The sequence below is a fragment of the Apodemus sylvaticus genome, chromosome 4 (genome assembly GCF_947179515.1).
Source record: "Apodemus sylvaticus chromosome 4, mApoSyl1.1, whole genome shotgun sequence".
Taxonomy (NCBI): Eukaryota; Metazoa; Chordata; class Mammalia; order Rodentia; family Muridae; genus Apodemus; species Apodemus sylvaticus.
In genome coordinates, this window is record NC_067475.1 from 123,128,926 (window position 1) to 123,201,014 (window position 72,089).

A 72,089-nucleotide genomic window follows, 5' to 3' on the forward strand; every position below is an offset into this window, starting at 1 on the left:
ACTGATTAGTATCTCTGCATTCTGAAGAACACCAGAATTTAGGGGATTTTGCCTTAAACTTAAATTTTTCTTTTGTTAACCAGTTTGAGTAGTTTTTTTTCCTTTAATTTATACAAAATATGATTTTATGAGAAGGTATGCTTATTACATTAAAAAAGAAAAGATTTTTTTCTATGTACATCTAGTTTGAAAAGACTAACTATGAGATCCATTTAATTGAAAGCAGTTAGGATAATTACAGATTATTAAAAGTTAACAGCACACACTCCTGAAATAAAGTTAGTTGCATGGAATCTGTTCTTAATAAGTCAAATGTTGATGGCAAGTTTTGGCTTTACACAGACACACTAGCTTCTCTTACTTCCCATTGTTTGGAATAAAGAATGAAGGTACTTTAAACATTCTTCTTAAAAATTACTTTTAAATTTCTCTGTTTGCTCCCTTAAACTTTGAGCTAGGAATAGTTGTAACCCTCCATGGCCACTGGGAACTGAATTCCAGTCCCCTGCAATAGCATTAAGTCTTCTAAATTGCTAAGTCATCTCTATAGCCATCTACATACTCTGGATGTGTCTGTATTGGCCCTGGACATCCTCCCAAGTAAAGGAGAACTCCTTGTTTGTTGTTGAGATCTGGAAAGGTTCACTGTTGCCATATGAATTTTCTATTGACTTCATGAAATGTGATGTCCATCACCTCTGGCAGGACAGTTTGGGTAGATAATTCCTTCCTTATAACTAACATTCTGTTTTATTATGTATTGTTCTGTAAAGAGGTAAAGCTCTTGTTACACTAGGTTTCTTGTTTCACATCACAGGCAGTCACACTTTGTAGTAAAAGAATAACAAATAAGAATGGATGAAGCCATTCCCAGGTAGAATTAAACTGCTAGGAAAGACATTCTCTACAGTTAAAGATTCTTCAACAATCTGTCAGAAACGGGCAGTGCTGTGTTGAGCTGTTCATTTCTATATCTCATTTTGGACTGATGTACATGCACCTTTCTATCCTTCAGTTCAATATAACATTTGGCCTTTCATGTTCTCAGTTTAAGCTACAGAGAATTCAAAGATATTTCAAAGTGTAATTATACCAATCTGCATATAAAAGGCTATATGTCCTACAGAGGGTTTTATAGAAAAGCAAACACTTTCAAAGAAGAAAATGAGAAGTAATTCCCATAACTGAAAGTCACCAGAGTTAATGCATATTTCATTTGATGAGAACATTTTATTTTTTAAGCCAATAGATTAATCCAGAAAATGATGGGGAGTGTGTGTATGTGTGTGTGTGTGTGTGTGTGTGTGTGTGTGTGTGTGAAGTGATGAGGAGTGAAACAGAAGTAACAATTGAAAAGCAAAGCAAAGAAAGAGCAAGTGCACATTATATATCTTGTTTGGAAAAATAGCCACATTACATGAGGAAAGCCAATGCTCATATTACTATAACAGACAATGAGTTACTCAGTTATCTATTGTATTAGCTATCTATTGTTGCTAAACAAGACTCCCAAGAAGAGAGCAGCATAATCCTCCCTTATTTGTCTCACAGTTTATGTGGTTTGGAATTAGAGCAGCTCAGTTAGTGCCTGGCTGAGGTCTCTCAGACTTGCAGTCATGCTGTTGGCTGGGGAGCAGTCTCCTCTGAAAACTCAACTTGAGAACCAACTTCTGAGCTCAGTCATGTGGTTGTTTGCTTGCCTCCATCTTTCGTCAAATGAGCCTCTCCACGCAGCTGCATCCACAGCATTTCTGCAAAACAGCACAGAAATAAGAAAACAGTATACAAGGGGTTTCTCAGAAAGGAAACCTTCGATGGTGTTCTACCCTGACTCTGCAGGGGTATCCCCTGCCCACTCCCTCCCACTGGGATTTCTCAGAAGGGGTTTGTTATATTCCACCCCCATTAAAGAGAAAGCTTTGAATGACAGAGGCTGTCTCCCTTCATTTGGAATGCTCATGCAAAGTCATTTTTAGCCCTTTAAAAAATGCAAATGACCTTTTAAGATAGAAGTCCTATGATGATTTTTAAACTGAAGGAACACATACTTTTTTAAACAAACTCTTCAGCTATATTTTCAAACATATTGCTTTTCAAATACATTTTTTTTTAATTCAGAAAGATTTTTACACTTAAAAGTGAAAAAGTGATATGATTTTATTTTAAAAATTATCCTTTGAAGGGAGAATTAGCATTTAAGAAACCTCACAAATATAATTGTGTGATTCTTAACCTAACAAAGTACTTAGCAGAAAACTTGAGCAGCATATGGTTATCCTAGTCCCAAATAGTAAACTGTGTCTGCATGTGCCAATTCTTAATTACCAGCTCATTAACACGCAGGTGTCAATTGCTGGTGGCAAAGGCAATACCCACACGGCCTAGTTTCTGTCATGCACAGTGTAATTAAATTGACCTCCAGTGCTGAAGCTTGCTAGTTTCCTGTTACTATTTAGACACTAATTCAGGTCCTAATCAAATTAGAACAAAATGGCAAATAAACCAATGTAATAAAAGAAAATGATGCTATTTTACCCTATTTTTTAAAAACTGGCTCTTCGTGTAGAAATATAACCTTAAAAAGAATTCTCTAAATTATGCCTGGTGCTACAAAGAACAAGCAACAACGCACATTATATATATTAGATGTCCACAAGCCCAATCCATATCTAATAAGTGCAAAGTTTTTGAATAAAAAAGAAAAAATTAATAAATTATTCTAAAAGGGACATTTAGGCAATTGAATGGTATTTGGTCTGATTTTAGGGGTTGATATATTATGAAAAAAGAATAAATTGTTTACTTTTACATTTCTGATTATTAATTCAAAATATGATTCCATCTCAAACATATTAGCTTCTTCCAAAAAAGTCATAGTAATAATCAAATTATATTAATAGGGATTTTTACATGTAAGACTTCCAAGCCATGTAATCATACTCCTCAAAGCTATGATTATCCTCTGATGATCTTCCACGAGTATCACATGGGTTGGCTCACTATGAGAAAACTTCATTTTCAAACGTCTCGTTAAAGAAACAGAAGAGGTCAATTTTTGTCCTAATTTTTCTTCCTCTTAAAGGTTTTTAATGGAAAAATTCAACCCACTAGGAGCAATAAAAGAAGTGTGAAAAGCCATTTCTTACATTTGGGGAATGTTTAACCATCACTGGGTGTGCCTGACATGATAATACTGACAACATTTAATTCTCAATGACAACAGGAGTAGGAGAAAAATCTAAATTATTTCCACAGAAAATTCCAAAGGCTCAAAAACTGATCTAGCAAATTAGCTGAGGAAGGAGAGTGAAAGTAAATCACAAGCAGGATTTTAAAATGCCATCGAGATGTCACTAGATGCACAGATGCCCCAATCTGCCTGTACAGGTTGGTGACACTCTAGCTAGAACTAAGGTTTATTCTCTTGGAGGTTAACAGACAGTGTTTAGATTGGAAGACAGCAAGCGGAGTTTAATGTCTGATCACCATGCTAGAAAACTCTGAGATTTTCATCTCTCAGGTTCATTTTCTGATTAACTTTTAGAGTCCAAGTACCCAGGGTTATGCTTCAGGCAGAAGATCTGAAAAAAAATTTCTCTTGAACAGCTAACTTACTTAATAAAAATATATGTAAACAAAATAACATAGATACTCTAATTAAGTGATTTGTCTAAATGACTCTAAATTCCAATATACCCAACAAACAATTCTCACCAACAGGTTACCATTCAAATTTTATTGTAAAGATAGTCAAATGATACATTTCTAACTTTCTGGCTGGAATTATATCCTAAATCTTATATGTGCCAGGAAAATCTGTACCATTGTGTTACCTTCATTTATGTAACATTTTTACCATAATTCCAAAAAATAAATACTACTCATTGATATCTTTCATCAATGTATTGAATTCAAATTTTATTGTTAGGATAATGATACATTTCTATTCTTTCTTAATGAAATTATGCTCAAAAGTCTTAATTTGTGCCAGAAAAATCTGTACCTTTGTGTTACCTCATTTATGTAATCTTTTTATATCAATCCCAAGAAGAGACACTATTGATTGACATGTCTCTCATCTCAGACATTCAGGTGAAAGGAGAAAAACATTTAATGTAGGAAAAGAGTTGAAATGATTGTCTTGAGGAATATTAAAAACATTCTTAGAATTAATATTATAAATGTAACAATAAATTGTTAAGCCCAAAGGAAGACTGGTTAGTAAAGATCTTAGAAGACGGAAATTTTAAAAGATTAGAAGATAAACACTTAATAAACCCAATGTTATCTTAGAAACTAGAAATTTTTCAAAATTCAAAAAAGCTCATTTCTTGGTTCAAAGAATTAACCAAGATCCTTTAGCATAAATTTAAATAGACATACCTCAAATTATGAACTTTTGGAAATTGATAATAAAGAGATCATTCCATACATTTACAAAGATGTTAGAGGACCTTTAGAAAGTCATGATTTATACCTTATACCCTGGAAAACAGCATTTTGACCCTTCTCAAACACCTTCTCAAACATCCTAAGAATGGAGACTTAATCATGCTAGGAAGCACTAGTTCTCAGAGTGCCTGATGACTGGGTTGTTCAGGGCAGCTTCGTAGTTCTGTCTTTATGCTATCTGATTCAAATGGTTCTTTTCACTTCCATAAACTTTATCCAAGTTACCATTCTCAACACAGCAGAGAGTTACCCCAGAAGAGAATCTCAGGTGAGGTATTGCCTATATCACCTTGGATCATGGATATGTCTGTGGAAACTGTCTTAAATGTTATTGACAAAAGAGTGGCAAAGCCCATTGTGGAAGGTACCAATCCTAAGGAAGTCTTCCTGGGTTAAGCAAACCAAGATTAGTGTGTAAGCCAGCAAGCAGTATTCCTCCATGCTTTTTGCCTTCCAGGTATGCTTTGAGTTCTTGCCCTGACTTCTCTCAGTAATAGTCTGTGAGCTGGAAGTGTAAGCCACAGAAATAAAACCAGGTCAGATAGCAGAAGCCCGAACCCAGAACTACCCATAGCCTACTCCTACATGTCTATAAATGCCAATCACATGTATGGATAGATCTTTCTTAAGTAACATTACAGAGAAGTAGAAAACTGTATCTAACTTCTCAGGTGACTAAATTTTCCCAAGATGTGATTGAGTTGGTGTGTGAGGGGAAGAACCTGTGTACACACTGGTGACCTCAACCTGGGCAGTGTGCAAACCTATCATTCACCTCTGACTGGCCTATATTGCCAGCCCATTCAGCCATAGTTTCAAATAAAGTTGTCTTCCTTGTCTCAGTCTTGTGCACCTCATAGTAGCTGGCCTGTTATGCAGCAGGAAGCTGTATTGGATTCCTGTAACAAACATCTGGACTTGGGTATGATTACAGTGAACAGCTACATATTGGTTCTGCCACAATTCAATAATACAAGATGATAGATATCACTACCCATGCCATACCAAACACTTTTCAAGCACGTATGCGTTGAGGTATTATTGAAAGTGACAATGACATTTATTAATTTCTCAAAATAGACAATGCTAAGTTGTGTTTGTACCTAACTGGTGTGGGCAGGTCTATGTGCACAGGTGTGAATGTCACTGTAAGGCATCATGGATTGTCTTCTTTTTCCAACTTCTGTTTGGAGACAAAAACTCTGACTGTAACTATAACTTCTAAATGTAGTTAACCTTGTTAGCCCTAGGGATTGCTCTGTAATTTCTTCCACAGTATTGGGATTGTAGCTATGCACCGTTTCTCCTGTCTAAGTACTGGGAATGTGTGTATGTTCAGACTGAGCCATCTCCTTTGATTCAACAATGGTGAGCTCTTGAAAAGGAGCACCAATGAAATTTCATATCCCTCTGGATTCTAGACAGTCAGCTTTCAATTGGATAAATTATGAGTTCCTTAGAGTATGTCCACTCAAGCTTCAGAGTGAAAGGCAAATCCTTCTTTGGTAGAGTTATAGTTATATAAATTCCCATTCCATGTGGTATCTATTGGTTAAACTAATGACACATGTCTTTCAGTTTTCTTTGTTCTCACTGCCAGAGAACATCTATCAAACACATCGTTTTCAAGAATGAATATAAACCTGGTCTTCTTCCTCTTGGTCATGTACCTACTTTTCATACTAGTGAGACACTGACTTTTTTTTTTTTTTTTTTTTTAGAAATCTCAGCTTATCTTTATAAATTCATGTCAACGTTTTGAAAATCTTACTGTGAAATTAGAGTCATGACCCTCCATTACTGACATATTCAAGGGGACTCCCAACAGTATTGTGCTGTTACTTACTCTTGATGACAAGAATCTAGCCAAATAAGTTGTTGCTGTTGATGTTGGTTTGCTTGTTTTTTGTTTTGTTTTGTTTTGTTTTGTTTGTTTCCATCAGAGTGGACTGGGCAAAACTGTTTCTTCTTGCTCACAAACAAGATTGAAAACAATGTTTTCTCATCTAATTTTCTGTTCCTGGATGCAGGCTCAGTGACACTCAGTGTGCTGTTTTGTGTCTGCTCACACTTGACACCTTTCTGTCTTTCTCATCTGTCTATCCAACATTTTGTAAATGCATTATCCATTCAAACAATCTGAGGGTAGAACTTCTTCACTAACTAATGGTGTGAATGGTTGGCAATTTCAAGAGCCCTTTCCATTGCTTCTTAGTTTTCTTTGTATATTTCCCTAAATCAATTGAACTAAGTCAAACGGTCATGCATAGAGATTATCACCAGTATTAAAACCTTCTTAGAGAGTAGCTCACTGAGGAACAGTATATTTACAAGGAAGTAAAATAACAGGATGGTCTAAGGCAGTGGGTCTCAACTCATGGGTCACAACTCCCTCAGGAATGTACACCAGATTTACTTAGCAATTCATAACAGTAACAAAATTGCAACTATGAAGTAGCAAGGAAGGAATTTTATGATTAGGGATCACCACAACATGAGGAATATGACACATTTAAGGGTCACAGCATTAGGAAAGTGGAGAATCACTGTTAAGAGAAGGTGAAGCATTCTTATCTTTCAAAGGTGCTTGCAGCTTAAGCTCAGGTAGAAAGCAAATCAAAATAACTTCGGAAATTTCCATAAACTGAAAAGATTCAAGGGTTCCTCTTTCTCTAAGAGTGCATAAGTAGCAGGCCCTGCTGAGAGTCATTCTCATGTAAACTGTGCTTCCTGGAACAAGCAGTGACCCACCCAATCCAGACCCAGAAAAGCATAGAAAAAACAAAGACCATAGGAACTTAATGTTGCTCTTAAGACTAGTTGAGTCAATCAATGAAGACACTTTTCAAGATTTTGAATTGTCTTCATAGAGTGCATTGCACTTCAGGTGTCCAACTTTTATGATCTCTTATCCAATGTAAAGATGGGTTTTGGTATTATGTAGCTGTTTGGGGGTCATTTCTCCTCCTGTAACTTCTTACCCATACTCCTGTAAAGGACCCAATGAAACTCATTCATTCACCAAGTTGAACTTTAGTGGTACCTGAACTGCAGTGTGTTAATTGACTATGTGAAATGAGTTGACATTTGTTCATGTCTCCCTAGAAATATTGTTGCCCAACAAACTCAGTTGCCAGAGTCCAATAGACACAATAAGGATTTTTCATTTTAAGCCAGATTCTCTAGCTTAGTCCTGATGAAGCAGCAATTGTTGGTCTGATTCCTCTGGGAGAGGCACTCTTATTTATTTAACTCTAGAGTTAGTGATTCAATATCCATAGCATCTGCCATTAAGATATCTCCACAAATGAATTTGTGATTCATAAATAACAGAAAATTTAAACTGTAAAGCAAGTGTTGATATTTTAATCTACTTATATACTATCAAATATAATTGCTATTGGTGTTTCAGTGAGGAACAGACAGAATGGAAACTAGTTTGGTGTAAGTTAAGAATTAAGAATAAAGACGTAGGGCTAGATTTGGTGTCAAAGTTATGGTCTGATTCTTTGATGAGTTTGCTAACATTTATTTTGTCTTTCTATCCATAATGTTTAGACATGAATAGCAACAAGGCCCTGCTCTGTGCTAAAATACTGTTTCTGGGGAAAACTCACTCTACACACAGAAATGATATCTGTGTGCAATTTTAGTTAAAGTCTACCATAGGTCTAATGAACATTGATTCAAAAATATGAACAATGGATTCCTGTAAAATAGTTAATGAAAAAAATATTTGAACTCAGATTAAAGGAAAGATAAATAAGTTTTTACCTGTCATGTCTTCTATCTTTACTAACCTTTCTTTATATTGGCTATGTGGTTTTAAGTGTATGTCACAAGAGATGACCGAGGAATTTACTTACTCTATGTCTATTGTTTTATACTGGTCAAGCATGTTTTTTTTTTCTATATATTCAAGCAAAATGTTTAAAATTTAAAAAAAAAAATGAAGATATTCAAAATTGACATATAGCATATCCAAAGTCATTTCCAAGAAAATATGATTCAGGAAAAAATGTTAACTGAAACAAAATTTAAATAACTACCAAATAGTATGCAAAAAAATATAAACATATAGGCTGACTGCTAGCTTTGCTCCCAGGATAAAACTATAAAATTATGTTGTATTGTTCATGTATTTTGCCTTCCTGATCTTTTCCAGTTGCCAGCACAGAAAAGTTTAAATGAAAAAGAGAAAACTTCAAATCAGTTTTACAATCAAGATTATATTCCTGAAGAAACACTTTGTTTTCTTTCGTAGTTTGTCCTTTAAAGCAAGCCTGACTTACAAAAGAAAAGCAAAAACCTCATCTTTAATTCTGTTCCACCCACTCTCAGGCAGATAACCATGTACCAGTAAGGCACTGGGATCTACTGGTCTTCTTAAATGTCTGAAGAGTCTTTCTCTTTATTTTTCTTAGTTTGCTCTAAAAAAATGTTTGTTATATTGTTACTTTAGCTACAAAGTCACAATAAGCTTATAATAGACTAATGCTTTTTTCTCTTATTACAGCAAAATTGAATTGTGATTAGTAATCTTCAGTGTCTGTTTCCTTTATTACTATTGTATGTGAAAGATCTACTCTTTTCTAGGGAGTGGTTGCTGGAACTTGCTTCTTTCTTTGCCGTGAGAAAGTGAATCAGTTGGTACACTGAATGCTGCACAGGCAGAAGGACCTGAGTTTGAATCCTCAGCACAGATGAAAAATCCAACACAACTCATCAGCCCTTAAATGCAGCACTCTGAGGAGGCAGGAAAAAGAGACACACAGATCACTGAAGCTCATTGGCCTGCCAGCATAACTGATGGGGGTGCTTGACATTCAGTTAGGGGTGTTGTTTGAAGAAACATGGTGCAGAGTGAGGAAAACATCCTATGTTGACCTCTAGTTTCTACACATGTTCTAGCACATAAATGTGCATATAGCATGAGAACAAAAATGTACACTGCACACAAAGGTACCAAAGTTGCTTCTTTCCTACATTAAAGATTATATATTATATTCAATCTCTGTGCTGACACCTAGTTTAGAAACCTCCTAATGTCCCTGATTGACCCTACATTATTTAGATCTGGAAAAATACTTGCATCACAGAACCCGAGTGAACAACACAGCTTTGACATGACCAAGGATGAGATCAAGTAGTACAGAGTGTTATAAGTATACACAAGGTCTGATGTCCCTGTCACTCGGTTTCCTTTTTGTTAAAAATATAGGTAATTTATTTTTGGTAATTTAGGATAGTGTGGCATCTTTGAAGTGAGTAATGTTTGCAGCCTTCTTCATGGAGTAGCTGGAAATTTGGCAACAAGCATCCCTTATACCAGATATGTGTTTTACAACTGCACTACACTTCCTACCACATGAACTTACATGTTTGTAAGTTTATTGGCCCATGCCAAACAAGGATGGCAAGGTAAGAATCTATGAAAACATTCTGATGAGATCACTTAATGTTATTATAATTTAAAATACAATGTAAATCTTCTCTCTATAAATGGTTTACATACCACATCCTTAAATATGGTTTTATGTTAGGTTTAAACTAAAATCATCCAATGAATATCTATTTTCATTAACTTTACATTTGACTACCTCTCTCTCTCTCTCTCTCTCTCTCTCTCTCTCTCTGTCTGTCTTTCAAACACACACACACACACACACACACACACACACACACAGAGAGAGAGAGAGAGAGAGAGAGAGAGAGACATATGCACTTGCACACATATAAACACTCTTTTGATTTAAAGTTACTTGGTATGTTGTAATGTCTGTTATTTTCCTATAGTTCTTGTAAATACTTTTATAAATGATAGTAGTTTTCAAATATTCTCAAAAGAAATCATCAGTCTTGGAGTGATTTCATGGTGTCAAAAACCCTAAGCCAGTTTAGTGATGATGAAAAACTGTTAAATACCTTTGTAATTTGAGGTTCTATAGACTACCTCTGTGCTTGCTAAAAAAAATCCCCCTACATTACCAATTATTCACACTTTTTAAGAGAAATGGAATGATGGAGAACTTTAAATTTAGCTGTTTGTTACATTATTAATTGTATTTTTAAAATATGGAGATAGCAATCTTTCACTGGGCTAGAAAGATGACCCAGAGGTTAAGAATATTTGCGATTTAGATTTTGTTACCAACATCCATATAAAAAAGAAAATAACAACTGCCTATAACTATGCTCCATGCTTTCCAAAGCCCTCTTCTGGTCTTCTCTGAAACTGGAAAATACATGTCATACCTTCATATAAAACACACATGCATATGTATAAATAAGATAAAAATCAATCTTTTTTTTAAAGGAGAAATAATTTTCACTAATTTTAGAACAAAGCTTACTTTCTTGCTTCTATAATCCCCAACAAGAATGCCTCTGTCTGTCTTTGTCCTGTCTCTCATGGTACAGAGAAAAGTTACTTACAAAATGGAAAGAGAAAGAAAAGAATAAGGATTATCATTCAGTTAACATGCCTGCTGTGTGAAGAAGGGGTCCTTTGTATCCAAAGACTGGTTAAAGAATTTTAATAACCATCCAAGGAAAATAAAGGGACAAAATATCACTTATCATCATCCACACGAGGACCCCACCTAAATTTCCACAAGAATTAATAAGTCCTTTTAAAATGGAAATGCTCCTTTGGAAGCATCAATTTGATTACTGATTAGTAGGGATTGCATTCTTTTTATTGGGAAACATAAAGGAATGTACTAAATTCAAAAGAAAAAGAGAATTCTAGAAATGTTTTAAACATCAAAGGGTAACACTAAGGAAGCAGGCTCATACCAGGCAGAGGCCTCCAATTAGAACCATTAGACAGTATGATTGCATTGAGCACATGCTGAAGGCTGTCTCAAGTAATTTTCAAAGTGCGTAGAAGACATGTAAAACTGATCATTATGTGCAAGAAATATCCCATCAAATGTACAGTACTCCCAACAAATGTTCAGGAAGGCCATTGGCTTCAAAGGTGTAGCCTGGCTACATTCAGATTTCTGCATTTTTCAATCATAGAAATAAATTATTCTGTTAGAGTTGCTGAGGAAGCTGAAAACAGTCCTCTGGAAGGGATGAGTTTATTTCCAGCTCTGCATTCTGCATGCAAACAGAGAGGCAGAGCTGATAAATGGATACTCAAAAAAGTGTAGACTCACCTTCAGGTTTTGAAATGATCCTTGCTTAACTACAGCTCTCCAGTAGGCTGGGATGTGTTCTATAGTGTTTAAAATCAATGTTGGTGATAAAGTGACATAAATGATAATAATAAAACTGATGACAATAATAACAACCTACCTATAGTTTACCATTATGCTATACATTTCCTATAAAGGAGCTCACTTAATTCTCAGAAAATTCCTATAATTAATATTTAGCTAAATTACACACAGAGCAGAGTTATTTTGAGAGAAAAGTGACTTTTCAGAGTATCTGCCTTCACTTTCTGCTGCATGAAATTAAATTTGAAATAGAGATCATATTGTTCAATGTATTGTAAATATTTGGGGGGATGATTCATCAAAAAAATGGTAATTCACAGGTACCCCATTTCACACATGTATATGCAATTTTTAAAAATGAACTCTTGTCTTCTATATGAATGATGTTCTTTGATACTGTTCTAGCTCTATTTTCTTACTATAATTGTTTTTCTTTATTTATTTCAAGGTTACTAGTTATTCTAAGTCAGTCTCAGCATTCACCAATTATATCACTTATTTTTCAACACTGTATGTTTTCTTTTAATTTGTTTGAGTTCTCAATCAAGTTAGAATTTTTATGAAGGAATATAATAGATCCTTATAACTTGTGATGGCCAAAACTAGGTGAAGTAGAAATTTTTACCTCTATGATGTATTTTATTTGATGTAAAAACTGTTGATAGGCATCAACATGGTCATCAGAAAGAATGACGGGGGTAAGAAGGAATATAGGCAACCCATAATTATTACTGATAACATTTGATGGAGAATTATCATTCCAGTTCTTCCTTTCTATAGAAAAGAAATTCAAGGAAAAACAAATGCCCAGCCATCCACTTGCTGCCTGATAAGATGAAGCTTTTAGGTTGAGTGTGTGCAGGCTGAACTAATGAAAAGCAGTTATAATAATCACAAATGAGAATAAGAAGTACAGTGTTTCTATCTTTGGCTCCTTGGAAGCAAAGTTTCTATAGAGCTAATTTAGGTGATTTTGACATTATATAAGACACACCTCTCTTGTCATTCATACTTTCTTCTCTGAAAATGGCATTGATATGACTTTTTTTTCTTGTGTTTCCATGAACTTTGATTACGAAGTGATGGGTTTCTCTCATTTTAGATAAAGTGTTTATCTTATTGCTTGAAGACACTCACATTTTATGTTCAATTTATTTATATGTAAATATTTGTGAATCCTTGATATTACTTCAAAAGTTTTAAGTTAAAATAATCTAGCACTAATTAGAAAACTGTTGACTTAAAATATTTGTTGGGGTAATCCTGAGATTCACATGGAATTGAATGCCTACACTAAATCTGTAAACACGACAAAATTCTTCAAAGTCTTCCATATGCTGTTTCAAGTAATACACAATTTTGAGCAGATGTCCCTTTGACCTGTGATATTAAGACTAAATTTACTGAAATTACTAAGTCATCATCAGCCATTTTTATACATAGGGCCACGTTTGCAACTGGTGGTTTTATTCAAAGCTCCCATGACGTCAGTGGAAGATCCATGCATGGAAAGATGGTATGATATGTATCCTAGTTTTATTTATTTTGTATGTATACAGCAGTATAAAATAATATATTACATTTACACACATTTTACTTATGTATGGTTATAGCATTCACAGTAACAACACTGCAATTAAGACTGAAACTCATGTGTTATAATACCCTGTTTTCACTCACAGATAATTGTATCAAACATGCCCAGAGAGCTAAAGCTCCCTGTTCATATTCAACTCAAGGACATACAGATGTTTGGGAAGTGAGAGTTCTAACTTCCAGAATTTTTTTTAAGATGCATGTGAAAATGTAATATTTTCTGCATCCACAATGCAGTATTTCACACTTCTCAAAAAAACATCTGGGGAGCAAAACTTCAAACTAAGCATCTGATGAGGTTTCAAGAAAAGATTTTTTTTTCTAATTTTACAAATACTTAAAAAATAACAGTGATTAGAAACACATGCATGCACACTAAAAGTATTAGAATCAAAGTCATATTATTGCCTGCTATACTCTGGCGGCACACAGCTACCAGCATTCTGACAATGCTAAAATCTAAAATCTAAGCCAAGTGTTTGAAGAAAATATTCTCTACTGAACAATTTCACAGATTACTGCATAAGAGTTTTTTCCAATTTCTCAGGGGGATATTTCTTGAAGTACTAACAATATACAAAATAACTTTACTACTTCAGGATGTAAAAAATATTGAATTTAGCAATTTTCTGGTATTCCTTGTTTAAAAAAGGAACATAAAAGGGATGTTAATGCAAAGCCTTTGCCACTACAAAATTAGACTTGAGGAAGGATTAAGAACACAAAAAGTTCCAGTATGAGAAAATATATAATTCCAGAAAAATCATTGTGTATACCAATACTAAAGATTTTGTAGTTCTGTTGGTATTTATGTCATACATTGTAATGAAGGGGAAACTTAAACATAATGACATAATGTCATTATTTTTTAATACCATAAATACCTTATTTATCTTAGCAAACATTCATCAAGTTCAGTTTGATCAACCGAACTCCATACACAACTCTTCAAGATTCTACGGTAATATCAATGCCTACTTCTGAGAGCCTATATGTCAAGAACTGCAGGGAATATTTTTCTTCCATTTCGTGGAAAAGCAAAAGGAATTCAACATTTCAGAGCATCTGAGGACCAATTATACCACAAACTAGAAACAAAAGAGAATGAATAATGAAAATATTTAAATGCTCTATATAATTTCTAAGTCACAATGTTGGATAAAGGCGTTGCAATTAATAGTTTCCTAAAATTAAATACACATTTTCCTAAAAAGGGTGACACATTTATATCATTGACATTGTTATATCTTTGAGTCCATTATGATGCAATATTTATATACTTGACTTAAGGTGATTTTACAAAATTATGCTCACGGATTAAAATTATAACTTTACATGTGGATGAAATATTCCTAAAATTGTCATTTGACATACCATTAAAAACGTACAACACTCTTTCCACAGGAAAATTTTTTGAGTTTTACTGCTCTAAAACTAATGAGGCTAAATAAGGAGTAGATTCCACTTTCTTATTGGAAGCGTATTATGGATGAAACACTGTCTAATACTATCGTTTCCTCAAACATGTACACAATAATAGCAGACTGGATATTGAAATGGTCAGATTAAATGTGAAACTTACACTGCCTCTCCTTGATGTGCTTGATGAAGCTACCTGTAGTATGTCATTACTGTCTTCTTTCACTGCTCCTTTGCTACAGGCGTTGTTGTTGAAATGTATTATTTTAGCCAATTTCCTGAAATCCTATCGCCAGTGTAACTTCTAATTCTTCCTGCATGCAATAATTGGTGAATGATACTAGCATTTAATGTCATGTGTTTTAATAATTTGGTCTATCCAATTATGTATGTTTTGGTAGCATAGTGACTCAATTTAATACTACAGTACAAATGACTCTAGAGAGTTGCTATGATCTATAAAAATTGCTAGCACATAACTAAATGTCAAAAAAGGATTATAACCTTTATTGCATATGACGTGAAAGATTTTAGAAAACATTTTTAAATCAAATGAATTAGTAGAACCATTGTAGGTGAGGTGAGCATGAAACATGAATGTAAATGCTAACCCAGGACTGTAAATTGAAGCAAAAATGGTTTTAATGCTAAGTGATTGAAAAAAAAAGTTCTTGATTTAAAAGTAATTAGAAAAACAAACCTTTTCCCAGTTAAATTATATATATATATATATATATATATATATATATATGACATCTTCTTACTAAAATAGTCTCTCATGTAATATGCCATACATTTGGGAAAAGATTGCTGTGGCACCCAGTGAGTGTATGTGCTTTTGAATAGCACATGATAACTGGTTTATTTTTCAAATGGTCCCTCGGAGACAGGATGATGTTCACATTCTGCTGCTGTAAGCTAATTGGCATTATGATACATTATTATGTAATTTGGTAGTATCAAAAGAATGATACTAGATATAACTCTAACTAATATAATGACTGCATGTATGTATTTCAATGATCAATCTTAAAGTTTGTTTTAAATCATATGAAATTAGAAGGAGCTCATTTGTTAAGTGTTACATTTTAGTCTATTCTTTATCATTCTGTAGCTCAAACTCACAGTGAGAATATAACCAGATGAAAATAAAGGTTATCATTTCAAACTGAGCCTATACTTTGGGCTTGACAAATATCTTGATATCATTTTGGAGTCTTTTTTAGAGGGCAGTTAAATGTATTCCTTGATTTGCTTGGATGAATCTCTCACACATTCTCTGATTCCTACCCCTCCCCTGTTTCAACAAGCAACAGACAACAGCAGAAAAAAAAATATGTGAACTAAAAGAAAATACGTCTTTCTGAATTTAATAATTAACCTTGTTGACATGAGAGTAAAAGACAAAATTAATTTTTCAAGGTTGACCAATGAAGAATATTCTCATTAATAAAACACTGACTACATTTAAGCTATAAAAATTTCACATATAATATTGAAACAGTTATGTATCATGTTTCTATCTCCAAATTTATTTAACTTTTTTAAATTTAGAGACTTTTTGAATATTTTTATTGTTAATACATACCAGCTCAGATAATTACTTTTATATACCTCTATATATTCATATATAGAGTTATATATTTTTATTCATGTTTACTTAAGAGTCACAAAACTATGTAAAACTATGTAAAATAAAATGCTATGAATTATATGATGAGAACATCTTAAAATAGTAATCTTCAGTTACATATTTTACACCACAAAATGTACAGACACCCAGGTTTTTTTCCTAACAACAAATACAGGTGAATTTATAGTTTCTTTATAAAAGCTTTAAGTGATGCTAAATTCAGAAGCCGTGGAAATAGAATCGGAATCATGTAGACTGCTCGATGTTTTGAAACTACATCTTCTGTGCTCCGCCTGACAATATTAACAGCTACATCTTTGGCATTGAAAATTCACAATGAGTTCTTGACAAAATTTTGCAGCTTATAACTTCACTTTCATTTAAAGAAAGAAGAATACAGGATTGAGCAAGGTATGAAAATTAGGACAAACTATTGATAGTTTTCTCAGTTAATCTTAGGGACCCTGAATTGCCTTCTGTTTTATTGTATGGTGAGGGTTGTATGAATTGTTTTAAAAACCAACTAATTTGTATCACATCTTAGGAAAATTATATAATATAATATATATTTTATATTTATTTAGAAGCTTTGAAATAGTACAGTAAACACTTTGCAACACGGTGTATAAACTACAGAATGTCTTTGATATTTTGTGGGTCTTTAGGATACAACATTTTTTTTTAATAGCCCACAGATGAAAAGAACATAGTCACATCTCTCTTGTAAAGTTGGGATAGTTTGGGGGAACACTTGGTCACACAAAAATAATATAAAACAGTCAAGTTTAAAACAGTGATATTGCATTTATAATGCACAAATTTCTTTTCTCTTGATGACTGGCTTCTCATGGTGAATACAAACATCTAAAGGGCTCAGTGACATTTGGAGAGAGAAGGATAGATAGTGCTGTAAACAGGCACACACTGATCGGAGAGGCAACGCTGGTTGCCTATGGAGTTTCTACAGTCTGCACATTTCAACTCATTTCTCAGGCCTGCTGAGAGCAATTAGGTCCTACACGTGGCCACGATGACTCCGCTGGAAATCTAACACTCAGCTACACACTACTAACTGGATGGCCAAGATAATGAAGTTGAAAAGTTGATGCTTTTGTTGGTCGACTCTGTGCAAATCATACTGCTTCGGGTAAGCTGCAGAATTGACTAGCATATCCTTTTCCGCGCTGTGAAAAAGAAAGAAAAATACTCTAAGAAAAAGTGGTTGACGTTTGGAGTTTAGAACTGCACATTTCTGCACACGAAATCATACAAGAGGAAACTCAGGGAAACCCTGGGTTGGACCCACATTGTGTCACAAAGTTGCAGAAACATCCCAGTTTCTAGTAGTCACTGCAAGTCAGATCTTCAGCATTCTGAAATTTACATATTTTACATTTTAGATATCATTCTGGAGGGGAACTACATATTTAACACAGCGATAACAAATTATACAAAGATTAATTTTTAAATTATCTAAAACTACCTATAGAACAATTCCTGCTTCACTGTTTGTGATTTTATGATAAAAGTTTAGAAAAATAAATGTATAAGCATTATATCACTAGAAAAGTATTTTTAAAAACTATAAATAATTTTATCTAAATTTACTTTAGTAAGCTTTAAAATTATGCATGTTTTAATCTAAAACTAGGAAAATATTTATGTGTTCAAAAATTCAAAGATGACTTACATTTTGTAGTTTATTTTATCTCATTTTTAAGATTATAGAATAGCTGTATTGATATGATTATCTAAAATATTTTCATGGGATGTCATTTTAAGCAGGTTTGTATGTAATAAGAATCAGTTTTTCTCAGAACAATTCTAATAGCAAAATGAGAGAAATTATATTATGTCATGCTTCTAGTCCTATAAAATATGTGTATAAAAAACCAGCACCTAGATTTCATTATATAGATTACTTAGTAGTAGTGATAAAGATATTTTTTATTCTTTATATAGCTTTCAGAATATTTCACCTTAAAAAAAACAGAACAGGAATTATATCCATTAACAGCATCTAACCTGAAAAACTTAGATACAAAGATGTACCAAATATTACATAATTCAATTAAAATTAAATCAAGAATACATATATTTCAATAGAAACTAAAGATTTCATTATAACGGGTTGCTTTAGTCTGATGAGAGTTCTTTTTTTTAAACAAAATTTAATATGTTGATGGGCTTATTGTTCATGTTTGATGCTGATATTTCTACTACTTTCAAGTAAGTGGTCTGTCTTTTTCAGTTCCTTTACCCTGACTCTCATATATATTCTTCCTCAAAAATTCAGTTTCTGATCAGCGAAGCAGTCTGCACGTTTTCAACAGTCTGCGTACATGCCCGCTGGATGTGTATATATCAGACAGTCCTGTGAACAGAAATTAGATCCGATGTGAAGATATGTATGTACTGCATAGTAACAATTATGGAAGTTGCCAAAAATTACTTCTTTTTTGTTTTTTGTTTTTTGTTTTTTCGTTTTTGTTTTTGTTTTTGTTGTTTTTATTACAGTGGGTCCCTGTATCTCATGATACAATGCAGTACATGTAACACTGGACCAGAAAGTGGCTATTGTTGTATGTAGTCATATTGTCATGGAGTTTTCCACAAACAAATAGAAGTGATTCTTTTAATAGATTTAGATACCAGTTTGTTATTCTCGACATTAAATTCTTGTTTTTCAGTACAAGCACAGAGTAACTTAAATAGTTACGACATGGTTTGTTTGTAAAAATCAAAAATGAAAATTGTTTAGCAGGTTAGTTTTGTATAGCCAGAGAAATTCAATTTATCAAATGAATTGAGCAAATCACTACAGTGGCCAGTAACACCATTTGTGTGAATTGGACATAATAGTCTGTGAGGCAAAGAACTATCAAAAATGCTGGCAAGATCATTTACATCACCACCTGTCCCAGAAACATATTCTGACTTGAAAACTGTTATTAAGTTTTCAAAATAAGATTATTTCCACTGCAGTTGTTTACTTCCCTTCCTTCCTTCCTTCCTTCCTTCCTTCCTTCCTTCCTTCCTTCCTTCCTTCCTTCCTTCCTTTCTTCCTTTCTTCCTTCCTTCCTTCCTTCCTTCCTTCCTTCCTTTCTCCCTCTCTTCTTTCCTTCCTTTCTCCCTCTCTTCCTTCCTTCCTCCCTCCCTCCCTTCCTTCCTTCCTTTCTCCCTCCCTCCCTCCCTTTCTACCTCCCTACCTCCCATCCTTCTTTCTTTCCTTCCTTAATGAATTATAGTCAAGGAGTTTAAAGATAAAAGGAACTCAGTAACTCGATGGTACTATTATTCTCAACATACAACCTAATTCATTGTGAGGAAAAAAAATGTTTATTGCATTCGTGCAGAAGTTAGTCAATGGACAAATGTTTATTATTAGGTTAAAATATTACTGGTGAGAATGTCATCGGAATAGACAAATTATGCTCAAACTACAAAATATATGTACTGATCATATGGTTCAGAGTTATGGGATTAACATTCATAATTTAAAAACTTCAAATAAAAAACTAAGCTCAATAGATGTGATTTAATCGCTCCCTTGAGTTGCATGAATATTCCTTATATTTGAAATCATCCCCCTGCTTCAGCTGTTGTCTGTATATTTCCTTTTTTTATTAATTTTATCTCCTCTTGCTCACTCATTGATTGAGACATACAAATCTTCAAGGACCAATAAGAGTGAAGAAGATATGGAAAAAAATTCTCTCAACTGTTCCCGAAGATGTAGCCACACCATTTTATTTCCACACTTTTAAGAGGTGAGTTTAACCTTAGATAGTCATAATTTAAGAGCAATATGTATTGATTAAGACAAGTGTTATGCAGACAGTATTTTAAGAAAAGCAATAGCAATCCATAGTCAATGCTCGTGACAGTGGCCCTACCAGTGTCAAAATCATTATAACTCTTTTTTTGTGGGTGTTATTTCAGGGTGGGAAGAATTCAGCACACATATTGACGTTCTTAGTTCCCAGATGTCCTTCTGTACATACATTAGTTTGATACACAGCATGATCAAAGTCTCCTTGGAGAGCTTCTCTTTTAGGTTTTCATTTCTCAAATGTATTTTTAAAAGCTGTACATCAGTGTGTGCATTGAATCAGTTGCCTGACATTGGGTAAAGGCTTTCCTTTCGCTGTGATCAAAAGAATTAAGGAACTGTTTGTGCTTCTTTTGCACTCTATTTTTTAAAATGCATTTTTATTTTTCTTGGTGACTCACAGAAACATTTCATTTTTCACACTTATCTTGACATCTGAAGTAGAGATGAAAAAGTATTCTTGAGAAGAAATATTCAAAAATCTACTGTTAGAATTTATCAAGCAGATTTTAATGAATTGTGTAACTGTTTTTTAGGCTCTGTAATCCTTTCATAGTTTGCAAAGCAAAATTTTAAATTATGCAGAAAATGAAAACATTTAGATTGATTAGCATGTTTATTAAACTGATTAAGTAATGGCTTAAGATGAATGATTGTCACATGCATGCTTTTATATATAGTAAAATTACCATACCCAACAGAGTACCTGTGACATGTTAGTTGCCTAACATAAGCAAGTATGACATACATTAAAATGATAATTGGTAAGCCAACTAGTTACATTTAAACACTTGTATTAGTAGAAACACAAATGTATGCCTTATTCTACTATAAAATAAGTAGACTGGAGAACAGGCCGAGGGAAGAGGGCTTATGGGATTTATGGGGAAGGGGGAACCGGGAAAGGGAAATTTATACTTGTTATGCAGCCTAATCTGTTTCTGCAGGGAGGGGAAAAAAGCAACCTTCAAATATCTCCAATGATTGAGACCCTGCTGCAGTGAGAATTTTCCAGAGGCTGAGATCAGTTACCTACTCAGAGCTCATTCAAATGTTTAATGAGTCTCACAGTCAGGACACTCTCCATACATAAAGCAAATCTAGCCTGTGAGATTCTGAGCTCATTACCCCCTGAGGGAGTCTTATACACCTGCCCTCTGTTCTCTCCTTAAAAGGATATTGTAAACTTAAAGATAGTTTAAAGATAAGTTTCCATTAGAGATTTGCCCAGTTGAATAATCAGTTCCTTTAACTTTCTTGTCTTATTTTTTGAACTACTTATGAGGAATCTCTTTTATGATTTTTCTAAGGATTTTTTTAACCTTGTGTTTAACCCTTTGTTGGAAAATGAGGGACAGCAGTGTTCAAATGCTAATGGAGGGTAACTACATTTCTCTTGTAATTTTCCATTTGCATACATTCAGATTTTATATATTGTGCATTGCCCTCTATCACCATATAGAAGAATACAAATTGATTTTAGTCATATGGCTCTCTCTCTCTCTCTCTCTCTCTCTCTCTCTGTGTGTGTGTGTGTGTGTGTGTGTGTGAGAGAGAGAGAGAGAGAGAGAGAGAGAGAGAGAGAGAGAAAGAGAAAGAGAGAGACAGAGAGAGAGAGAGAAAGAGAGAGAGAGAGAAAGAGAAAGAGGGAAAGAGCTACAACTACATGAGCTTAAGGTCTATTGTTAAAAACAAAGCCTTTTCTCAATAAAGAGTATTATTTTTTGTGACACTTTGGTGCAGTATAAACTTGAGTTTATATTTAAATTGCAATTTCAACTTGATCGCCTTTTAAGGTATGCTTTATCCTTTTATCAAGTCATGCAACCTTTGTTATAGCACGACAGAAATAAATGATCATGTAGTAGATGGGAAACAGGGATGTGTTTGAAGACACCATTGCTATCAAATAAATGTAAAGTCTCCATTTTTTTGGAAAGGAAAATCTTTGAAATAAATACTTGAGGCATTCCTCCAGACTATTAATGTAAATACAATGTATATCTTTAGTTGACTATTTTTATGTGCATAGTGCTCAATGCATCCTTTCCATTTAATACTTATTAACCAAAATATAAATCCATAGATATTTTAAGAAATAAGAAAACTGTAAAATATAGTTTCATGAAGCAGAAGTGTACAATAAGGAAAGTGTATAAACGATCATTTCTAAGAAAAGAGATATCGTAGTAGCTTCTCTTTCTCTTTTGATCTCTCCCTAGAATCAGTCATTACTACCAAGGTGCTCCCAGGTCTGCCATCATACGTGCCATATGTAGTTTATAGAGAGGGATTAAAGGGGAACCTGGGCCTAATTTTCTCACATAGCCAAGTGTGATCAGTGAAGGAATTTATTTTATAATCAATAGGGTAGCTTTGAATTCGAGTAAAATTAGAGCCTATACGAACTCCTGAATTTATTGCCTGGAGATTTCACAATTCAATTTCCTTAGTGTGTATTTTATAATCTTATCACTATGAAAAGATTACATCTTTAAGAACAGAGGCATTTCATTACCCATCAGTATAGTATCATTACGAACCATTAGAGTCAAACAGTTTTACATGAAGATCTGAGAACTCTGCCGTAGGACAGATCCCTTTATACCAGACAAGTCCCTCCGAAGGAGGAGACATGGGCAGGGAATACCAAGTATATACTTATCTTATGTGCAAATACTGCCTGTGTGACTAACTGCAACCATGTCATCTATGTCTATTATTAACACAGCCATCATATTAATTGACAATGTGTTATGACAAAAACTAGAGATAGTGCCTTAATATCTTTTGATGATGGCTTCAATTTTATTTGAACAAAGTTTCTAATAGTCCACAACAATCGTTTATGAGCAGCCAATCTAGAAATACTATGGAAATGTTGTTAATAAAATAAAGTATTACACTAAAATAAAATATTTATAAAAAAGAATAAAACAACTTAGTATGTATGAAAAATATGCATTTCAAGCTAGATTTTTCAAAAGGGATATTGGAGTATGACTCTTCTCTGTACTTGGTAGATACTGTAGTAGGCTTTCTGAGAAAATAAACAAAGCCAAAAAATGTGTTCCATTAGTTTAAGTTAAATTTCAGAGGGCTGGATTTTAATGGCTCAGCGGTTAAGAAAACTCACTACTCTTCCCGAGGTCCTGAGTTCAATTCCCAGCAACCACATGGTGGCTCACAACCATCTGTAATAGGGATTCAATGCCCTCTTCCAGTGTGTCTGGACAGCTACAGTGTATTCATATACATTAAATAAATAAATAAATAAATAAATAAATAAATAAATAAATAAATAAATAAATAAATTTTTAAGTTAAATTTAGAGATTCATTCATTCATTCTGGCCATAGCTCAGCATATATTTTACAATGCAGAAATGTGTATTTCTCTCAGTGACAATCAACATGGTTTTCTAACATATCATAATATGCTCAAATGTGGAATGTTTTGTTCAGAGCTATTTAAAAACACCATTTACAATTAAACATAAACCTTTACAACTTCTGAAGACAATTTACCCATTATACCTCCTGTCAACAAGTTCAAGCTATTAGTTCATTCAGCTTGACAAATTCCAGTTTACTACAACTAGAATGTTTAAAAAGAATACCCTCACATTTCTTCAAAAGTAAATGGTTGCTTCAAATGAGCATGATAATATTTACTCCCCTTTAATACTTATACTTCAAGTAGTTTCCTCGAAGCATCAGAAGATTGGTTACCTCTTTGTAAGGTTTAAATTAGCATCCTTATTCACAGCAGGAAGTATGAACAATTTCAGAGCAAGGTTGGACATCACTTTGTACACAATGATATAGCAGATATAGAGAGCTTTGTATGTCAAACATCAGTTTTACATGTCATTTATGTCAACTCTTCAACACCCGTATGATTGCTTGTTTATGCGAAAATCAAGAATAAATTTAGCATCATACAACACAAAAGTAAATGAGCATTTAACATTTTTTAACTGGGTGACTTAATTTCCTGTGTGTCTGCTCTGTTACCAGTGAATGCCTTTCTTAAGCAGGGGTCAGTCTCGACAACAACTGAAGCACAATCTGGAAATGTCAAGCCATAAAAATAATTGGATTAGTAAATACAAAACTAAATGCAGTGTAACCAAGCATGATTTTAAAAAGTCTGTCAACACACATGACTTAGTATCCGTGTGCTTGTCAATGATACTTAATGTACTTGATGACTTTGGTTCCACTAATGTTGTTTGATTAGCTCTCTATTGAGCACGTAGCAAGCTACATGGGCAGACTCAGAGCAGAATTGAGAATATAGAAACCCTGGAAACTGAGGACAGAAGAATGTAGTAGTAACATTGCTACATAAAGCAGGCTAGGAACCCCCAACACTGCAGGATTTAATATTCCTCAGCAGCACTGGCAGATAAAGTAGAGTGTCCCCAGTAAGAGCTACGTCTTGAATTAGACAAAAAATAATTTGTTAATATATACATATCCTGAACAATATTTTGGTGTAATATACTTATATGTGTTATATTTACTTCAAGGTATCTGCTTGAATATCATCTGCTAAGTGAAATAAAATCTAGAAACATACTTTGTAATGCTGGTTTATGTGAGAAGCTTTCTATATTTGTACACAATTCAATAATGAAGTACTACATAACAATAATAGATAAGATACAAAATTCAATTATTCAGAATTTAAGTTCATATTCAATGACTGATGATTATCACTAATTATATATATATATAGTGATAAAATTATGTTTATGTATTAATTATGTACAAACTTTCACCTCAGCTTTTGAGTAATGTGTGGTCTTATAAGATATACCGTAGTTAGCAAATGTTCCCTTCTTTGCCTAGGAAATATGGTTTTCATTTACCCTTTCTAAAATGTAAGTCAAAATATAAACATTAATTACAGTTATATCATATATTCACCAAGCCATACACCCTTATGCCCCTCCAATCCAATTTCTCATCAAATAATCAGAGATTGGAAAACTGGCATGCTAGGAATTAAACAGCTTTAAAAGATTTAAAATCCTAATTGCTGAAGTAATGTTCTAGCATGCTTATTAAGAACTAAAGTTAATTTTAGTTATAATTTAATTCGATACCAAGTTTAGACCCTAAGTCTTCATTTTTCTTCTATGACATTAAAGTGTGTATTCAATTCAGGTTTATTTTAGTTATTACAAATATCAGATTTATGAGAAATTTAAAAGTTGCACTCTGTACCTAGAATCAATGAAAGACAAAACAAATTCAAGAAAACATTCAGAATTTCAATGATTAACCATTCTTGGTACTAGAAAGTGATTATCACTAAATGTATTGATATTGTATATTCTCATACAAAATATCTTTATTTTTATCAAAATTATCAAGTGTAGAAATCAACAATGTTCCATAAAATTGGCTCCTTGCTAATTACTGGACAATATTAGGGACTGACAAAGAATATCTGTTCATTGCTATTTTGCATAAAGAAACAAAAAAATCTAAAAAATTAAACAACAAATGTTTTAAGAATTCTTCACGGCTGAGAGATGGATGAGTGAGCAGAAATGGTTGAGACACTAGCATTGAAACCCCAACTGGATTCAGAAAGCAGAACACAGCAGTATGCTTCTGTCACCCTGTGAGCAGAGACATACAGACATCTAAAACTGATTGCCCAGCAGCCTAGCCAAACAGATGAACTCCAGGTTCACTGAGAGACTTTTCTCTCAATAATGATGATGATGATGATGATGATGATGATGATAATAGTAATAAGAATAATGCAGTGTTGAACAATAGAGGAAGACATCTGACCTCAACATCACTTGTTCCCACATGTCCTCACATCTACAGGAGCATACAGCCCCCACACTGGCACATGCACAAACACACACACAAACACACACACACACACACACACACACACACACACACACAGCTCTAGACTCATAAAGATGGTTATCTGACATCATCTAAGACTGAAAGAAAATCAAGTTAATTACTTCAATCAATTTTCCAGCTATCATTGACAACCTCTCTACCTTTAATCCCAGTTCCCAGTGACCCCATTATGTTCACATGTACATTTAGTTCATACGTCTTACTAGTGAGTATGTTTAAAAAGGATATGCTGGTGACAATGGGAAATAAGTAGATTTGTGAAATTAGCACCTGGACACTGGAAAAGTATGAAATTTAAGGAGACAAAGTACTATTTCATAAGGAAAGAATTAAAGCAAAAACCAGAAGGCCAAGAGTAAATATGTGAAATTACAGATATTTTGAATGCCAAATATAAGCAGAAAAATTCAGAGGCAGAAATTGTACTGTATTTTGTTGTTTTCAGTTGTTTGCTTTTTAACATAGGGATTCTACTATGATTACTTTATTCAGTGATGTGAGGGAAGATGGGAAGAACATTTCTTCAAAGAGTGAAATTTCTTCCTTTCAGGATGCAGCATGAATAACAGATTAATTTTACAAACCTTGTAGGTATCTGCTAGCTTAAAATGTAACTCCGGACATAGGCACAGGGATTGTATTCTAAAACATGTATCAAAAATGGGCAAACTGACTTTACAGATTGTCTTATATACAATATTCTTGTGCACAAGAACATACAAGGCATTAAGTGAGAAGTGTCTGTGTCTGTCTGGAACGTTCACGGGAAATGTGAGTTGTGTTTGCTTCCCAGGCAGGAAGCTGCCCTGCCACTGAGGAACTGTAAGAAAGCACACATGGAAGAACTGAGTGATGGAACCTCCAGGATCTTGAGACAAATGGTGGATCGAGAGGGTGAGGATCATTAAAGAAGGCAAAGCGAAGTAAGTCATACCTTAACTATAAAAGGACTAAAAGATGGCGACATGGTGAGACTGGCTTCATATCATAGCATCTCCTAAAAGTGTTTACAGAGGACATTAGACTAGAACATATTAGAAAAACACTTGAAATAGAGGGAAAATTAGAGAGTTGCTCCTTGATTCCAGTAAGTTAGGCAGAAAATTCTGGGTTTGAAGGAGTGTGGCATTGTCTCAGAGTGCAACAGGGAACCCCAGGATTAAACTTCACATATTTGGAAATTGCATTCCTTCCATTACCCTTTGATTTTTCAAAAAGCAATAAAACATTCTGCAGGGAAAATGGCTGCCCAGTTCTCATGCAGCCAGCTCACCTCTGAGGATAATTGTGGAAGGAGTGGGGGAGTGAGGTGTGATTCTCAGGGAGAAATTCCATCCCGCAATCTCAGTATCACAAGCCTCAGGTAATGTCGGCTGCAATGAAGCTAGGGATTCATGGAAGACAACCCGGCTTGTTTTCTCTATAAATTTTAACTTGGAACAAATAAGGCAGATAATAATCACAGACTAATATTAAATTCACTCTATAACTGAGACTGAGTCTTTTTTTCCTCACAAAATATTGCTTCTAGGCTTATTCTTTTACAGAGAGACATATGTAAGTCTTGCTCTGAGAAGTTAGAGTCTGTGATTCATGTGATTTATTGAAGTCAGAAGGACTAATGTTACCATAGCGTTTCTTGCAGTTGTGCTAGGAGATTAAGTCGGTTACCTTTGAACAAGTATCTCCTAGGTAAAAATAACCATGTAGCATAGTCTCTCAGCAGTTTCACAAACTGCCCTCACATATTTTTCCACATCCTAAACTCTTAATTTTTTAATCAATTAGTTTATTTATTTTCTTACACTCCATTTTATCCCCCTAGTCCATCCTCTGACTGTTCCACATCCCATACTTCCTGCCCACCACCCTGTCTCCACCCACTACCCCACCAGGCCTGTAAACTCCCTGGGGCCTCCAGTCACTTGAGGTACATCATCTCTGAATGAACACAGACCCGGCCGTCCTCTACTGTATGTGTGTTGGGGGCTTCATATAGGCTGGTGTGTGCTGCCTGTTTGCATGCTAACATTAATATACACACAACAGCCATAGCAACGCTGTTCTTTCAATAATAAACTTTTCCTCTGGTGTCCATAAAATAATAACAATCTCCTCCCTTCAAATTTCCTATTCTCGCTCCTTTCCTCCTTCCTTCCTTCTCCCCTCATTCCTTTGCTTTCTTTCTTCTTTTTTTTTAAAGATTTATTTATTTATTATATGTTTGAACACTGTGCTGTTTTCAATCACCCCAGAAGAAGACACCAGATCTCATTACGGATGGTTGTGAGCCACCATGTGGTTGCTGGGATTAGAACTCAGGACCTTTGGAAGAGCAGTCAGTGCTCTTAACCGCTGAGCCATCTCTCCAGCCCAAAAGAGTGCTTGTTTCCGCCCGGTTTCGATCCGGGGACCTTTCGCGTGTGAGGCAAAGGTGATAACCACTACACTACGGAAACCACCTGCTTTCTTTCTTCTTATCACCTTTCTTTTGCCTATCTCCATCCCTTCTTGAGGTTGCTGGGGAATAAATCCATGCTTTATGCCTGCTAGTCAAACATTCTGTCATGGTTCCACAACCAACACCTCTGTTAGCAGTTTTCTAATCAAAATTGACCTTATCGGTACATTGTTTACTATTGTTTATCATGATGCAAACATCTCAGACATCCAGTCCCAGGACCAGAGAAGTCACTGTGGTAACTACTTTCTACAGTTCCTGCATTTAACCATTCTCTCCTATATTGTCTGGTTAAAGATGCACTAAGCCTGACCCTCGTGGTCATTCTCCATCGGCACCATTGTTGTGTGGTCTTTAAGAGTCACAGCATAGAGCAGCACCAGTCAAACCTGCATCAGTAAAACAATACACAGTGCCCCTGTATCAGCCTCCTGAACTGTGCCACTTCATAGGCCTAGGGTCCCAATGTGAATTGCAGACACTCACAGTAAAGTTGAATGATCCCAGATCAAAATCAAGATTCTTCATCAGCCTTGAGGAAGCAACTGTTAAGCTACAACAGGAGACGATCCTTATTTGATAATGTCTAATGTGGTGACAGTAAGAACGTCTGCATCTGATAATAAGAGTTAGATGCATTCTCATTTGATAAATGTGTAAAAAATATACAAGGATCATAATAGGCTCTTAACAGTTGCTATCACTTTCTGCTGATGCAATTTAGAACACCTTTAATTTATCTAAAACATAAACCTTCTGTAACTTAGTAAAAACAAACTTGTAGATTAAGCATTCTATGACATTCACTTCAAAATATATGATAATTGCTCTCCAAATTCTTATTTTTGCTCACATAGTTTCCAACACCTAGAATGTCCTTGGTCTCTGACAGGAAACTCACTTGGATAATATACAGTAACGGGAGTGCGTAGCAGCTTCATCAACTGCATTATAAGGAACCGTTCTCAATCATTCCAATAAAGTAATCATCTTTTCTTTTCTTGATATCATGACAAATTAAAATAACATACATTGGAAAAATTATTTGTAAAGAGAAAAATGCTTAAATCCATACACTACAGAAATAAAACTCACAAGCTAATTAAATGCAAAAAAGTAAATATGACTTAACATTCTATATTTCTATCACTGGAAACAGTATTAATAAATGTTGAAAATTGGGTCATTATAAAAATATAACTTATTTATGAACATGAGATATGAATGTGAAGAATGCTATGATTCTTGAGTAGAGATTGGGAAGTGGACCTTAGTATTTAGGTCTTTGGTTACTCAGGAAAAAGAATTTTGAAAGATAGAGATAGATGATAGATAGATAGATAGATAGATAGATAGATAGATAGATAGATAGATAGATAGATAGATAGATAGAGATAAATATATATTTATCTTGGGGAGTTTAGTTATTTGTGAAATAAATTTATATACATCTGTAAAACAGATATAGAAATGCAAAGAGAGAAAACACACAGAATCATAAAATAATGCGGATGTTCCTAAAGAGTCAATTGAAAGCCTCTTACAGAAAGTAAACTCTGCACAGTTATTTGGGGGGAATTTCAAAAGGGCTTCTGCCACCATTTGATAATTTGTCTGACTCAGAAAGACTACAGTACAAATTACAGATACCAGGCTGACTGAGAGAATCAGGTACATGAACTAATTTAGTGGGGGAATAAGTTGATAATATCCCTTAGCGTTCATGTGTTCCGACCCTGGCCTAAGTAGATACAAACATTTCTCCTCTATCTCACAGAAATGTGAGTTTCCATTCTGACAGCAATTTGCATTCCTTGAAGATTTGGAGCATCCGTGTTTCCCACAATTCTATTTGGGGTAGCAATATCTTACCAATAGTCACAACTTTCATTAATGATCAATCACAATTGTCAACATATAGATGAGACAATTAGACATTGATTAGTTTAATTCTTTTATTTCCTTTTACTTTTGGCTATAAAATATATAAATTATTTCTTTTTCTATGATCATGAAACCTAATACGTTATATCATATACTAAATCAGAACCTTTGTGTGACTCTGTGTCATTGTTTATTTTATATAATCAAGTATCTTCCCTCATTATAAACATGCACGTTGAGTCAAGTGAAAGGACAATGAGATGTCAGAGGCTGAATTCCTGGCTTGTAACTAGCACCATCATAATATGAATGAAGCTTAATGTCTGATGCACGTTAGACATTTGAATCTGTAATATCTTAATGGAAAAGGAGAAATGGGAATATTGTATCTTTAACATGTGTGCTCTGTGAAAGAACACATTAACTGCAAACCAAAATAGTGATTCATCGTGAAAAGAACACTTAGTGTCTGATTTTTCTCTGTTAGTGAGGACACTAACAGAGGGAGGGCATAATTAGTTCTATTTAAGCTCGAGATTTTAATTTTGTCCATACTCTGGCTGCTGTCATTGTTTCCCTTTTAGCTGAATATACATGGTAGGTTGCTTTCTATACTGAATGAGCGCTTCCTTTGGACCATTCTGCTTTAAATATGATAAATCATTTCATCTCCACAATGAGCTCCTGAGAATCTGTGTTTCAGATAAGAAAGAGTTATAGGAAAACTAACATTTCAGAGATAACATAGTTACTAGCTGAGTCAACCTCAACTTGTCTGTGCACATAATTGGAGGTCTTTACCTCACCATGACACCTTGGACATGAGGGAATGCATTAAGAATATCCTGGAGAAACCTCCCTAGGCTGTGAGAAAAGATAAGATAAGAACGAATACTGTGAGTAGAATATGAAAAAGAAATTACACATTTGGATACAGTGTTCCAAGTTAAAATAAAATCAAAAAGGATAAAATTAATGAAATCTGGTCAGAATACCCACTTGGCAAGCGGCAAGACTACGTGTTATTTTTCAGGGTTATTATACTCACATAGATAGACAGCTTGAAGCACTGTTGGCTATAAGGCTTGTTTCTAATAGAAAGGTGGGCATTTGCATGGTGCCTGTCACGAACAAGTGTGAGGACCACACCGTGCTTCCTCACTGTCTAGAATGACTGAAGGAGAGACAGGAACCTGACCCTATTTGACCATTGTGATGTGCTGGGTAGGAAAACTCATCCGCGTTAAGTACGGATGAGTTCTGCTATGCAGGGTCGTGAGTCATTAAACACACCTGTGTCCCCTTATGGTTTCAGCCAGAGTTTTGATATGAGTTTTAATTTTCCTCTGGAGATTTCTTAAGAAAAATTACAGTTTCTTTACTTATAGCACATTAGTAATATTTTTGGTGAAGTTATTGATTATTTTATTTACTTGTGTAACTGTGGTAAGCTATTGAGATGTATTTTTCTTGTATACCAGTTGAGGCTTGAGACACTGTTGTAGTGTGATTCTACATCAAGGGAAATAAAGAACAAAACACCTAAAATGTGGCAATATTTAAATATAACCTTTAAAAAATGGGTTGTGCTGTTCTCAATAATTTGCAGAGTAGCTTAAAGCACTGATTCACTCTTTCTCTCTCAGTACCTTCCACTCTCCTTCATCTTCTCCTCCTCCCTCTTTTACTGCTATGTTTTTTATAAATTTACACTATCATGAGGGTCACTAGTCATAAATATAAAATTATACATAATAGTAAATAAATAAAAACACTGATGGTCCTTTAAAATTAGAAAATAAGTGAAATATCTTCACGTTAGGTTAAAAATTATTTAAAAAGTTAGAGGAATAAGATCTATGTTTTACTTTAAAGAGGGTATAATATTCCATATTAGATACCTTCAGTACTCATTATCAAAATATAATCACTAAAAATGAAATCACTGTATCATTACAAAATAATTGAAATATTGAAAGATCAGATTGCTAACCTCTTCCAATTTCAATTATGAGAGAAGAAAATTAACCTATTGAATGTCAGATATTTCCTACAAATAATTCAGCAAGCTAATCTTTACTTTAGAAAAATCCTGTAAATTCAGTGTTGCTAAAACTCTATAAATATATTCATGCCATTCTATTAGATGAAAAGGCATTGCCCAATTCCTTATTTTAATTCAAATTGTTAAGAATTGGCGTTCACTCTACTAATCAACAAAGGTTATTTCATCGTGTCTACTACCAAACAATCCTTCTGTTGATAGGAAATTAGGTATTTATATTATGGTTATATATTGTCACATACAAAAATGTTCACAAATTTGATTCCAAAATTATTTACGGTGGCCTGAATTTCACTAGCTTTATCCTGTACCCTTGTCAAATGCCACTGGCCCCTTTAGCACTTTGATGATTTTGTCTTTCACTTAATACTTCTAAGATGATTGATTTAAGTTTCTGCATTGCTAAATTAAAGCAACCATTTAATTTATTCTCTAAGACACTATCTCTAAATATAATGATTATATATGTCATCTATGTTCTATCCACTGGCAACATAGTAAGGAAAGCATGATCAAGTACAAGGTGAAAGTTTATTATATGTGTGACTTAATTATGACAATTAACAAAAGCACTGTAGTTTTATTTAACTGTGGCCTATTTTACACACTTTACACACTACCAAAAGAGTTCTTCCCTTTTTTTAAAAAATGTGGTGGAGGATAACATAGCATCAAATGTGGAAAATTCTCGTGTTAAGGAAAAAAGTAAATTAAGTCGGGCGTTGGTGGTGCAATCCTTTAGTCCCAGCACACGGGAGGCAGAGGCAGATGAATCTCTGACTTTGAGGCCAGATTGGTCTACAGAGTAAGCTCCAAAACAGCAGGACTACATGGAGAAATCATATCTCAAACAATAAAAATAATAACAACAATAAATTCACTCATCAATAATAATATTAATACCCCAAAATAAGAGATGTTAAATTTCTACTCACTGCTTAGCCATTTGTGTACTGAGACATGACATCCTAAGTGGTCTGAAGCATCATTGTCATATATCTAATCTTTTTATTCCATACACACATAGAATAGTTGAAACATGAATACTTGTTTGAATTCTAGACTCCCTAAACCTTTTTCTTAAATTACAATGCAGTTGCTTTTTTTTTCTATATGTCTTATTATCAAACATAAATCTTAAGTTAAAGAAGACAGGGGTCTCAAGAAACTCAATTCTTTTCTTTCTTTAAAATTCTGAAAAAAAAAAAAGAAATCTAAGAAGTAAACCATTGAAAAAGAGAAAAATAAAATACAGTGTTCTCAAAGCTTCTCCTCTGGACAGCTGAACCTTTTTGGTAACTTTCTGGGCTCAGCTAGAGAATAACATTTTGTGTGGAAAAGCAACATCAAGAGCCTAGAACGTGAGATTCTGTCAAATCACAGATGGCATCTGCATATGTCTATAGTTTTTAAAGCTTTTCCTATGAGCTGCTTCTCCCTCCCTCAGGACCAAACACCAGTATGGTGGCCAGGGCTTTGCATACAGAATTTTACTTTATCATTTAAGAGTCTTAAAGCTTTCTTTTCTTCTCTGTCCTCTTGAAGACAGAAGAAGTAATCACTGTAGTGTATGTTTAAATTCTTAACATTTATAATGTTATTTTTCCTCTTTTCTTCTCTGTCATTCCCAGGGCTTTTTTTTTTTTTTACAACCCTCTTCAGATATGCTGACTTTTATCATGTTCATCCCTTAATTGTAAATTCCTCAAAACAATATCAAAAGGAGCTGGAGAGATGGCTCAGTGGCTAAAAGCTATGGCTGCCCCTCCAGAAGTCCTGAATCCAATTTCATGCAGCCACCTGGTGGCTCACAACCAGCTATAGTGGGATCTGATGGCCTCTTCTGACATGCAAACATGAATGCAAATAGAGCACTCACATACATAAATAAACCTTTTTAAAGTTTGTCAAAACTGTGATTATTCCGTAATGTGTTCTCAAAGATCTAGCATCTCGCTTTTACCTCTCATTCATTACAATCTGCATTCACATTGACATATTCAACTGTTTCTTGAAGATCTATTTAATCAACAGTATATTATTTTTAGTCAATAAAAATATACAAAGCTAAGATCCTAGCATCTTATAGACTAAACTGACAGAGAGCTGCAATATCCTAGATATTCAAAAATACCTCCTCGCTGAATCGTACTTTTTGTATACATTAATAGATACTAAGGTTTACTGATGAGTTTTCTAATATTATCAGAACAATGACTTGCTAATACATTTTAGTAGAATTTCATACTCCATTTATTTCATTTGTTTTAATAACAGAAGCTTTTGAATACAAATAGAATAATCACTGATTTGAGACTAGAACAGTTCTAAACATGGAGTGGTAGGGATTTGGAGAGGTCTTGTTATACTTCCATGTTTTGGATCCTAGACATAATACCAAGAGATGTTTGGACACTGAATACACAGGGAGCTCCTCATCTAGAGGAAAATTCTTAAGTTACATATGAATTTTCAGTTCAATATGTATATGATGCTTTGATTAAAATACTAAATTATTTCCTGTTTTTTAAAGCATATTTAAACAAAACAAAAAAGCAAATTACTTACAAATGTAAGTAATGTTGATGCAACTAATGGGAATTAGATGAACAACTAGAAAATTGATAATTAAAAGGTATTATTTTAAAGGATATAGTATTTACAAAACATTTATAAATGTGCTATTATACAATTAGGCAGTATCTAAGTTTTGGTTCACATGTATTTATTAGTTTTGTGTTTGTCTTCAAAGAAAACTGCTTGTAATATATTTCTTGTTATGCAATATATTTCTGACCATTGCTTTTTACTAGAAAGACTGAGTTAAATCAATAACAAAGAGACAAATACTTATGTTTACCTTGAACATAACCATTTTGTGTATAATTTATAATATAAATTTATATGTAATATATCTCAAAGTTGCACCATTAGAGCTTTGCATTCATTTCAGATAACCTTAACATTTTCCATACAAATTTCTAAATGCACAGCAGCTGAAAGACTACCACATGAATCTCACATTCATGGACTGTCTCCCACACCCTTCCTGCGAAACACTTTTAGGTTAAGAATTTGCTAAGTATATACAATCAACTCTTTGTTATATATATTTAGTTTATTAATGTCATAATGGACTCCTGATTTTATGATGAATGGTACTTCAAAAAGCAACCCAGTTGCACCTTTAATTAGAAATGAGAAAAGAATCTGGGTGCAAGCACAGCTGTAATTGATTTCCCCCGTTGTGCAATGCTTCTATACATAGATGATTTTGCCCACACTGAACTATAAGATGTATCTAAGTGCCATGACAAAATATTTGTAAAAATGAGGTTTTTGTAGAAGGAAGGGTTTATTTGGGTTTCTGAGTTAGAGGCCAAATTGAAATATATTTCAGGGCCATGTGTAAAAACAAAGAAATTTTGTAGATTCTGTCTGGTGACACAGGTCTATCATTTCAGTGTAAGGCTACTGAAATGAGAAGCTACAAAGCAATATTTTGTCTCATACATATGGTTTTGTAGAATAAAGTAGTATCTAATTTTCATCCCACATATAGCCACTGATGTATACGTGAAACTTAAAATAGTTACTCATAAACTGAAATTAACTCTAACTTTCCACTGTATAAAACATGTAACATTTAAGTACTCAACACAAGACCTATGACAATCTAATGTACAACTTGGGCAAATATCAACATTAAAAGGAAATGTTGTACTAATTAAACTAACTAACTGCCTTGTTGCAAAACATGAGACTGAAAATAGAAATGCAGTTTGCCTACATTGTCATAGTTAATTTGCTGTTATTCTTGGGCATTATGAACTGTTGCTTAAAAAGAATAAGAGTGAACTTAAATAGCAAATGGACAGACTAAAGCTATCAGCATCTTGACAAGCAACATGTCCTGTTAGTGGCTGCAAATTAGAGAGAAACTATCAAATGTATTCCTCTGCCAGATATGACGCCAGACAGTTCTACCCCTGATAGCCGGTAGAAGTAATTAAAAATGAAATTTAATAAAATGCAATACTTCTGTGTGTGTAATGAGGGTAGACAATGCTTCTGTGTGAGTGGATGTGTCACAAAATTTAGTCATGAAGAGAGAGCATAGATGTTTATTTATGATCACTCGTAGAAGTCAATGACTTAAAGCTAAATTGATCATTTTGAATGATCACTGGAATGACCAAAATACTCCATTTGACACAGAAACTGTCAAAATTACAGTCAACATTGTCCCTTCACATAGTTTAAAACTGTGTCTGTGAAATAAAGCTTACGGATAAGTGCATTGCTATGTAACGCATGATGTATGTATTGAATGTTATGTGATGGATCTACTTTATGATCAGAGCTAAAACCTCTGTTTTTAACATAAATATTTTTCTCTCTCCATGTCTTTTAAAAATAATAACATTCTGAGAGTCAGTCCTTTCAAACTTGTATTTTCTCTCCACCTAAATTGACCTAGATTGTTCTTTGCAGGGACTGGGTCGTCTTAAGGAGCCGTAAGCTTAAGTGCTTTTTATTCTCTATGTAGCACCAATTTAACTCTTTTCAGACTGTCTTTAGACTTCATTTACTTGTATTTATTCATCTATTTATTTAATCTATACAACTAATTTTATTATGCTAGAGACTGCCCCTCTCAACTACACCACAACCTCTTTTAATTTGTGTTTTGAGACGGTGTCTTTCTAAGTCATCCGGGCTGGGATTGAACAACACTCTTTATAGACCAGGTTGGCCCAGAACTTGCCTTGGAAGATTGAGTAGTAGATTATATGTTAGGCCCAGTTTTATAAAATTATTTAATCTTAAACAATCAGTGCAACAATCTTACATCATTTTCAAGCTACATTATCTAAATGACTTTAACTCCACAAAAAAATAAAGGAGTTTAAAAGACACACTCAGCCAAGAAGAGTCTAGGACACTGAGTATTGAATATTGTTTAATTATATTTATAGGCAAATCAATTTGCATATTCCAGGATTATCTACAAGATATTTATAACTTAAAGTATTCATATGTTGATTCAGAAATCCTCAGTATGATGCAGCAGGGAAAATAATTCCATATGTAGGCGTTCCTTTTCATTTAACAATTCTACTTATGTTTTAATTGATAGTCTTCTTTTGTTATACTCTTAAGGTGGACAAATGCTTAAATGGGTTTACTTCCAATGTGCAAAACAAGAAAGAGGGTGGAAATGATCTGTAATATAAAATGAGTTATACAAAAATGTTAATATGCTAAAAGTGAAAGTGTGCAGGAAATACATTTCCCTTGGTTACACAAAGTTTCACAGCAAATGAAATATTATGTAAAAGAATAGCTAACTTTATCTGTTCCCTCCTCTATATTCTTAAATGACAACAGTTTAACTAACCATGAACATATGCTCAAAACCATAATTATAAATGGCCTGAATAAATATCCCTGAATAAATACAGAAGTTAAAGAAATAGATTAAAACTAGAAGAACATGTGTACTTATGAACTGTATTATTACTTTACAGAAAAATAAATGATTGAGAATAACATATAAAATATACATAAGCAAGATGCTGGAAAAATCCTACAAAGTAAGAAATAAGAGTAATTAAAATCCTAATAGTTATAAATCACTTTTATGTATCAGATGTAATGTGCTATAAAAAGAAATTGAAAGAAATTTAAACTCTGAAAGCATCGAAGAATAAATGATAGTTTAAATGCCATGATTAAGTGTATTTCAATATCTAAAATCAGTTCAAATTCTACTGCCTTCTAAAATCCCTACATATACCATCTAGAAAAGGAATTAAACTAATTTAAAATTTTAAGCTATAAAAGCCGATTTTTGCTTTAAAAGAGCAGAAATTGTGTTTATGCCCAGATGTGTGAATTAATGATAATAGCACATATGAAATGCACATACTTAAGAGGTATCAATACTTTACGGTTCATAAGTGGTTTAATATAAAACATCATTGCTTCATAGTGGATCCAGATATGCCAAAAGTATAATTGTATCAGGGGAAAATTATAGGACAAGAGCAAATTTCAACAACATTTGTAATTGCTGGGAAACTACAAATTATCTTTAATAATGATTACGTAAGTTTGTTCTCAGAATTGATGGTTTTGATAAACCATAAGATAATCAAAATAAGGTCTGTTGAATTTAAGGACATATTTAAATGACATTTTAAAAATTGCAGAGTTATGAAGGCAAGTACATTGACGAAAGTAGCTATAAAAGTTTTTTAGCAAAGAGACAAGAGCTTTCTTGGACAGACACTATTTTTGACATCATCCAAATTTAAAGATGTACAAAGACATAAGGTTTGCTCTGGAAAGCATGACTTCTTAGTAAGATACCCCTGGCAGGGACGGGTGTGCGCATACTAAGCAAGACACTGTGCTCCACAGCTGCCTCTCAGAAGAGCTTTCATAGCTTTTAATCCTATTAGTTAGGACATACCAGAAGCAAGGAGCTAAAGAACAGAGTACGGACCAGTTATTTCATGTTTCTAGAATTACAGGGAGGCTCCAGGCAGCTACTGTCTTCATTTAAGTAAATTAATGATGGAACCAGGGAATATATTAATGTTTTCCACAGATGCAGAATATAACAGGGATTCAGTGAACCTCAAATTCTAGCAGCAGACACGGAGAGATATGGACAGGATTTGCACCTGGGTATGTGCTGCAATTTGTTTCCTGTTAAAATGAGTAAAATCTTTGTTTACAGGAGATTTTTTTCATAATCCTTGAGTCAAGGAATTTAATAAAACAACAGCACCACTAGAGTGAGCCTACGACCTTGGATTTGTCAAAAAGGGATAAATTGAAATTTTAAGTAAATTGGATCTGGGTGTGAGGAAAGAAAAACAAAAGATTAGCAACAATCCTCTCAGAAATATTTGGCTAATAAGAAAGAAAACTTGGAGAAAAGGAAAACATATAAAAATGCAGTTTTCTGGAAAGGAAACAAAATACTTAGAAGGCTTTCATTCATTTACTTATGGTTGCAACTTCATGATAGAAATATCTTTTTTAAAGACTTTAATAAAAAAATAGTTAATGTGTAGATTTAACATTGGATGCACTGTTATACTTGTGGCATTAAGGGAACAGAGCTCTCCCAAAGATAACACCACACGGGGGATTTAAATATGCTACTAATGAGTATCAGTAAGAAAAGTCATTTTATTTTGAATTCTGTATATGCTCTCAACACACTATTGAGTTCAGCAAATGACGAAAACTCACAGAAGGCACACTGAGATAATGAAGACACTGGGAACGCTGTTACTAAACAAAGCATGTTCCTCACTTCCCATCAGCTCTAGGCTTGAAGTGCTCAGAAAGAGATGCCAAAAAGTTCTTTTTTAACAAAACTGGACTTACTAAGAAGATATCTAGGTACACTATCAATGATAATCTAGATGCAGTATTTTAAATTTTGCTATCTTTTTGTTGTGGTATAAGTGAGCTCCAAAATTTTAAAAGAACTCACAAGCTGATAAAAATGAAAAAAATAATAAAAAAATGCAAAAATACAGAGTAGGGGAGGTAATCTTTTGCTGTTCAAGGATTAGTCTAGATGCTTCTAATGTCAAAGCCAGAAGGATTACAGCAAGTCATTCCCTCTAAACAAATTGTTCCCAACATGTGGGTTTAAGCCCCTTTGGGTCAAAGGACCTTTTCACAGGGCTTACCTAAAACCACCAGAAAACACATATATTTACATTATGATTTGAAACAACAAAACTACAGTTATAAAGTAGCAACAAAAAAATTTTGTGGTCAGGAGTCAACACAACATGAGGAACTGTATTGTAGGGTCTCGGCAATAGGAAGGTTTAGAACCACTGATCTCAATTGGTAAGTGTAGAAAATTCCATAAGTTTAAGAAGGTTTTGAGATCAGTGAAGTTGAATTACTTCATTCATTCAATATGTTGCACATGTCAAAAATATGCACAATTGATGGAAGGAAGCTTGAGGGAAAGAACACATAAATGAACGTATCTTAAATTTAAAAAATCATTGGAAATTTTCTTTGTTTATTCTCAGGAATTTATTAATGCCTTGCTTCTGCTGTCTAAATTGTACCACACACATTCTCTGAAGAAGTCTTAAGAGAAAAATGTAACACTAAAATATTCAGGAGTGGATCCAAATATATCTTAGCATTGTTTTAATTATTCAGGGTTTTGTCACTTATATAAGTAACACATATTGTAACAACTGAATTCCTCAAGCTAATTTTTAAGTGCATGTGTGTGTGTGTGTGTGCACATGTGTGCACCTGTGTGTGTGTCTGCGCACACATGCATGCACATGGACATACTTGTGTAGTGTTATTTGTCGGCTCACATACATACCAGCACATGTTGATGTTGTGTCTTCATCAATGACTTACATACCTTAGCTATTTTTACATTTAGTCCTTATTTTCTTTGATTAATTATTTATTCTTCTGAAATAGAGTCTTTCACTGAACCTGAAACCCACTAGTTCACCTAGATTAGCTAGTCAGCAAGCCCAGGGACATAGTCTTCTCTGCCTTACCATTGTCAGTGTTACTTCCAGGCCTGCATTGTATTTGGGTTTTGATAGTCTGTACTCAGCTGGCCTGCTTGCAAAAAAAGCACACTACACACTCATCTCTGTCTTCTTCTCTGTGGTATTGTTTCTCATTTTCTGATACTAGCCGGATTGTTTCAAATAATACATTGTTTCATTTGAAGGATATAATTGCTTTAAATAAAATGTCTATAATTAAAAAACCTATCCTGAGAATCCTTATGATAAAAGTTCAATGTCATGTCTAATCTCCATAGAATGTCTTATCTAATTTCAAATTGGTTTTTTTAATTGGTGAAATCAGTTATTAATTTTAGTTAAACTTGTGGTTTAGATTTTTTATTCCTCTATTAAAATGTAAGTGAAGCAAAGCTAAAGGGAAAAGGTTCAGAAAAATCTGGGAAAGTTGTCTTTTTCTACAATACAGTTTTCAAACAGGTTTGAAACATGACGTAGTTCTGTCATGTAAGTAGGAAAACTCAGATAATACAGCTGTGTTTGCGACTAAGGAAGGGTTGGTAGATGCAGCCAGTTGTTTTAAGTTCCATTTGAGTAAGCAGATGATGCAGAAATGTGTGGATGTATTTCTATGTCTTAAGAAAGAAAGTTTGACTTTTTAAGATAGCCACTTCAAAGTGAAAATCAATTCAAATGTATGCAAGCACCTTTTACCTTTTTTTTTCCTCTTCAAAAGTTAGTATAGAGTTTTAAAAATAAAAAAAAACACCTGATGTGTAGTACTCAGAAGTTACTGTCATAGACAAGGATCTAATTTGTATCTTCATCCATGTTTTCCTTTCTCATCATTATTATATAAATTACAGTTATCTCACTAGACATTTTTGGAAACTTTCAAAAATTACTAAATATATTGCTACTTCCCAAAACATCAAATGTACATTACACTCACTATAAAACTAAATGCATAGCTAACAGAAGTAAAACAGCACCTCAATAATTATCTAAACATTCTGATTAAAAGCAAGTAATTAGTGTCAATTTTTAGCTTTTTTAATCATATGAGGGATGTGGTTTTTAATTTAGAAGATGAGAATATTTCCATTGCTGATGATAAATGACACAGTGTCAAATCCTCTCACCATATGACGCGATGGTCAGGCACAGCTTGGGTGTAAAGCACGTACTATTCAACTAATGATAGAATTGCCTAATCTATTAAGTGTGGATCAAGATATAAATTTAAGGATAATTATCTGAGTCTAACATATCATAAATCCCTAAAATATTATTAATTTTAAAAGAATAAGCTTAGACAAATTCCAGGGTAAATTAAGTATATGGTAAATATAATTAGCTTCTCTGCATTTATTCTCTACTTGGACCATATTTCAATCCAAACACTGAGGATTTAGAACAGTATCGTTGAGCTAAAATGGATAGTGAAAAATATAGACCATGATTAGAGACTAATTTTATATAGTAGACATATTCAAATAATATGACAACAAATCTAAACTTATCTGATACAATAATAGATTTCTTATTTGATCATGTTAACACATATGATTAAAATCAATGGTCCCTGTATTCAGGATTATTAATGAGAATAATAGATTCTTAGGAAATAGAAAAAATTACACTAGAATCAGAACAGTACTGTTACTTATGAATAAATATGATTACTATGATCATTATTAAAAATAAAATCTAGTTAATTAAAAATAAAATATTTTCTTACATGTAACAATTTTATATATAAGTGAAATTTGCCAGGTATTGTATTCATTGCTATAATAAAAGGTAATTTGCTTTCTGTTATCAGAGCAGTGTATTTGTCTGATAAAATGTCCTTAGAGAATTACCATTTATTTAAAAGCATAAACTTTGATTCCTTAAAAATCATATATCCTTTCATTTTTTCCTATTGAAATTAGTAATAAAGGTTTTCCATAAGATATATTCTTAGATTTGCTCAAAACAAAGAGGGAATATTCAAATTATCCTGGTAACAGTTTCTTTTTAAAAGCAAATAAAGTTTCAAATCTACAATTCAATTTGAGAAAAACTCAGCACGGTCCTCCTTTATATACTTTGATTTTTGCTCACTTTGAATAAACAAGAATGTGTGAATATGTTTAAATTTGGATCTCAGATGCTCAATAATTTATGCATTTATGCTTTGTATAGTATAGATAAAATGAAGGCTATTCAAATATCACTGATTCACAAAAGGCATAATTAACAGGCTCTGAAATACTAAAGTGGGATCTCCCATGGAGTCAGTGGTGTTCCTGTGTAAGTTGAGAATCGAAACACAATCTTTCATAAAACATAATATTCACTACTGTCATCACTGTGGATCTGATGAGAGCCCCAGTGGGGTTCTTATGGTCTGATATGAGAAACCACGGCCTTATGGATTTATTCTGTAGTTGTGCATTATATAGTCTTAAGGGCTAAATGTGTGTGTGTGTGTGTGTGTGTGTGTGTTGTTTAGTTTGAAGGTTTATTTCAAGTTTTTAATCCTTTCTGTTTTATCACTCCCAAAAGAAATTATATATCTCCAGTATCTCTCATTCATTGTTTGCAGCTTATGTTGCAATGAACATTTTTCTTGTTACTAAAAAATAAAACAACCACCAAAAAAAAAAATGATTTTTAAAGACCAGGCAGATTTTAATTTTCAATTGAGTTACCATGAGTTTTACTTCTATTAATGATTACTTGCATCAATGATAAGATTGAATTATAAATAGTATTCATCCATTACATAAAAGGAAATGACGTCATGGAGTAGATATTAAATGGGATAATTTACTACCAAGATCCTTGAAGGAAACCTGTCTTATAACTCCCAAGCACTTGTATTGGTCATAATTACTGTAATCCACTTAGAAAATAGTTTCAATATAGAACTAATATTGTTTAGTCTCAGTGCTACAAGATAATCATTGCCTCTGCCACACAGTACCTCTAGTTCTGATTATGGACTGGTGTCCTTATCAGCAAACCACTAATATATGTAGTGAAAACTCAACATGAAGTCTACCCTGCTTTCTAAACTTGGTCTAAGGTATAAAATCGCAATTAGTGGCTAATACCAGCCTATATCATTAGGAAACACGAGCCTAAGCCAGGAGACATAACTCAGAAGTGCAGTGCTTGCCTGACCTGACCCTCAGCTTGATCTCCACAATCCCTTGAATTCCCAAAAGGACTCTACCTATAAATTCAAGACACGGACGGGTTCCTCCGCCTTTGGTTAGCCAGCTACAGAAATCAAACGAGCAAGACTGCCACGCTCTAGATAAAGAACATCTGAAAATATTTTTCTGTGTAAAGCCAAGCATGTGTGTTATTGTTAATAGAGCCCTAACATCAAAGCCCATCAGTTTTCCATCCTTGATTACTACTTAAACCTAAAAATAATTTTCATCAGATTCTCTTAATCATTCAAACTGTTTTCAGAAATAAGAATGTGAAACTTCACTTCTTAAGAGGAAACACTTTGATGTAGGCTTCTCTGTGATACTTACTCAAATATGGTGGTTTGTAAGGCGCTCGTGTATTAGACAGCAATCCGTCCAGCTCCTTCCTCTCCAGGGTGCCATGCAGGGCTTTCTCTTTGCCGAAAGTGGAGAAGGAACGCTCTGCCCCAGGCTGGACTTCCGGAGGTTCAAAGACCTCGGTGTCTGGAACAGAGTCCATGCCGGGGACATGCAGGTTGCTGCGGTAATCTGCAGCCTGGCGTCCATCCGAAGGGACAAAAGAAGGCATCCAGCATCGGTCAGAGTGGCCGAGCGCTTTACATTCCTCGGTGCAGTTGGAGAAGAGATCCATACCTGGAAGAAGAGAAATCATAGAAAGGAAAAGGGAAAAGGCAAGCAACTCCAGATGTATCCAACACGGCCAGCGGTACAGTCGGTTGGGGGAAGTCATGTAATGCAGTAGTGATAAATGAAGACATTTGACCAGCTATGTTTTCTCTTCATATGATGGAAACCATAAATTCTTAAGAGTATTCCCCCTGTAGTTTAAAACAGGATTTAAAAAAAGAACAAAAAGGGTCTTCAAATGTAAAAGATGAGACTCTGGGACAAAGAAGTCTCAGAGAATTTCTGGAATCAGAATACTGGTGGGGGAAAAAAAGAAAAGAAAAAAGAAAAAGTGCTAGTGTCAACGTCTTAGAAGTTTAGGAAATAGTGAGTAGAAAAAGAATATTTGAAAAATCTTCTGTGGGTCTGATAAGGCGACAGAAATCCCAGCTACTACAGTTCCTTAACAATGTGTTAATTGTCGTTCCTACAATCACAGAGAAGATATGCCAAGCACTGGCAACAGTCAGTAGGCTACAGACTTTGGATTCAAATGGGAGGTGAATTTCAACAGAAATATAGCCCAAACAACCAATGACAAGAATTCTGAACATTCTATGAGTAGGGAATTTATGGTTCTTAGTTTCCCGAGAAATGGGCTCCTAAAGGTACCTGCCACTAGGTATCTGGCAGTTCATATGCCTATAAAGTACTTCTTATTTACCAACTTGCACAACCCCAAATGAATGACTGTAATTAGTGTAGTCAAGGTAACCAAATGCAGCTGGAATTGGCTACAAATAATATCGACATATTCCTTAGTGCTCGTCTGTACATAAATAGTTGTCCCATATAAGTCTTGCTAACTTATATAGCAAGATTGTAATTGTTAGCACAAATTTTACCACCCTCGTTAGACTGAGAAGACTGATAAATTTTGCCTGATTATGACCAAGAAAGTCTAGTTCCTGAATTACAAGAACTATGGTGTGTGTGTGTGTGTGTGTGTGTGTGTGTGTGTGTGTGTGTCTCCAGTTGTGAATATGTGTGCAGTTCAGATGACATTCACTGTGTTTTGTTAGGGGTTGTGAGGGGCTTTTTGGGGGGGTGGAAGAGGGGGTGTTGAGTCGGGTTACACAGAGTCTGTCACTGACCTTGACCTTGCCAAGGAAGCTCTGCTGTCTGGAAGTGACCTCTAGGGTTCTGCCTGCCTCCACCTTCTGCGAATGCAAGTGCATGCCAGCACATGCGTGGCCAGCTATGTACTTGGGAGTTTAAACACTATTTGTTGGACTTCAAAGTCAAGCACTTGCCTGACCCAGTTATCGCCCTAGTCCAACAAGCTTTGAGAGCTGTGGAATAGTATCTAATGCCATTTTGTCTCAATTGTTCTGATGGTTGAGTCTGGGATTTGCCGTATAGCCCAGGCTGAATTGCTAAGTAGTCTAGGATGGCTTGATTCTCTTAATTGTTTTATACTTGTTTCCCAAATACTGAGACTACAGTCCACTTCCACCATGCCAGGCCTGGCATACATTTGGGGTATAGCACAACACAGGAAAGATCATTAAAACAAAAGGATCCTTCCAATGCTCTTCAAAGAATACTAGTGCATTTATTAAATGCTTTAAAAATTGATAACATTTTCTAGTGTTTTAAAATTATATCCATTTTCTTATTTGTATGTGTGAAGGAGGGAGGGAGGGAGGAAGGAAGGGAGGGAGGGAGGGAGGGAGGGAAAGAGAGAGAGAGAGAGAGAGAGAGAGAGAGAGAGAGAGAGAGAGAGAGAGAGAGAGAGAGAATGTTTGTGTGAGTCTATACATGCCAAGGCTCACGGTCAGGTCAGAGGACAACTTGCATAGGTGTTTTTTTCTCCTTCCATGATGTGATTAGTAAGGATAAAACTCAGTTCATGTGATTTAGCTGCAAGGACTTTTTCCCACTGAGACATCTGGCAAGTATAATTTTGATTAATTTCAAATAACTAAAGCATGATTAATTTATTTCATAAAATCTTTGAAATGCATGAAAAACTGGGTTTTTAAAAATTAACATAGAATATTTATTTAATGAGTACCTTTTATTCTTAATTTCACAAGTATCTGGAATTCTTTGAGCTCTCAAAGTAACTTTTAGTGTTTCAACTAAAGTACTGTGTTACACATTGATTTACATGCAAGTGTACTTTTAAACGTTTAGACAAGATTATAAATATTTCAAAACTAATAAAACTTGTAGAATTTCTACCATTATTTCACAGTTAAAAGCCATTAACTACAAAATTATTTTTGAGGAAACAACACCAAGTTACTTACCATCTATTAACCTCACTAAATAATTAGTTTTCATTTTATACAAATCGGTGTGTACCTAAGTCTACCTTTGATTATAACGTCCTATTAATGATTATCATTCACAAGTCTAAAAATGAACTACTGCGGGTAATCTCTTGAGGAGTTTAAATACTGAAACTGAGATTACAAAAATCTGACTTGGAACACAATGAAAATCCTGAAGACGTTTTACTACACTCTACACATCCTATTTTTGCAAGAAGGTGTGCATATTACAGGGGGAAAGAACATCCATGTTACATGATAATATGGTATACATGCCAGGAACATGGCTTATGTTTGGGGTCCACTGATGCGTAAATTTCATCTCTGTGATGGGGGAAAAAAGACAGAATTTTATTTTTTGTATCACAGAAGTCACATTTAAGAGAAAAATAATTATGTATAATTATTTTAAAACTAAATCAGATCCCTCCTGTGCTTTGCACACAGAATCCACTTAGTATGGAAAATAGGGGCTCTCAGAGATGGAAGCTCAGGATCCCTATGTGGGTCTCAGCTAGGTCCTCTGCAAATGTGTTAATGGAGTTAGGTTGCTGCTCTTCTGGGACTCCTGACTCTGTGAGTTGGGCACCTCTGACTCTTTTGCCTACACTTGGGAACCTTTTCCACCTATTTGGGTTGCCTCAAACAGCCATGATTTGAGGCTTTGTGCTCAGTCAGATCATATCTTGTAAGGCCATGTTGGGTGGATATTGCTAAGGGTGTGTGGGGGGGTTCTGCTTGTTTTTTAAAAAGGGAAACAGAGGAGTGGAAAAGGGAGGTGGTGTGAGGGATAAGGAAGAGTGGGGGGGGGGGAACCTGTGGTCAGATGTAACATATGAGAAGATAAAAGTTTTAAAAATGAAAGAAATATAAGATAATAAATTAAATAATTGATAAAGGTTTCGTTCAAATAGTTAATTTACACTTGTTATCTTGGATCACGGAAAGATAGACACTATTGCAACATTTTCCAGTTAATAACACTTTCTGCATATAACTGGTGCATATCATTTTAAATGGGCAAAAACATCCAAACATATGAAAATAGACTTCATTTGTCATTTAGATAAATAGTTTGAGATTGAAATAAATATATCCCATTAAGGATCCTCACATAGGGGAGCTGTTAGATGACTAATAATGTTCTTTTATCATTTATCATTTTTTTATGCATTCATGTCCAAGTATTCATTGTAATTCAGGTTACTGTCATCTTAGTAATAAACCAATGTCAGTGATATTTCTCAATGATACCAGAAGGTATTTAGAAGAAATTACTTTTAGATATAATTGTATATTGAATTGTACATTTTTAATCTTACAAACAGGTGATTTTTTTCTATATTCACTAATTACTATGGGTTAGTTAAAACTTCCTGAGATTATATAAAAATGTGTATGAAGCGAGAATGTATAAAAAGTATATGCCGTATGTTGTTTACAAAAATTAAGGAACATTGAATGCTTCATGAAAAGGGTGTCACTCAGTAACAGAGAGTTTTGTTAAGCCATGTTTCAAACAAATGCATGAATTGATAGTGTGGGAATTTTGGCAATATTATATATCCTTATATATAGCAAGAATGGAAAGTGAGGTCTCCCTAGTAGGGCTTGAGCATTTCACCAGTTTTATCAGTAAAACGAGTAGATCTATTGCTCATGAGGAAAAATCAGATACAGAAATGAAAATGAAAACCATATAATAATCAATAAACTTCAAATAAGCAACAGAGGGATTAATAGAAACTGGACTTTTTCATTTGTCATTTAGATAAATAGTTTGAGAATGAAATAAATGTATCCCATTAAGGGCCCTCACACGGGGAGCTGTTAGATGACTAACAACGTTCTTTTAACATTTATCATTAGTCACATTGACCCTGTAACTTTAATTACCAAATACAAAGAAATACATCTAACTTTTTTTTGAAAATGTGGCCATATCACAGCCAATCCCGTTACCTGTGCTGTAAATCAGAAGCATCCACACTGTTTTTACTAGTTCTCATGGCTCAGATTGAAGGCCCAAAATTTAGTAAGTTTAACTTATTATTTTCTCTATGGAATACATTTACAAATAAACCTATTTTATGTGTACAAACATGAAAAACACAAGACAAACTTTTAAAATACTACTTAGTATTTGTTTACTGTTCAGTATTCAAGTACTATTGAGGACAAACACTAAATGTCTTAAAATATTTACTTTCACTTGCAATCATTATTTCCAATCATTTCTTTCCAGTCCTCAGGAATAAGCTATTTCACAATTATGACAGCTGATATGAGAGAGGGCCTGTTTTACGAAGATAGATTTAGATAAATTTTTAAGGTGCACGTATTTATACTTTAGTTAATAGCAGTAGATGATTTTGCTGAGAACTGTTATGCTTAAGAAAATTAGAAGTATAGTCAATATGTGTTCCTATCAAAATGATATTCTTTCTAATCAAACCTTCAGTATGTGTGACAAGACAAATTTAAAAAAAACAAGCCTCATTTTTTGAGAAAATTTCTAGCCATCTTTCTAAGTATCTTAAAGTATTTTGTGGATATTAACTATATAAGAACATGTCAGGGCCAGATATTTATCATTATAACTAACATTAGTAAATAAAAAAATGCACATCAAAATTTTCGTTTGTCCTATCACCTTTCACAATGCACATAGCTTTGTCCACTTTCTTTCAGTATATGGACTTCTGTATATTTTCCAATTATAAGCATCCTCACGTTATCAAAATATATCTCACAGATTCATGAGAAACTTGAACAAATTTTTGTAAACAACTGGAGTGAATTCTCTTTATTTTATAAGTAAAGATTTATTTGGCAACATTTGAGATCTTACTGAAATTAAGCAAAGATATTTGTAGTTCATGAAAATTAAGAATTCTCTGGTAGATGTTGTTATCTTCCAATGGTTAAATGATATACTTTACCTATTATCTTTAAAATATCGATAATTTTAGTTATTCTATTTTTAAATCATATTCAATAGTTTGCCATGCATGATGATAAACATCTTAATTTTTTAACAAAAAACATGTGAGACAAAGCTGGCAATTTTTAATTGTTAAAAGTGGCTGTGTTACTAGGATTCTCCTTTTAGCATATCTTTTGAGAAAGGCATGAAAATATATTTATAACATATAGTATTTTTATAGCCTAGACACTTAATGAAGACCAGTTTCTTACAACAAAATAGATTTGTGTAAGAAAGACCCGTTTCTTACAACAAAATATACCTCAATGACATTAATATTTAAAATCATAACTAAGATATTATATCTTTATTCTAAGACATTAAATTAAATGCTTTAATATTTTGACTTACTAAATAAGCTGGGATTTTTTTTTAAATCTACTTTTTAGCCCTTTAGCTGTGGTTAATCAGTTTTCCCTCTTGTGACGGCTTTTGCAGGCCTTTACTACATCTTCCTGGACCTCTGCCATATCTAACCGATACATCAATAGTGCACTGAAAAAAAAAATGGAAAGCACCTTGACAAGGCTATAGAAAGCAAAGTGCCACAGAGCAGTGGTCAAGCCCAATAATTCTGTGTACGGAGCCAGGTGCAGTGGCCAACTGAGAAAGCTCATGTGATTCCCTGCAGCTGCTTTCATGTCAGCAGCCTTTCTGTGAAGGTTTGGGACTGCTGCAGGCTTAGATAACAGGGAAGCAAGAAGATGAACAATAAAGGACAACATCTGGAAAAAATCCAAAGAGGGATAGGTGTCATGTGCAGATAAGTAAGTATAAGGTAAGGTTATCATGGAAAAAAATTGAAGGAATAAAAAAAGTTAGACAAATTGAACAGGTGAAACAGTAGGCCACATTGTGCGCTGGGAAGAGACACCAGCTCAGGGGAGAAATCAGGATCTCTTCTCTTTCCACTTTCACTCCATTCATTTTACATTTTCACCTAACAACTTCAACTTCTGAAATACTCACTGTGAGGCTTATAATACAAAACATTAATATGGGTTGCAAAACATCACTTAGTAAAAGACATTTTAATTTTATGCATTCAGATTTTACTTTCTAAAGACCCAGAATACTTCTTACTATAAAATTAAGCATATTACAACTGATCAATTCAACACAAAGGTGCAATTACTTCTCAGTGTAAGTGCTTTCTTATAACTGCAAAACAGCAATTATTGTGCCCAGTGCATTTTGTCTACCCTGTTACCACTGAGCTGCATAAATGGAGTGGTAATTCTATATCACTTTTACACTTTTAACAACTTAGATATAGGGGCAAAAAGTTCAGCACTTAGAGAATGAAAACTAAACACTGCCTTGCCTATTTAAAATGTGTTGCTGAACACATTTTAGCATTTTAATGGTCCTTAAAAGTCTCTAAAATCCCAAATTCTTTGAAAGAATCATCAACAAAGTAGTAATACTGTTCTGTGAAATAAAATAGTTCTCATGAAGACAGGCTACCAGGAATATCTATGTAACAAATCTAGCCTTTCTTGAGAACTTTTATTCATTCCTTTTCCTTTGCATAGATTATTAGGCTCATTTTGTATTTCTTAAGTGACTAGGCGAACTAAAATGCTCACTGGGACTGGGGTGCTACTTAAAGGAAAAGAAAGAAAACCACAAAAGGAGTGGGTGGGAAAGAAATAAAATATATGCAAAGAAACATGTAGCAGTTTTCATATGCCAAAGCTTTTGTTGTAAGAGGCTGAGGTTAAATTAGAAACTTTTGGACAATAGAAACCAATAGTTCTAAATGTACAGTTTTTAAATAATAACAATAAATCATATACCACATATAGGGCAAACATGAAAGGGACTTTGTACTCACATATAAACTGCTGGCAAGATCTGGTTTGTTGTCAGGATCCCAGACACTAAATAGATGCTCTGTTCACTTAGCGTGAAGGCTCGCAAGGGGCAGGGACCTCCGGGGATTCTTGGCAGTTCTCAAGTCTCATTAGGTCTGCATATTAATGACTTGCAGCAATATAAAGAGACCCTTGAGCAGCCTTTTTTCCCCTTTCCTCCTGCCTGGGTTTCCCAAGACTAAGCAGCCACAGATAGAGCACACATTAGCCAACTGAGAAGCTTGTAGCAACCTCTGCTGCCAGGCCCTACTGGGTGTGCACTGCCCTTTGACACAGTGCCTCACTGCCATTCCCAGGGCTACCAAGTGTGTGAAGGAACGAATACTCTCAAGGACTAATAGTACCTTAAAAATTCAAACTCATCACTTTATGGAATAAATCAAAGGCAAGTCTCAAGAAAAATAAGTGTCACCCAGAGGTAACCCAGTGATAGACATCTTTATTTCAAGAATTTCTCAGACTTTCCCATTTCCTCCTGTTTCAAATAAACACAGAATTAGGAAGAATTCAGTAAACATCTTTCATGGATGAAATCCATATGGAAGTAGAAAAATGCAAATGATTTTATTTCATCTTAAGGTACATAGTTTATTTCTTATAGGTTCTTTTAGTATTGGTAATTAGTATTAGATCTTACACACCATTAAAGAACAAACTCATACTTGAAATTTGAAGTAAAATGCCATATAAAAGTTACATTGTATTCCAACTGCCACCTTTGACCATTAGTTAGTCCAGATGGACAAATGCTTGAGTTCAGATTTTGATACTTGTTCAAACAGAAGGAGATCAAAGATGCTTTGACAACACTAATTATCAAATGCCTATTACTAATATTCTGAAGCCCAGACACATCAAGACTGTAAACTAGACTTTCAACCCCTTTTGTGACTTTCAACATCAACCCCTTCTCAAGTGATATTTTGTATGAAAAATACTTTTCTCTGGAAAGCATGGTGTTTAGATTCTAGGACCAGGCATGAGGCACTGGTCAACTAATTCCTAACCTCAACACTCCAAGGAGATGTAAGACTTTTCACAACCTTCCTTTAAGCGTACACTGACAAATAGAAGACCATCACCTAACCTATCATCCACTGGAGATTTATTTTAAAAATAACAGCGATATGATGGGTATTTAGATTGCTCTTTGATCACACTTACCAGCTGACTGGCCACGGTTGGTGACATCATGGTCACTGTCCCCCTGTTCACTGTCTCCATGACCACTGTCCTTAGAGCTTACTATGTCAGCTTCCTGGAATGCAGAACTAGAAACATAAAAAGGAGAATTTTAGAATTAAAAAAAAAAAAAAGGTGAACACACACAGAAAACATTCTTCTGCCACCACATGGTCACTGATGTGTGCTGCAGATTCTTGGAATTTCCACATGAAGCTCATTTTTGCCACTTAAATATAAGTCCCTAAAAACAGAGCCTTCACAGTCATTGCAACATGAAACATATGAAGTTTGGGCATTATTCTATGACTGGAGCTAAGTACATATCCATGTCCTTTTTAATAAGATATAAGTCATGGAAGCTGGAAAAGTATTTCATAGTTTTTACATAAATGAAAAAATATAGAACCTTACAGAGGCAGATAAATTATATACAGGAGTCATGCCCTGCCTCAGTTTAAATTTTTTTCTACATTGTGTCTTTTCATGTGAAACACCAGGAACCCACTTCCTCCTTATACTAGGTAGGAAACTGTCCACGCACAAAACCAAGGAATGAAAATAGTTCATACCTGTTAACTCGGCGAGGTCTGTCAACTAGATAGCTGAGCTCTGCTCGCTGGTGTTTATTCTAGGAAAAGAATAAATAAATAAAAAGCACTAAAATTCAGAGGGAACAATGACCATCCTGCTTCTGAGAATAAGAACTGTATTGGAATTAGGCACATGTATATACTGTGCGTATTTTAAGGAATTTTAAGGTTTTCTTAAGACCACAGCCTGATGATTGCTGCCTAGGGACAGGAGAAATGTGTAGAGACATTTGCATCTTGATTTCTTTAATTCAGGTGTAATGTTTTTTTTAATAGACTTATTAGCTCACAGTAAATGTGTCTTATTTAAAAGGAGAATGCAAAAATCAAAATAAGCAAACAAAACCCTTATACAGGCTTAATAAACTGTTGTGTCTACCATAAAATTACCCTAATGGTAGTCTGCATTTTGTCTTTCAATGGTCTACACCGTGTTTGAGTGGATACGATGGACACAGGAAGAAAACAGCACGCTCAATAAGAGAAGGTTTGGATATTTTCTCAAATTATTTTGTTGTTTATTTTCCAAAGGTATTTAGGATACAAGTAAGCTATACAAATATTTGTGAAAGTCAATGAATTATATCTGAGACTCAGAATAAGGAGATGCCAAGAGAGACTGTCAGTAACTGCTCCATCTTCCCTCCAGAGGCCCACACACCTTCTTAGTCCAAACTTTAGTTTACAAGGCTCTCCCCACTGCCCACCCTCCATCTTTGCCACTATTTCTTTATCTCTTAAAGAGAAATTGGAATTGACATGCCAAATTCTTTGATGAAGTAAGAAGTCAACAGTAGGCAATTCCTTCAAAAAAACCAAACCAAACAAAAAGTGGCAAGGAAGTAATTATTACTGAACCGATACATTTAAGACAATTGTTCAAGCTTTCTGTTAGGTTTACTCTTACAGGGTTCTGTGCCAAAGGAACTTCATTCAAATTCACACTGTGTGGGCATTTGCCTTCAAGAGCTTGTGTTAAAGCTGTACAGAGCAGAATTGACTTGATGGTTGTGTGTGCGCGCGTGTGTGTTTATATTTTTCTTTTTTCTTTTTTTTCAGAGAAGGAACTGATCACTAAACATGCAATCCAATTTAGGCAACCATATAAAAGTTAAACAATCTATCGCTCACTGGTACACGCGACTGAAAACAGCAATAAACAAAGCAAAATGGAAGCAACTTTATTAACGCCTGGGACAGATGCAAAGAGAAAAAGACCTTTGTCAGTGATAGGCCCCTCCCCCACACTTCCCTTTCCCTCCAAGCTTTTTCTAGTGTATCTCCCCCCCCCCCCCCCAGGTTTCAAAGAAGGCAGGGCCTTAAATATAGTAGAGGGAGGAGAAAGCTCCGAGGTTGCAAAGAAGGAAAGGAGGTGAGGGGGGGAGGGATGAAAATAAAAATCAAAGGGGTGGAGCGCAGTCAGGAACAACACAGAAGTTAGGATATACAACAAGAGGTGAGAAAAGGTGACTCCCATATCCTCTCCTTCCCACAGCCACACAAACATGCTAACACCTTTAAATACACAGTGCCCCAGAAGAGATGCAGGGCCGGGCTAAAGGAGGCTTTCTGATGGAGGAGATGAGAGATGGTGGTTCTTTCGCTTCAGCCTTACCTCGTTGGACAAAATGCTTCCGTTGGAAATGATGTCTGGTTGCTGGTCGCTGTACCCGGTGACGATGGCTCCACAGGGATTGTGTTCAGCATCTGTACTCCGGGAAGGGCTGCAGGGCTTCAGGAACATCAGGTCGGTCTTGGCGGACTCCGGGGTGAGGCAGACCTGATAGCAATAGTTCTGATTGTGGTGATGGGAACCGAAGCCTCCGGACTCCTCTACCGGCACCTGGGCCGGGTTGCTGGGGACATTGGCGCTCTGCACCAACATGATGTCTGACTTGCTGAGTTTCTTCTTGCGTGCCCGGGCTTGGCGGCCGCAGCAGGTGGAGCCCCCATTGCCGCAGCAGCAGCAGCAGAGGCAGCAATCACTCGCGAGACACGTGTAGATGTTGAGTTTTTTCTCTTTTTGACAGCGCACGGCCAACACGATCATGGCCAGCAGGAAGATGAAGGATACCGAGCCCAGTGCGATGATGAGGATGAGAGTGAGGTCCAGTGAAGTTTCCCCGCCGCCAGAGCGGCTGGGGCGCAAGTGTTCCCCGGACCCTCCTCCACCACCCCCGCCCCCGCCCTGGGGCTCCACGGCTCCATCCACCAGCTGAACCACTAGGGTGGCTGTAGAGGACAGGGGCGGCTGCCCGTGGTCGCGCACCTCGATCACCAGCTCATAAGGCCGCTGGGGGTCGCGCTTGGCTGGAACCCGGCGCGCGGTGCGGAGCTCTCCGGTGCGCCAGTCCAGTCGGAATAGGTTCATTTCGTTGCCCCGCACTATGCTGTAGGTGAGCCTGGCATTCTCGCCGTCGTCCGCGTCCACTGCGGCCACACGAGTGAGCAGGTAGCCGGGTTCAGCAGAGCGCGGCAGCACCTCTCGGGCTGGAGTCCCATTGCGCCCCGGAAGGGGCGCCACGATGGCGGGGGCGTTGTCATTCTGATCCACTATCAAGATGTTGACCGTGGCGTTGCCGGCCAGCGCCTGGGGACTGCCGGCGTCCCGGGCTTCCACTTGAAAGCTGAAGTCCTTGATCTGCTCATAGTCGAAGGATCTCAGGGCATACAAGTAGCCGTTGTCTGAGTTGATGGACACGTAGGTGAAGACACTCATTCCCTGGATCTGGCACTCTAAGATAGAGTAGGTTAATTTTGCATTGGCCCCTTCGTCTCGGTCCGTGGCGCTCACCGCGTAAATGTAGGCACCCGGCACATTGTTTTCTGTCACATACACGTCGTAGACCGGCTGGCTGAAGCGCGGCGCATTGTCATTCACATCTGACACTTGGACCTGGATCGACTTACTGGTGGAGAGTGCAGGCTCGCCCCGGTCGCGGGCCACCACGGTCAGGGTGTAAGAGTCCCCAGCCTCTCGGTCCAAGGGGGCTTCAGTCACGATAGTGTAATAATTCTTGAAGGAAGACTTGAGGCGGAACGGCACGTCTCCCAGCAGCTCGCACTGCACCTGCCCATTCTCCTCTGAGTCCCGATCGGTCACGCTGAACAGAGCCACCACCGTGCCAGGGGCCGCACCCTCGCTCACCGCCTCTTTCACTGTGCTGAAGCTGATCTCTGGCGCGTTGTCGTTGGCATCCAGCACTTTCACCAGAACCTTGCAGTGCGCAGGCACAGCATTGGGACCCAAGTCCTTAGCTTGGACATACACCTGGTACACTGGGCTCTCTTCATAGTCTAGCTCGCCACTCACCTCCAGCCGGCCGGTGCGCGGCGACAGTCCAAAGAGCTCCCGAGCCCTGGGCGAGATGTGACTACTGAAGGAGTACACGACCTCGCCGTTCTGGCCTTCATCAGGGTCGGTGGCATTAAGCTGGATCACTAGCGTGCCAGGGGGAGAATTCTCTGGTAGGGAAACAGTGTAGACGGGTTGGTCAAAGGCGGGCACATTGTCGTTGGAGTCGAGCACTCGGATGGTGAGCAAGGCCGTGCCAGTACGCTGCTGCTGGGGGGGCAGGCCGGCTCCCCCACCGCCTCCCCCTCCTTCCCCTCCTCCTCCCCCTCCTCCCCCGTCCACCGCGGTCAGCACGTAGCGGTGCACCGCTTGCTGTTCTCGGTCCAGCGGCTTCTCCAGGACCAGCTCGGCGAATCGGTTGCCATCTCCCTGGGTCTGTACGTCTAGCGAGAAATAGCTATTTGGGGTTATCTCGTAGTCTCGCAAGGAGTTGGTCCCCACGTCTGGGTCGAAGGCGCTCTCCAAGGGAAAGCGGGTGCCTGGCGTGGCGCTCTCTGAGATCTCCACTGTCAGGTCGGGCTCTGGGAAGGAGGGAGGGTTGTCATTGATGTCCAGCACTTCGATCTCCACTCGGAACAGCTCCAGCGGGTTCTCCAGAAAGACCTCCAGGTGCAGGACACAAGAGGGGCTCTGCTTGCAGATCTGCTCGCGATCTATCTTTTCGTTTACGTACAGAACCCCGGTTTCCAGATTGAGGTCCAAGTAAGGGGTCCGTGAGTTGGCCACCGTCTGAAACCTGCGAGCTGAAAGTTTTGTAATGTCCAAGCCCAGGTCTTCAGCGATATTCCCCACGAAAGTGCCATGTTCCTGTTCCTCCTGCACAGTATAATGAAGCTGGGAAAAGACTCCGTCCACCATCCAGAGCAAAGCAAAGAATAACAGCATAATCATTTCCAAAAGGAAAGGAAGCAGCTCCCCCGTAGCTAGCCAGCCACCCGATCACCTCCCCCAACCACAAAAAAAAATCTAAAAAAATATAAATAAAAGTGTGCTGCGTGAGGGGGGGGGGGGGCTTCTGTGGCTGTCTTAAAATGTTTATTCCTTTTGCTTCATTTTAGAGCGTCTCCAAATCCAGTCTCATTTTTCAATCTTAGCGCAGAAAGGGTGACAGATGTCCCCTATGCTCAGGCGTAATCTTCCCACTGACCAATTAATAAAATAACGATCATACAATAGTCAGCCTCCTTTATTCCGACAGTGTTGGCGCAACGCGGCGCTGGCAAATCCCAAGGAGGAAATTTCGATATTTCAAGACTGTCCTAGGTTTGTCTTCTTGCTGATGGGAGGAGAATGTGGAGGAGGAAGAAGAGGAGGAGGAGGAAGATGAAGAGGAAAAGAAGGAAGAGGAGATGCTGCCGGCACCACTGAACATGCCTCTTGATATCAACGGCTGGCAAACGCGAGCGGGCTTAAAGACAGCGAGAGAATTTTGTGCTGGAAAAACACGGAGCCGTTCTGCAGCATAAAACTTTCATTCTCTTCATTTCTCCGGATGGACGTTCCTCTTGTCATTTTCTTCCCTCTGCTTCTCTTTGCATTTCTTGGCTTTCATAGTCTTGTGTCTGTCCTCAACTCCACTGGCTCTCGCTTTGCTGTGAACACAACCAGCGATTTCTTTTCTGCTGTTCCCTTTGCAAGCCTCTCTCCCTCTAACCTGCCTCTTCTCCTCTCAGTCCATCCTGCCTCCTGCTTCAGCCCCAATGCTTGTGATCTCGGCTGGCAGTTTCTGAGCTCCGAGCGCTCGGCTTCTCTGTTTTTGCGCAGCGCCCTCATTCTGCCAACCAATCGCCGAGGAGCACCACCCACCGAGAGACTGTTCATTGGCTAAAGTGGCCGTCAAGTAGTTACGTCACGCGGCAGCCAGGCGGGGCGGGGCAGAACTCTCGCCTTGGCTGCCGGAGTGAGTGTGAGTGTGAGAGCAAGAACAGCCCGCAGGTCCCGAGGCGCTTGCTGGGGACTCTGCCGCGGAAAGTTCCCAGTCCCCAGCCGCAGGTAATGGGCAGGGAATAAGAGAGGTTCCCCTGTTTGCATCAGCAAATACGAAAACATAATAGCAACAGCTGCGGTAGCCTCTCCAAGGAGCGGGGTTTCCAGTGACGCTAACATTCTTTTTTCCTTTAAGGTGTTTTCCCTCCTGCTGATCGTGGAAAGAAATCACCAAGAAGAGGGGAAAGTTGCACTGGGGCCGGTAGTCAGCTAGGGGTTACCAAAAAAAAAAAAAAAAAAAAGGGGACTCTGACAGAGATGCGCGCGCGGACAATTTAAATGCGGGCATAAAATGGCATGTGTCAATCAGAGCAAGAGGGTCCGGAGGGGGAGGGGTGGGAGGATAGAGCAGGCTGAAATGGGAGTGCGGAGGTGAATCCCCCTAAAGCGGAGGGATTCAGACCAAGGGACTTGGGGCGACAGCTCCTATAGACGGGCAGATGGTTGTACGTCTACCCACCTAATGTGTACCCACAAAATGCTTGCTTAGTAATTAACTCGTTTGGGGACATTGCTTCGAACTGTGAGTACCCCAGACAAGGGCTGGGGGCTTTTTTGTAGTTTTTGCATGGGAGCCCGCCATCGTCAAACCCACTCTAGGGCCCCGGAGCCAGCACCACCCATCACTGCGAGGCGCTAGCAATATCCCTGCGCCTCGCCTGGCTCCGCGCCAGGCAGCGGTGGCGAGCGCGGGCTTTTATTTTTATTTTATTTTGCCTGATTTCTGTTTTAATTATTTATTTTTCTTTTACAATTGGTGATCCATCCCCTCTTCCACACTAGAGGGGGTGTTGGAATGTACATGCCCAGCCAGCCTGGGGATAGCTCTCTGGAGAATGACCGTGGGGTGGCCGCGAGGGCGGGCGGGGCGGTGAGCCGTGCGGTGCACACGCACAAGGGGATCGAGTGTGCACCGCTGCGGGAATCCACCCGCACGTTTGCACATTCCTGGTGCTGGCCCACGTCCTCGCTGGCCGCAAGCTCAGCTCGCTGCGAATCCCTGGGGAGCAGTCGCGGGATTCTGAGTCGCGCGCCTGACTAGCCACGGGTATCCACTCCTGAGCTACATGCACACTCCCAGTTCCCGTGAAGTTATAACGAACTCTCCACTGCTGGGAGAGCGCGCCGAATGCCGATATTTATTCTTCAAGAATAAATATCGAAGAATACGTTTTAATCCTAATCAACATGCTGCCCGCAAGGAATGGGTTGTTTATTTTCTGGCGGATCCATTTAAGCCAAAGACTAGAATGACTCCCCAGAGGCTTCCTGGTAATGAATGACCCAGGAGTAACGCTACTGCAACCAGAGGGAAAGAATAGAACACCCCTCCCCATGCTGCCCCCCACCCCTGCCCGCATCATACGCTACAGCGCCTTCTGGAAAGAAATTAGGAGTGCGCGTCCCCACGCGTGATTGACAGCGAGGCATGTCCTGACCACTCCGGAGAGTCCGTGTCTAACGGCCTGTTCTCCTACCCATGCCACTTGCCTCTTGCTGAGAGATGGATTCTACCTTTAAGAGGGTAGGTGGAAAAGGAGCCAGCAAACATGGCTAAGCCTTTTCCAGCTGCAGTGAATTGACCATCCGCCAAAACCAAGCTCAAACCGCTGCCGTTTAAAATGATTTTAGCGTCACGTCTGCGGCGGAGAATGAAGCGGCAGAGCAGCAAAAGGACCTGTGGATCAATGAAAAGGGGCTCATAGTGTATCCGAATATTAATATACTGTGGCCATCTGTGCTTCCCGCCCCTCCCCCTTCAGATCTACAACATTAAAATGCAATTCTTCTAGCTCCCCAAGCTGACTCATCAGAAACCCCGGACCTTTAAAAAAAAATGAAAACACGACGGTAATGTTTTAATGTGTTTGTACGAACGGAACACTTGTGTGTCTGCATGTTTTCGTGTGAGAGGCTTGCTGCGGAATGACAGTGCAGATGTGCTGGCGGAGAAGGTTTGGGTCTCTCCGAAAGGAGCTTGAAGTTTGAGCTTACTTAGGGCGTTTGCAGAAAGCCGGCGAGCTTGCCGAGGTGGAGATGAGAACGTGAAGAGATGGCCAGTTTTCCCTGTAAATAATCAGTGCATCCACTGTTAACACTTGAGCCGCTTCTTTTTTTTTTTTTTTTTTTTTTTTTAATGGTGGCAGCTGTGCTTGAATGGGGACTATTTCCAGAAACGTGGGTTACAGGCGTCTCCTAGCGGCGAAAGCGGCATAGGGCAAGTGGAATGCTTTTGCTCTGGAGCCCGCCTTTCTGCATAGGGTTTGCCTGTTGGGGGCTCTGCTGGATTCTGTAGGTCACAGAGGCTGGAGTCCAGGCCACCAAGGCAAAGCCAGGCTCCTCCACAGATCTGGCCTCGCTGACTTTTTAGTCTCTGAGGCTCTATCCCCTGTACTAAAGGGGTGACAATGGGATCTTCCTAGCTAAATAAAAGCGACCCAGGCCCTCTGCCCTCCCTGAGAAAGCTCAAGGCAAGGACAATTGCAAGAGCAGTTTGTTCGCATCCAACATTTGCAGGTGGGCATTATAATAAAGTCTTTGAAATAAACCAATCCTGTGATCGTGAACTCAAAAACAGTACTTAAATTTTTCTTTCAAAAATGCCTTTGAGCTAAACATTTATGTTTTCTGTCTTAGTAGCAATTAGGCAGATATTTTCTTTCCCCTTCCACCCCTTCATAATCTTTCTCTGTTACCCTTCTTTGGATCCTAGTGTTTAGTGAAGTCACAGTTAGAGACGCGGGGGAGTCTGGGGGAGGGAGCGGCTTCTTCGGCTTCTTTGAAGTGCAGTGGACTTTGTCCCTGGGCTCTCTGCATTACAGACTCACAGACTCCGGAGAAGCAAACACAAGCCTGCAATCTTCCTCTCCCATCCTCTGAGGGGTCTGTCTGTTCCATAACAAACTGCACTCCATGACTCGGGTGCGGTGGGGGTGGAGCGGGGGTGAGGGGTTTAATCATTTGTAAAGAGATTATAAAAATCAGTTTTCATGAAAATCTTGGGTTGTACATGTGGATGTGATAGCCCTTATTGTCTGTGACTAAGTGAGGCAGAACAGACCAAGGATCTTCAAGAACATGGAAACGAAATAACAGGGGTGGCTTTCTTGTCTACCACCTCTTACTGGAGAGGGCAGGAGAGACAGGTTTGTTAACTAGCTTTTGGATAAATGAATGTTTGCTGTGATTTAAGATGACTCCAAAGCAATCTGTTTTAAAATCCTCTTATTATTGCACTGTGCTCAGAACTTTGAGAAAAAAAAATGAATCTGATGTTTTGCCATTTTTCTAGGAATTGGAAGGAATACTTCCAAATGTACCAATAAGAAAGGTTTTTAAGGTTAGGTAGAACCAGGATTGAACTGGGTGGTTCTCTGCATGTGTCACATTTACTCCCAACTCATAGTGTAAACAGTGTAGCCTCATCTTTTACAAATAGCCAAGAACACACACACACTCTAGATAAACGCAAGGACCATGCACACACTATAGATAAAAGCCAGCAAGTCTTTGGAACTAAGCTCTCTCTCTCTCTCTCTCTCTCTCTCTCTCTCTCTCTCTCTCTCTCTCACACACACACACACACACACACACACAGAGAGAGAGAGAGAGAGAGCGATAGCTCTGTTCACTTAGAGCAAAGGCAAAAGTATGGATTAGAGCAATTGGAAACAATTGGTATCTTATGCTGCTACGGGTATTTGAGTGACTAGCAACTGTCTAAGGCTCTGAAGCAAATAGAGAACAAACCTGGAAGTCCTTATTTGTGGGGCTTGAAATGCCAGATAGTCTGTTAAGTTCTACTGTCTTGATATTCAAAGTAGAAATGTACAAACTGTATTTTGTTTAAGCTAGTAAGTATTGGCATGGTTTCACTTTGCAGTGCCTTTTCATTCATCCAACAGGGCCAGTATTTTGTTAAACTCTAAACAGTGAATTAAAAGCACTGGATGGGCTGAGGCAAGCCTCTAATGCAAAATGACAAATTGCACTTAAGCAATACATGAGCAAGAAAATGATTTATGGATTTTCACAATGGTCTGAGCAAATGAAAGCCACATGAATTATACATCCTAATGCTCCCGATATCATTTTCTAATAATACCTCTTCAATTCAGATACCATACTCTCTTTACTATAAGAGAAATTGATCAGGGGGTATTTTTAAATTAGCCAATGGCTTTGGCTAGTGATGCCAAAGATGTAGAGATGTATGCTTTTCCTTGATTTGGGAAGGGGGACTAATAAATACCAAAACAAATGTTTTTTCTCATATCCTTACACATTGTTATTAGAAGAAGGAAACATCATCTTTCAAAAGGGAAAGCAACAGCTCTTACATGGAATGACATTTTTTTATTACCTTTTGTCCCTTTTTCTGAAAAAAAAAAATCAAATTCATTACCTCATCCTACCCCTTTCTCCCATTGAGCTGGATATTGAGAAGTATGATTTCTTTAAAATGTCTCTTGACCTCTTTATATTCTCTTTATCCTATTTTTTTATGATAAAAAATTCTTTAGTGCATTGGAAACATGTGACCTAATGAAATTGTCCTGCAACTCTTTGTAAGCAAAACCTACCCCGTGGGCTGCCTCCACTGATTTTTAAGAGTCATATAAACTTTTATATGGCAATCGTATTTTGATTTTGAAAACTTAAAATATTTCATCCCATCTGAGATGCAGTTAGCAATTACTCGATGCATTCTCATTTAACTCTTTCTGACTCTAGAGTGGGTCTTTCTTGGTGGTGTGTAACATTGTACGTGAAGGTGGAGCCTTTGCTGGGTGGCTTTGCTGGGTTGCCAACTTAGCCAGAGCAAACTGCTAATCACACAGAGGCCTTTAGAAGTGCATAATTAAGATTCATCCGAATTACTAGTATCTTTTTGAAAAAGAGGAGAGAAAAGAAAGAAAAGAAAAAGAAACAACAACAAAGAAAACACTGAATCCAAGTTTCTGCCCTCCACAACATTAATAACCACTCTTGCTAAAAGATTACTGAAATCAATGATGTGATTAGGATTGTAAATAAGAACTACAAGACATCAGATTTTAAAAGCCAGCCACACCACTAGCAGGGAGATGTGTGGATTTTACTGATGGGACCCAGAGGCAGAAAATGAAGCTTCAAACACTGGGGTCGATACAGAACAATTTCAAAAATTAATTGCAAGTCTTGATTAAGTTTATATGAGCAAGACAGAAATTCAGAAAGAGCCCTGCCTCTCTCTTCCCCAGTGGCATGAGTTCTCATTTGACACAGATGGAAAGCCAGCTTGGTCCTAGCATTTGCTAAGGAAGCATAAATTGTTTTCTTAGGGGAAGTCCCTTGATCTTACAGATAGAGAATGAGATGACTCAAATTGTGATTGAGGTTATAAACTATACAGTTCTGTTCTGAATCATTTGAAAATAATCTTAGAGACAGGCTGTATAGAAATGATATCCAAAGTGGTTTCAGAATTACATTAATAATTATAATTACAACAATAAATCACAACACAGAATGAATCTAATACTTCAGTTAAAAGATCCCTCAGTTTCACTGACCGGTTAGTGAAATTCAGTTTACAAAGAAACTTTTTCCTTGCACTATCCTATTTAAATGGGTTCGTAATGTACTGTATTCTATTATGCTTTATTTCATTGAATTTTTATGTATATTTAAATGAATATAACTATTTTTTATTTGATATATTTTTATTTACATTTCAAATGATTTCCCCTTTCCTGACTCCCACTCCCCCAAAGTCCCATAAGTCCTCTTCCCTCCCCCCTGTTCCCCCATCCACCCCTTCCCACTTCCCAAATATAACTATTTTTTTAAAGTACAGATATTTATTTGCACTTCCCAGATTCTGGAGCTGTCACCATCTCTCCAGTTTAGATAAGTCCAGAAAAGATGATTATATGTTAATGAGCTCATAAAACTTCCTTTCAAGTCCAGGTCTTTTCATATTTCTGTCCAGGCTCATTTTACTATCACATGATGTTTGAAATTTATTTTGAATTTTGAGGAATGGTCTCACTATGTTGTTCAGAGTAGCCGGGAACTCACTAACTGGACCAGGCTATACTTAAACTCCATCTGCCTCTGCCTTCCAGAGGCTGGTATCAAAGTCATATGCCAGTATGCCTAGCCAACCCCATGGTATTTCCGAAGCCCATCTGGATGAGTGAAATTCATGGTGAAAATTATTTTAAGTGTTTTGAATTTAGTTATGCATACATTCATGTGTTGAACTGATTTCAGTTCTAATCCTACCCTAGTGAAAAACAGCTAACACATCACTGAATTTAGTTATGAGGAACTCAAAGAGGCGTTTAAAAAATATATCTCTGACTCAAACATGAATATATTTTCTTATAAGAGAAAGGGATTATGAGCAGCTAGCTTCTTCTTGTGAGATATAGCTGAGATGAGAATCACATATTTTAAGGAAAAAAACATAAAAATTGATGAGCAAAAATTTCCCAAAAGAAATCATCTCAGGTCCATTTGTTATTGAAAAGTACCAGATTGACCAATGGCCTTGGAGACATTTTTTTGTTCCTCAGGTTTACCAGATCTTAAAACAAAAGGGAAACAAGAGATGGACTACCTTTATAGGATGCAAATACTGATGTTAATTTTGTACATATTTGTAATTTGAAAGTGCAAATATTTTTTTGTTAAAAGACATTTATGCTTTATTTTGCAGTAATTTCCTAAATTATGCTCTAAAAACAGTTACAAAGACAAATTTGAAAGTTAAATCTGTTTATTGGAAAATTTCAAAATTTATTTGGTCCAGGAAATTAACAAAAAAATATATTGAAAAGGAAAGTGTAATCAAAGAAAGAATGTTTTGGTGATCTAGTCATGGTATGTGACATTTCCAGTAATTTATTGGTATAAAATAATAAGGAAAAAGGAATAAAGTTTTCTGTAGAAATATATTTAGAAAGTTAGAGTGTGAACAGTGTGGGTTCGGGACTGAGTAATACATCCTTTTGGTCCTGATGCTCTTTGATCTGTGTTGGGAGATGATATGGCACATTACAAAGATCAGTGCCTTAGGAATGGAAAGACGTTAGGCTCAGTCCCTGGATTCTTCAAAGATTTGAACTTTGCCAAACTACTTAACTTCTTTGAAGTCCCTTAACATTTTTCCCTCCCAAATGCCTATGAAAATGTGATGATATGTAGATTGTGAGAAATGACACATGTAAAATAATTGTAAAGGTACACAGAAGAGTCCCTATATATGCTACTAGTAAATAAAGTTGTGTTGAATCTAGTATCCCATTCACTGATATTTACTGTGAAAAATAGATGGAGGATTTATTTCTTTATCCAACAAAATCTATTCAATAAACAGGCCCCCAAACTGGCTTGCCTCGTGTACGTTTCATAGGAAATTATGATTATGGATACTGCATATAAATAAGAGTAGAATAAGTCTACACTAATTAAATTTTACCATTAAACCATGCAAGTCAGTTAGAATCCCCTTTCAAAATCATATTGCTCTTTTTTATATTTATATTGCTTTCCTAGGGAAAAATTTAAGATCTCCTTAAGTTTACATTTCTACAATGAACCTGATAGTGTACACATTAAAACATTCATTTTGAAAGGGATATAGTTAATCATTGAACTAAAATATTTTATGCTCACATTTGTTGACATTTTAATATCACAATACTGTATGGGTTTTTAAATATTCATTTGTATTTCTGCTAACTCAATTGCTGACTAGTATTTAAAATTCTCAATATTAAAACATATTGGTCAAAAAAGATGATCTGATAAAATTAGTTCAAAAATGCTTACTTATGTACTTTAAAAAGCAGATATGTTCGACTTTCTCTACACGTTATAACTAAAACAAAGACTCAAGATATGGATTGAAGCTAATGTCATGAAAATGCTCAGTTCTGAGAGAATGGCAGTTAATTGACAATTTATGTTAATCATGGAAATCTACCTCAAGGACTGCCACAATCTGTGTGATAAGTTGTAAATTATACATATGTATAAAAGAGTTGGTCAAGAGTGATAGTAAAATATTTAAACATGATTACTATCAACACTGTTATGAGGACCAAAGATAAAATATAATCCATCAAGAAGGCATTTCTTGAGAAGAACATTTTTTTTTTGTGGTTTCAAAGGAATTTGTGCCTTACAATGGTGAAAAGAAATAAACAGAATCAAATTAGTTCCCTTTGCACCACTGAAGTAAAGGTGTAGACAACAGCAAGCTTTCTGGAGTGATCAGAACAGGGAGGCAGTCCTTTACTTGAGGCATTATTCTGACCTTGGACCCACTTCTGTAAGTCTATAATGTCAGCCGACCTCAGTTGTGCCTCTTCGGGTTTAATCTCTACCACGATACTATTCTCCATATGACCAAATGTAATGTCAATGGTGGTAGCTGAGACTTCTGTTCAACACACACAGAGTATTGCTTTTGGTGCACTAATGGCCAACATTCTGTTTTAAGATTCTGACAAAATCTGAGATTATTTCCTGTTCATGACTGTCTTTGGGATGTTTGGCAACTGTTGCCACTTTAATAGCAAAGTGATAATTGCTTATTTTCCAAAAACTACATCCTTTTCTGACATAATGCCCAGAGAAGCATCTAATTCAACAAGATACACATGCATTAAGCTAGAAAGTATGAAAGAAAGAGAACTATTGCTTAAACCAATAGACCCCAAGTATCATTTATTTGCATAAAATTAACTGAATTATTGGATACTTAACTTTTAAACATTTAGTATTTTTTTTATTAAGAGATAGCTTTAGATATTATAGTTAATTATATTAGCAGTGCTTTTATAAATATAATGCATATTTGGTAAGGAGTTTTATAAGTTAATCATTTCAAATAAGTCTCAGTAACCTAAAAAAGAAATCCACCACACAAGCGTGTCAAAACCAAGCAATCTTTCTCTTGTTAAAAACATTTTTGCTGTATCTCTTCACTAGCTGCACGCAGTGCCCATGGAGGCCAGAAGAGGGAGTTCAAGGAGTTGAACTGGAGTTAATTTGTTTTATAATTTTCAAACACAGGACAGGGCTAAGTTAAAAAGAAAATTTAATTGGCTTATTCTATTCAAAGCAAGATACTCAAAGCAATGTCTAGAACTGAAAGGCAGACGTGTACAGGCTAGTTCCTAGCCTCAGTGTTCTTCATCTTTTCTGAAAGAAGACATGTTCAATTCAAAAACGCATGCAAACACACACACTCACGCACGCACACACTTACAGTCCTATGGATATGATGAACAGTGACAGCATTTTTATTTTGTAACCACCAGAATCATATATCATGTACACATGATGATGCTTGGATATTATTTTAAGTAAATTAATAAATTGTTTATTTGTTGGTGTTTTGAGATAGGGTTTTTTTTTTGTGTATGTGTGTGTAGCCCTAGGTGTCCTGGAACTCACTGTGTAGACTCGCCTAGCCTAGAATTCACAGAGATCTGCCTGCTTCTACCTCCCAACTGCTGAGATCAAATATCTGCACCACCATTGCCCAGGAGAAGTTTGGAAAATTTTAATCTCTGTAGTTCAGTTATGACTATTAATACTCTCAATATAAAAGGTTATCCTGAAAGTTCACGGACAGATAGCCTGGGGTAGTAAGAATAATGCTAGTGCCTAAATGATGAATAAACATAAGTATTAAATTATTTTAAAAAGAAGATTGATGGCTAAACTACATTTTCACTGTAAAGTAGATGGATTTGTAAAACATAATACATTGCAAAAATTCAGGCTTTCCCATTTGTACAAGTTTTGTTGATTTTAGCAGAGAAGTTCAGAATAATTGTGGAAAGGTTAGGTTTTACTTTGGAGAACATGAGCAGATGAATTCCAGATGGGTTTGACCACCAATTAAAACACATAAGTATGGAAAAGTAAATTTTTATAGTACTAAATATTATAAATTCTCAGACATGTTTCTTTTTTAACAATTTTTTTCTTTTTATTGGTTTTTCTTTTTTGTTATTTTTACTTTTACAGTCCAGTCTTTGCCTCCTCCCCGTCTGCCCTCCCACAATTCCTTATTCCATTCCTCCTTCCCCCTGTACACAAGACCAGGCCTCCCCACTCCCTGGGGCCTCAAGACTCTTAAGAAACTTACATCAGAAATGTTTGTTTCTTCTTTTTATACACAATCACAATATGTATTTTATTTTGCATTAATGGAACTACTTAACAGTGTTACAAGAGCTGGAAATACGTTCTGGCACTAAGAGCACTTACAACTATGGCAGAGGCTCCTTGTTCAGTTTCAGCTTCAAGTTCCAGCATGGCAGTTCACAACCACCTGTAATTTCAGTTCCAGGGCATTTGACACTCATTTCTGGTCTACAGAGCCACTTCACACGTATTGTGTACTTGTGTATGTGTAGCTAAAACATTCATATGTGTAAGTAAAACTACAAAGAAAAATCATGAGGGCGTCACCCTTTAAGGACAATAAGCAACTTAGAAACAGAAGTGCTGAGAATGGGAGAAGCAGTCTTCACAGGGAGTAGCACACCAGTTGGTTATTCAGTGTAACGTAGCCGGCCTGGAAAACGTGTTTGAAATTAACAGTACTCATATGGAGCCAGTTGTATTTAATATATATTTATATACATATATGCATCTAGCAACATTTAATCAAACAAAGGAGCCCTGGATTTGAAAGAAAAGAAGTAGTATACAGCAGGATTTGGAATGAATAAAGGGTTAGAGAAAATGTCATTCTATTATTATCAAAAATTCATAAGTACATAAAGAGGTAATTAAAATATTTTTTAAAATATTACAAGTATTTTTGCTTGTAACCTACTTACAAATATTGATAACTATATTCTGAGACAGTAGGCTGAATGACATTTTTTTTTTCTGTCCCCTTACCCTCCCAATTACCACTCTCCCTCTCCCATTTTGGTTGCTTTCTTCTCCCTCCCACGTGGGACTGAGGCATCCTCACTTGGGCCCTTCAGCTTGTTGAACTTTTTGAGTTCTATGGACTGTATATTGGGTATTATGTACTTTTTTTGCTAACATCTACTAATGAATGAGTACATACATGCATGTCCTTTTGGGTTGGAGTTACCTCATTCAAGATGTTATTTTCTAGTTCCATCCATTTATCTGCAAAACTCAGGATATCCTCATTCTTACTAGCTGAGTAGTATTCCATTGTGTAAATGAACAGCATTTATTGTATCCATTCTTTTGTCCTGGGAAATCTGGGTTGTTTCCAGCTTCTGGCTATCGCAAATAAGACCATTTTGAACATAGTGGAATTCATGCCTCTGTGGTATGGGGGATCATCTGTTGGGTATATTCCCAAGAAGGGTATAGATCTATTTACAATTTTCTGAGGAACCTTCAGATTTACTTCCAGAGCGGTTGTACCAGTTTGCAATCCTATTAGCAATGAAGGAGTGCTCCTCTTTATCCACATCTTCTCCAACATGTGTTGTCACCTATGGTTTTGATCTTAGCCATTCTGATTAGTATAAGGCAGAATCTCAGGGTCATTTTGATTTGCATTGCTCTGATCACTAAGGACTTTGGACATTTCTTTAGGTGCTTCTAGGACATTTGAGATTCCTCTGTTGTGAATTCTTGGTTTAGTTCTATACCCAGATTTTTGATTAGGTTGTTTGATTTTTTTGGTGGTTAGCTTCTTGAGTTTATATATTTTAGGTATTAACCCTCTTTCAGATATATTGTTAGTAAAGATTTTTTTCTAATCAGTAGGTTGCCAATTTGTCTTATTGACTATGTCCTTTTCCTTACAGAAGCTTTGTATTTGGTTGATTCCTGCTGTCTACTCTTCTTGGGTGAGTTTGCTTCTTTTTGTTCTAGAGCTCTCAGGTGTGCTGTTAAGTTGCTATTGTATGATCTCTCCAGTTTCTTTACCAGGGCACTTAGTGTGATGAATTTTCCTCTTAGCACTGTTTCCCATAACTTTGGGTATGAAGTGTCAACATTTTTATTAAATTCTAGGAAGTCTTTAACCAGACATGTTTCTTAAATCCAGGGTTAACTTTGTGCTTTTTACAACTACCTTGGAAAGCAAGAAGAGAACCTAAATTAAACCAAACCTAGTCAAATCCCTCAAAATACATGAAATGTATAAAGCAAAAACGATTAGTGTTTCTGATATGAGACACTGGATGAAGACAAATGCTTCCTGGATATCACGGCTGGATCTCCCTTCTCACCTACCTTCAGCTGCAGAACTGGTAGACAAAGGGAGATGCAAACAGGGGAACTGAAGCATCACTAAGACTCCCTTGCAAGTAAGTCCCTTTGACCTCAATACAGAACAGTGGGATGAAACTCTTAGTCTTTTAATAAAATGTCAACAGAATTTCTCCCCTTTTCTTTTGGTTGATTAACTTTGTTATATGGCAATTCCTTGCACAAATGTAATTGACTGCTGAAATTCCTGAAATGCTAGACTTGGACATTAACTCAAACTATAAACATTGAGAAAGAAAGAATGATTCTTTTTTTGTGGAAAAAAAAAGATTTTAATTTGTAACTTCAGTGGAGTCTCAGCCTCCATGGTGAGAGATTCTGTGAAACTCTGATGTTTCTGACATTCTTGAGTGGTTGTGACCAGGTTGTCTATTGACTGGAATTCTCAATAACAGAATTTTTATAGCACTCTGCCTCTTCTTATTCTTTATTTGATTAAGTACATGCTTATCTATGTGTAAGACGTATACAGCTACATTCATGTTAGAATTGCCATAGATGAAGAATATGTTTCACCCATAGCATATTACTTGGTTACTTAAAGAACACCATTGATTTTTATGGTTATTAGTACCATCAATAACATTCTATGATGCTAGGAATAACAAATATATTATAATTCTTTTAATAGCAAGGTAGAATCAAGCTATGCTAATA

The 72,089-nt window shown here is 36.3% G+C and overlaps 1 protein-coding gene and 1 non-coding gene across 3 annotated transcripts; both read right to left on the reverse strand.

Annotated features, from left to right (window-relative positions):
- Nucleotides 1-1,680: 1,680 nt before the first annotated feature.
- Nucleotides 1,681-58,058, reverse strand: Pcdh10 (protocadherin 10). Of its 2 annotated transcripts, none has more exons than XM_052178734.1 (5): nucleotides 55,428-58,058; nucleotides 53,792-53,850; nucleotides 53,202-53,308; nucleotides 44,557-44,862; nucleotides 1,681-1,751 (listed from the first exon to the last, which is right to left on the reverse strand). In XM_052178734.1, the coding sequence occupies exons 1-5, from the start codon at nucleotides 58,056-58,058 to the stop codon at nucleotides 1,681-1,683; spliced, it is 3,174 nt and encodes a 1,057-aa protein (XP_052034694.1). The 2 variants fall into 2 exon arrangements, with proteins under 2 accessions (XP_052034694.1, XP_052034695.1); XM_052178735.1 differs by lacking the exon at nucleotides 1,681-1,751 and adding an exon at nucleotides 37,657-37,697.
- Trnav-cac (transfer RNA valine (anticodon CAC)) lies at nucleotides 28,448-28,520 on the reverse strand. Its single transcript has one exon. It is a non-coding gene; the product is annotated as a tRNA-Val (tRNA).
- Nucleotides 58,059-72,089: the final 14,031 nt, after the last annotated feature.

Excerpts from the sequence above, each read along its gene's own strand:
- Pcdh10 (XM_052178734.1), bottom strand. The coding sequence starts at position 58,058 with ATGATTATGCTGTTATTCTTTGCTTTGCTCTGGATGGTGGACGGAGTC. Across the intron at positions 53,851-55,427 it reads GAAGCATTTTGTCCAACGAG|AATAAACACCAGCGAGCAGA; the intron begins GTAAGGCTGAAG and ends TTCTTTTCCTAG. Across the intron at positions 44,863-53,201 it reads CAACCGTGGCCAGTCAGCTG|GTATGGATCTCTTCTCCAAC; the intron begins GTAAGTGTGATC and ends CTCTTCTTCCAG.